The sequence below is a fragment of the Salvia miltiorrhiza genome, chromosome 4 (genome assembly GCF_028751815.1).
Source record: "Salvia miltiorrhiza cultivar Shanhuang (shh) chromosome 4, IMPLAD_Smil_shh, whole genome shotgun sequence".
Lineage (NCBI taxonomy): Eukaryota > Viridiplantae > Streptophyta > Magnoliopsida > Lamiales > Lamiaceae > Salvia > Salvia miltiorrhiza.
This window is the reverse complement of record NC_080390.1, coordinates 44,959,787-45,020,734: the sequence shown is the minus strand read 5'-3', so window position 1 is coordinate 45,020,734 and position 60,948 is coordinate 44,959,787. Positions and strand designations below refer to the sequence as shown.

General features: G+C 38.8%; 3 protein-coding genes across 3 annotated transcripts; all 3 read right to left on the bottom strand.

Moving 5' to 3' along the window:
• Positions 1–3,864: 3,864 nt before the first annotated feature.
• On the bottom strand, positions 3,865–6,904 carry LOC131021967 (benzyl alcohol O-benzoyltransferase-like). Its single transcript, XM_057951300.1, has 2 exons — positions 6,442–6,904; positions 3,865–4,877 (listed from the first exon to the last, which is right to left on the bottom strand). The coding sequence occupies exons 1-2, from the start codon at positions 6,883–6,885 to the stop codon at positions 4,002–4,004; spliced, it is 1,320 nt and encodes a 439-aa protein (XP_057807283.1). The 5' UTR covers positions 6,886–6,904; the 3' UTR covers positions 3,865–4,001.
• Positions 6,905–12,777: 5,873 nt separating this feature from the next.
• On the bottom strand, positions 12,778–13,539 carry LOC131023497 (fructokinase-like 1, chloroplastic). The gene has a single exon (XM_057953040.1). The coding sequence runs from the start codon at positions 13,537–13,539 to the stop codon at positions 12,778–12,780; it is 762 nt and encodes a 253-aa protein (XP_057809023.1).
• Positions 13,540–23,262: 9,723 nt separating this feature from the next.
• Positions 23,263–26,731, bottom strand: LOC131021966 (benzyl alcohol O-benzoyltransferase-like). Its single transcript, XM_057951299.1, has 2 exons — positions 26,131–26,731; positions 23,263–24,295 (listed from the first exon to the last, which is right to left on the bottom strand). Exons 1-2 carry the CDS (start codon positions 26,572–26,574, stop codon positions 23,357–23,359), a joined length of 1,383 nt encoding a protein of 460 aa, XP_057807282.1. The 5' UTR covers positions 26,575–26,731; the 3' UTR covers positions 23,263–23,356.
• Between the last annotated feature and the right edge of the window lie 34,217 nt (positions 26,732–60,948).

The following is a 60,948-nucleotide window of genomic DNA, read 5'->3' as shown; positions in this document are numbered from 1 at the left end:
CAGGAATCTCCAGCAAGGGCTGGAAAGGCTTTTGCTGAGGTTGGACAGAAACTGAACTCTTCTTCAGACTCTCCTACCTCATCCAACCCCTTTGCTGTGTTGGTTTCTCTAGAGTTGCAAGATGAACATAGACTTGTTTGTGATGATAACATGGAAAAGCCGCCATCTGATGGAGGCCGAGCTTCAGATGCTTGCATCTATCAGGACAATCAGGATAGAAAGGATATGGAACAGCTTGAGTCAGATGACGAAAAGAGCCAAATTGAGGTAGTGGACCAGGAACACGAGAGGACTTCTGCACCTTTGGTTGTTCAGCCGCTTGCTGTGATGACTGACAACAACGATTTGCTAACTTTGACTGGGACGACAGGACCCAGTTCTCGTAGACGAGGGCGTCCGAAAGGGGCTATCAACAAGAAGGGGAGAGTTTCTGATTCTTCTATCAAGCACAGGCTCCGTCGTATCATAATGAATGGCATGTCCTCGGATTTCCAAAACTCAGCACGCCGTGATGATATGCAGGGCCCTGGTCTTGACACTTCTTCGCCTGTGGAGTTCCTGAATAAAGTGAAGTATGCTCAGTCTAGAGGACAGATTCTGCAAAACTTTGTGATCAACTCCTCCAACTCTACCGATGCAGCCCATGCTATGTCGGTTGTGGCCTCTAAAAAATGGGGCGATATGTTGGATGATGACGATGACGATGTTTTAGACGAGGACGACCCTCTTAAAATGTTCTCTTAGTCTTGGTTTCTTTTTTTGGTTACCCGGGGTTTCTTGCGGGTGCTTTTGCTTGTTTCCTTTGTCTCTGGTCTCTCTTTTTTCTTTTCTTTTTAATAAAATTTCTATTTCAGCAATATGAGCGACTTCTTGAGCGCCAGCATACGCGTCAGATTTTTCTTACTAATTCATTTCCTTATGTTTTCTTCTTTTCCTTTTATTATATTATTTTTTCTTCTCTTTCTTTTGTACTTTTCCAGTGCCTCATTCATTTTTTCAGACCAACACCTTCTTCTTTCTTTTGCGATAATTGAAAATTAATTAAGATTATTCCTTTTTATTTGTTGTTACTTGCTTTCGTCTTCTTCGTCCTTACACTCTATATATGCATACACTTCCCATCCAAAAATTGTAACATTAATTTTTAGATCTTGTATGTGTTTTCATCGATATCTTGATTTTTGATTGTCCTAATTTTCATTTAATAAAGGTAGAATGATTATGTCAAAATACCAAACAGATTCAAATATGATATAATTAAGTAAATTCTAATTGAGGAATGGGGTAAGAGAGAGAAATATATCAATGTTTCTACTCATCACTTCTTTACGGTTATTTTCAAAATTAAAGAAAATTAATAAACAATTATTTTTTTTCTATACATAGAGGAACATGTAGGTTGAAAAAGTACGAAGAAAGAAAAAGACAAAATAAATTCAAAAAGAAAAGAAAAAAGTAGGAAAAAAAGAGATGGAAATAAAACGAAGGAAAAAAAAAAGAAATCGAAGAAAAGGAATTAAAAATCTGACGTGTATGCTGGCGCCCAAGAAGTCGCTCATGTTGAGTCGCCCAACATATCAAAACTCTATATATATATATATATATATATATATATATATATATACATACATATAGGGTGAAGTTCTATAGAGACCACCAAGATTTCAAAGAACGAAGACCAAATCCTGTACGTCGATTCTGGGCAATCTAACGGTCAATAATTGCGATGATCAACAATCTATGATTTACGTCCATTTTATGATAAAAGGATAGCTATGTAATTTCAATCTCAGCATATCCATTTATTTCATAAATTAGATACAATCAATTATTATATTTACGGAAGAGTAATAAGTGGGATATGGTAGTTAAGTCAATAATGCTTATTTCCCAATGTGCCGTGGCTTTCCTTCTTCACCCTGTTTCGAATTTATGCCATGGAATCTCAAGGTAATTTCGATGAGGCTGTATATGTCAGAAGGAGCTATTCGTTTCCGACGAGGGTATGTACAGAAGGAGCTCCTCGCCTCCATTTCATCCTCCTTCTTCTGCTGCTCCGCTGCCATCCCCTCCATTCTCCCTTCCACCGCCTCCCTCCCCAATCGCCTCCATCTCCTCCTCCTCCTCCTGCTGCTCCGCCGGCGTCGCAGGCTGTGCTCGTGATGCCCCGGCGTCGGGTGAAGCCGATGAAGACGGCGATGGTAGAACGCTCGTGGTGGTGACTGCCGCGCCGCGCCGCCGCCGGATTTGCAGATCTGCATATCGTCAATGAAGTGTTCGTAGAAAATATCAATGAACATACTGATGTTCGTAGAAAAACCAATGAATATACTGATGTTCGTCGATATGTTCGTAGAAAAACCAATGAACATATTGATATTCGTCAATATGTTCGTAGAAAAACCAATGAACATACTGATGTTCGTCGAAATGTTCATAGGAAAACAATGAACATACTAATGTTCACATATTATGTTCATTGACGGATCAGGTCTCATATTGGGAAAAGAGAAATTTTCGGGATTTGTTCAACGGGATCCCATATTTCAGTAGATTTGAGTGGACTTATTTGCCCTTTTTGGATTAAATAAATGTAATTAATCAATATTTAATTACATGTAAAATCAAATTAGGAAATTAGATGAACCGTTGATTGGAGTGAGATGAATGGCCTTGATTTGGTCTTTATTCTTTATCTAAGGAAGTGGTCTCCATTGAATGCGACCATATATATATATATATATATATATATATATATATATATATACATACATATATGAAATGTTTTAACATGGTTAGAAGTTATTTTACTTTAAAACCTTCTAAGCCATGTCAGTATAATTGGATAAACTGCTCTTACGAATTGTGAAATGTTTTAAAAGATGCAGCTCAAGTACATTAGTACTTAGCCCAAATACTTTCAAATATTTTTCAGGTTGATGGTTGGTGTTGACGAGGCAGAGCTAAGGCTAGGGTTCAACTCCGTGTTTTGACTTCTGCTGTAGTACTAACCTTTATCTGTCTTTCGTTTCTTTGACTTAAAACCTTTATGTTATGACTCTAAACGATATCTTTTGTTGAGCCTAGACTATTGACTCTCAAGTATTTTGATTAATGAATATTTGTTATCTGAAGCATGAAACTAAGCTTATGATCCTGAAGTTTGTTATGTTTGTTGATTGATTTGTATCAATTGGATATCTGTCTTTCTTCATCCAAAGGGGCGATGCCTGATTGTTATCTCTTTTATTCGGTTTTTACAAGGTTTTTCCCTAGGTTCACTGCCTATACGATTATAACGATAGGTCCTCTTGCAAATGTCTGAGTACCACTTAAGATTGCCTTGGAAATGTTAGTCGTGATAGCTTCGCTTGATCGATTTGAGTAAAGACTGATAAGATAGAAACGTTTAACATAGATGTTATAACATAGAAACAAAGATATGAGATTAAGGATCCACTTAGTACTCCACTAGTTAAGACCAGTTTGCACATAAAGTTAGCCTTTCACAAGGTTACACTATAGAAGCGATTTTTCTTGTATGTATGTATATATGTATGTATGCGGAATGGGTCTCACTATTACATTATAGGAACACCACAAAATGTGGATGAACCAAATTACTAAAAATTAATACCTCACTTTTCATGGATAGAATGAATATACCCAACTTGAATTGCAACCTAGCTAGAAATGAATTATGACCTGATAAAAGTGAAATTACGTAACAAAAATTAATATACGAAGCATAAAACTCCTCAATTTTGCTTAAAACTTTAATGAATCCTTTGTTGGAATTGTTACTATTATTTATATTTTTAGCGCATTTTATTTCTTTTGTTGATTTATCTATAAATCCTAAAATTATAAATCGTCCTTAAAATTTATTGAGGAAAAACAATACATTATTATGAAGTTCGATAAGCAGGATTTGTGTGAACTTCATCCCAGCAACATTTAGAGAATAAAATATATGTGTAGACAACAGTAGATATAATTTATTACAAAGCTGAAGTTGTTCGAGCAGCAGCCATCATCATCTGAAGCTGTTTGTGGAAGACTTGCATTGATTTGAGCGGTAGGGAAACAGGAACCACTATGCCATTCTTAAAGGGTATGTACCAAGTCGCCCCACTTACGCCTATCGAGATCCCACCATACGCCGCCGTGCCCCACCCAACATCCACTTGCTCGAAACCCCCATGCGTCAAGTCCGACACCATGTAATTGTTACGTGGCGCGTATATGGGGCGACCTCTCATCACCATCAGATCTATCAAAGATCTCAGGTACTCATCCGTTGCTTCCTCTTTGGCTTTCCTCACCAGCTCCACCGCGAACTGCAGCGGCTTTTTTGATATTTCCTCAGCAGTTGTGACAGCCAGTGGGGCAGCTATAACGTTGCCGTAGTATCCCACTGGAAGCGGAGGCTTCATTCGCTTCCGCAAATTCACAACGCATGAGAACCTAACCTCTTCATCAGGTTTGGGAGAGAGAGCGATTGTCCGGCAGCGCCAGGCGCAACCTGCCACGATTTCGAATCTGGTGCAGCTCTGGAGATGTGGCGGTAGGCTGCGGCGGAGGCTCGAGATGTCGGCGGCGCTAAAGAAGAAGGAGCGCTCCACCATTTCTTCAACCGGGATGGGGGTTTCGCCACTTGCGACATCATCATCAAATTCACGGTGGGGAAACGACACGCGCGGTGGCTGACGAGCGGAGAGGAGATGCCTTTCCCACACCGGCATGATAGAAGGAACTGCCGCGCCGCGAGCAAGTTCGCCGACGGCAGAGAGAAATTGGAAAAGGCCGGCGGCGTCGCACATTGTGTGATTGAAGAGATAAGCAAAGATAAATCCGCCACATTTTAGACGCGTAACCTGTTAAGTGGCTTCGACTTAATTGCGGCAGATACACTATCATTCAACTATCACAAAATAGATATTGGATGTTTGATGTATTTATTTTATTTATACTGGGAAATATATATTGTTTTTTTCTTTACGATTTCACTATATAAGGAGATGTTTACTTTGAAGGATTAGTTTTCATAAATAAAAATAGTAAAATTAATCTCTTATTTACTTTGATGGAGATTGAAACTTTGAGATATCCCAAAATCGATCCTTGATTATTTCTATCATTTATGCTAGTTTGGCTTGATTCATATCCCATTAAAAGGTGAGATTGAAAAAATCATACTTAATTTTAATAGATACAAATAGTAAAGTTAATCTCTTATTTACTTTGATGAATTGAAACTTTGGGATATCTCAAGACCCTTGATTATTTATATTTTCTTAGAAAACTATATTCTAAAATCAAGTTTATATCCAACAAAGATAATAACAAAATTATGACTTTGGTTTGTTAGATTCTCCAAGTTAATTAAAGAACATTTTCTCATTCTTTCTTTTCCTTAAAATTACAAACTTTAGGTTCATATACCTAGTTCTATTTAGGGATGTTTACTTTGCATGATTGATAAAATATATGATTGAGTATTTTATCCTTAATAGTAGAATTTCTCTAATCCCATCATTGCAATTAGATATGAATCAAGCAAAATTAGCTCAGATGATATAAAAAAATCAAGAACCTTGTGATATCCTAAAATTTAAATTCATCAAAGTAAACAAGGTATTAAGAGTGAGCAAAATAATTGAAATTGAATAATCGAACCGATCCAAACTGAAATATTGAAATATAGTTTTGTTTTTTCGGTTTTTCAGTTTGGTTCGGTTCGATTTTTCAAAGAATTCAATTTTTCGATTCGGTTCGATTTTTATTCTAAAATTTTTGGGTTTTTGGTTCGTTTTATTCGGCTTGGTTTGATTTAAAAAAAAACTAAATATAAATTTAGTTTGATTTGATTTTAGAAAAACTTGAATCGAAAAACTGAATGCACACCCCTACAAAGTTTTAACCTTACTATTTTTTATTTATAAAGACTAATCCATTTAAAGTAAATGCCCCTATGTTGTATTAAACTTAATTAAAATTTAGATGATTATGACATCGTTATAAATGACACATGTATAATAATTTTGTGTACATCTTATCCCACTCTATCAGTATGCAACGTATAATGTTGTGGTTTTGGAGTTTTTTCATGTTCGTCGTGAGGCTAATAGAGCTGCTTATGAATCAACTAAATATGCTTTAGCTTTATTTGATGTAATAATTTGGAAATCGGGTTTCCCAGGCTGGCTTACAAATATTGCTCTTTCTGATATGGAATAAATGACTGTTTGCTTTTCCCCTCAAAAAAAAAATAACACATACAATTCGTTTAAGGATAGAAGACAGAATAAGTTTGAATCGCATTTATGAGTATATTTGATCGCCTGATTTAATCTCCAACAATAATATATAAATAAAATTAATAAGGAAGTTGCAGGTGGAAATAAAGTATAGTTAATGTTATGCAATATAAGTTAATACCTGAATAAGCATGAGAGGAGAATTGATTATTTGGTTGTTGTTTGGCATATGAGGAAAAAGGTGTTCCAAGTTGGGGAAGGGTGGATAAAGAGTATCTCCAAACTGGTGCAACATCACATCCGCATCGGCCTCGACGAACACCACTCCCTGGCCGGTGCACTCCACCGCTAGCTTCTGACCAACGTATTCCCTCAATCGCCCTGCCCATGGATAATAAAAGACCAAGGCTTTGGCAACTGCATCACGTATAGTTTTCACAGGATCTTTCCCTTTCATGGAGGGATTCTTTTGGTAGAAATTTATCATTGGAAGGTATCTTCGAAACCCAATCTGATCGTCTAAGTCAGACAGATATTTGAATTCATATGGTATGGGTTCCGCCGGAGAGACAAGCTCTGGATTTCTTTTAGTAACTTTAAAGCTCAAGGTTTTAGATGAAGACATCTTTACATGCCTTGAACACAACATAGTAAGCATATTTATACAATTAGATTTGGCATAATTAATATTTCAACGCAAGAGGGATTTTTGGCCAAGCTTAATTTAGAAGGCATAGTTATAGGTTATAGCACATGCTCCAACAGCTTCAATAGCTTATAAGATATAATTTATTATAACCATAATTGAATAATATTTGTAAGAAAATTATTGCATAGAAGATTATGAAAAAATATATAAGTGAGGTTAGTGGAATTTATTTTAATTTTTAGGAAGCTTATTTTTAAAGATTATAATATATTTAGGACCTTATTTTGTCAAACACTTTTAAGGAACTTATAAGCTCATAAATAACTTACAAGCTATTTTAAAGTGCTTGTAAGTTCCTAAATAACTTACAAATTGTTTTAAAGAGCTTATAAGTTCGACTAAATACCGTTATGTATAAATTAAATAACAACTAACAAGATGTTTTAAAGAACTTATAAGCACTCAGCCAAACACCTTTTATGTACAAATTAAATAAGTACGGACGTAGCCGCCCTAACTAACCAATTAATATATGAACCTAAGAGGGTGTTTGGGTAAGCTTATTTTAAAGAGCTTATAAGCTCTTGGAGCTTATAAGAGTTTCAAGAGCTTATAAGATGTAATTTTTAAGAGCTTATAAGTTGTCAAAGTGTTTGGATAATTGAGCTTATAAGCTAGATAGAGAATTTTTTGTTAGAAAGAGAAAATATTTTGTTAGAGATAGAAAATCGAAGAAAAATAAACTTCAATGATATATAATGAAAATAATATATTATAGTTGAAAAATATTTGTAAAATGATTGTTGCATATGAGATTATAAAAAAATTAAGTTGGGGTAGAGGAACTAATTTTTGGGGAGCTTATTTTTGGAGCTTATAAGTTGTTTGGGAGCTTATTTTGCCAAACACTTTGAAGGAGCTTATAAGCTCCTAAACAACTTATAAGCTGTTTTGAGGAGCTTATAAGCTCAGCCAAACACCCTCTAAACTTATTTTAAAGAACTTATAAATTCCAACGGCTTATAAAGGTGCAGTTTCTCAAGAGCTTATAAGTTGTTAAACTATATCGATATTGAGCTTATAAGATAGGAAGAGAATATCTTTGTTAAAAAGAAAATGAAAATAGATTAACTTAAGGGTATATGATGTAAATAACATACTCCCTTCGTCCCAAACGAAATGTCCTATTTCTTTTCGGCACGGAGATTAAGAAATGTGTATAAAGTAGATAAAGTGGGTTGGTGAAAATTATTTAAATATTAAGTATAGAGAGAGAGTGTATTGCCAAAAAAGGAAACGGGACATTTCGTTTGGGACAGCCCAAAAAGGAAAACAAGACATTTCGTTTGGGACGGAGGGAGTATTATAATTAGCATTAGTAAAATGATTGTTGTAGGTACGATTATGATTAAATAAATTGAGGTAGAATAACTTAATTATTTTTTGCTGAGTTAGTAAGCTCTTGGAACTTATAGGCTATTTAAGAGCTTATTTTATAAAATACTTTAGACGAACTTATAATCTTCTCAATAACTTATAAATTGTTTTAAATACCTTTTTAGGTCGTGCCAAACACTCTCTAAGTTAGATATAAAGAGTTGGAAAATTATTACCTATGAAATAGATTTGATTTGAAGCAACCTATATGTCCATTTAACCAACTCTATAATAATGCATTGTAAATCTACGAATGATATATTTTAAAGTAGAGGTGGTATTATAAAGTAGAGGTGGGTTGGCAAGGTATACTGTTTGCTTTGAGGTATAAATAAGGGATCGATAAGTTACATTTACCACCTTATACCTCGTTTGTTTTGATGTATAAAAAAATTCGGGCAGATTGTATAATTTTTCCGGCAGCACCTTATCCCTTGGGAAATGTTTAATTTTATACCTAAGAGAGGGTGGTATAATTTTATACTCCCTTTTGTTATACTTCAAACCAAACAAGATATTAAAGTATTACTATATTCCATACCCTCGGTGTGAAGAAATTTCTTACATATATTTTATCATTTTTCGATATATCATAAATTGATATACCTTAATTTTGTTATGTTGTAGTTTGTTATACCTTAATTTCGGTATAGACTATACATGAAAGTTTATAATGTATGTCGGACTTCAGCATTTTTCACTATGTATTAATTATGTAAACTATACAAAATATAAACTTAATGTTTTATTTAATATCGTTCGATTATATTTACTGCATTTATTTATTTTTCAAACTCTACTTGCTAATTATAATTTTTTTTTGTCTCACAGTGAATTAGTTATATATATAAGTTAGATGTAACTTATTTTATAAATAATTTTTTGCTATGTCTGATTAGAGTGTATAATATATTTATGCTACTATAATATTATGTTTGCTTCAAACCATGAAGCCTTTTATAAAGTAATGGACCAATATTTATTATACAACTCTTTGCATTCTAATTTTCTCATTTATGAATTTGATAACAGATTAAACTATGCCATGATTTCACCTTCCTAGTATAAATTAATATATTAAATTAACAAAATTTAATCCTCCTATGATTATGGTCAGATAATTAATTTGATACATCTAACCAAACAGTTAAACAAATAAAGCCTTATAATCTCATACTTTCAAGCAAACGAACCCTTATAGTCATAATAATATAATGAGTGATGCTAAACGGTCACATTGTGGCCACCCAAAATTTACCTAAATAGAAAATAATTTGATTTATTTAATTTATTTTTTAAAATAAAAATAAGATTTAGTTATTTTATCGTATTCTCTACATTGTAGTTATTTTTTGCAATTTTTTGCTAACTTTTTTATTTTTATTAAAAAATAATTAAAAAAATGCAAAAAAATTAAAAAATAAGTACAATGTAGAGAATATAATAAAATAACTAAATCGTATTTCTATTTAAAAAATAAATTAAATAAATCAAGATTTTTCTTATTATACTAGTTTGTGGGGCCACAATATGTGGCAACATAGATTTATTGTAATATAATCCCTCTGTCCACCAAATAACTTCCTAGTGAGGAACGATACAGATTTTAAGAAAAAATTGTTAAGTGTATTGGTAGTGGAGAAAAAGTATTATACTAATTAGTATTAAAAATTGGGAAAATGTGTTATAATTAGTATTGAGAATTGTGAAATGTTGAAAAATAAAAATAAATAAAGTATTATTAATGGTGGGGTATATCCCAAAATGGATAGGAAATTATTTGGGCGACGTCCCAAAAAGAAAAAATATGAAGTTATTTTATTTAATTTGGGGACGAAGGGAGTATAATATAACAATGTAACTCACAATTGTGTATTTATACTTTATATGCCTTCCTCGTCCCATTATGATTTGTATTTCATTTTGAACTGTCTCATTATAAGTGACTTGTTTCCATAAATGGCAAATTTAACACATAAAAAAGTGTAGGTCCTACTATTTTTAACTTTTTTACATTTTCTCTTTATTTTACGTGCAAGTAATCCGCTACTTTTAACGGGACGAATCGAGTAATTATTTATATTTATATTCTAGACTTAGAAAATAACTTAGTACATCACTCAATTATTTTTTGAGTTTAACAAATTAATATTTCATAGAATTAAATGTTGATTTTTATGATTTTACATTATAATATAGCATAAGATTAGCTAATAATAAAAAAAATACATCTCGGTATACCGGGTATTACAAATATTATGGTATATATCGCTAATATACCTTCTTCTTCTTTTTTTGAAAAAATTATACTTTTATCTTATCAACAATTTTTGATATGATAGCATATCTTACCGTATCATATCATATTGAAAATCAAGATATAATAATATTTGGGATTTTTTAATATGATAAATACAGTATACCGAATTTTATATAGAGTAAAATTTTGAAGTAGCCAAAATGAAGCATAAAACACAATTTATGGCCACACATTGAAAAAACACAAATTTTGGCCATTTTTATTGATTTGGACGTTTTTACCCTTAATGAGGCGGACCGGGTAGGATCATGCACGCGGGTCGCGTGCCGGGTCGAGGTAGGCACTTATGGCACTATTAGTGCCATAAGTGCCAAAATAAAACCAAGTAAAATAATCATTTTGGGCACTTATGGCACTAATAGTGCCATAAGTGCAGCACAAATACAGAAACAACAACATCATTTAAACCCTAAATGGAACATCTAAACCCTAAATGGATAATCTAAACCCTAAATGGAACATCTAAACCTCAAATGGATAATCTAAACCCTAAATGGAATATCTAAACCCTAGGGGGAAGTGTGCACTTATGGCACTTATGTCACTAATAGTGACATAAGTGCCATACGTACAGCACACAGATCAGATCAGATCTGTCATGGCTGAAATCGAAGGAGGCGGCCGATGGAGGAGGCGGCGCAACGATCAGATCAGATCCACCGCCGCCGCCTCATCAAACCAGATCTGCCGCCGCCGCGCGCTGGAGAGAGAGAGAGAGAGAGAGAGAGAGAGAGGGAGATGAGAAAGAGAGAAGAGAGAGCGGCAGTCGCTGGAGAGAGAGTGATGGAGGATCTCCTCCACCACCGCCGCGAGAGCTCCGACGAATTCTCCAAGCTCGGCGCCGCTGCAGCGCAGCCGCTGGAGAGAAAGGGGGAGGGAGATGAGAAAGAGAGAGGAGCCACTGGAGCAGAGAGAGGGAGATGAGAAAGAGAGAGGAGCCGCTGGAGAAAGAGAGAGTGAGATGAGAAAGAGAGAGGAGAGAGATAAGGGTAGAATAGTCATGACATACAAAAAATGGCCAAATTTTATATTTTTTCAAATGGTGGACAAAATTTGATGTTGTATGTTAAATAGGGTCATTCGGCCTATTGTTTCTTACTTTCTTTTATATATTACGTCGTCCCTATGATAAAGTTTTTGATTGGAACAAGTATAGTTGCGGATAAAATATGCTATTAAAATGGGTACTAGCAATATTCATATAGTATTTCAGTAGACTTGCGGCGTAGGATGGAGATGTAGGCGACGGAGCGTCTCATTAATTTTTTCTTTTTTAAGGGAGAGTGTTGCATTAATTAACTATGCGCATGTATATTAGCTTGATTGATTTTAGTCGCATCAAATTAGTTACAAAATTTGATTAATTTATAATGCAAGATTACAAAATGGATATCTATATGTCATGATCTTATTAAAACAAGATAAACTAATTAGGAGGTGTTTGGTGTTAGATTAAGTTAGTATTATTCCCTTTATCCCAATAATAACGTCTCAAATTTTATTTTTGGACGTCTCATTTTGAATGTTTTAACTCAAAAAAATAAAATAATTCATTTTATCTATTGTCTTTATTTCTCTCTTAGTTTATTTTATCTCTCTGTCATGCTATCTTTAATGGTGGTATTTTGCTGGGAAGTTAATGACATGGTAGAGAAAGCATTATTTTGGCAAAAATTAAATGGAGAAAAAAGGAGAGGAGAGAGGAGAGAGAACAAGTAAAATTTAAAATTAAATGGAGAAAAAAGGACAAGTAAAATTAAAAATTAAATGGAGAAAAAAGGAGAGGAGAGAGAACAAGTAAAATTACTTCCAAAGAAGCACGCATGACTAGGGCTGGTAAACCGGTGCCGATTTTTCGGTTAAAACCGTAACCGAACCGGAAAAACCGGTTATCGGTTAACCGAAAACCGGTTTTTCCCGGTTCGGTTCGGTTATCGGTTAGCACTCTCACAGTAAACCGGTTAATCGATTTAACCGGTCGGTTAACCGGTTAAATCGATTAACCGGTTTTTTTAAATTAATTAATTTATTAATTTAACATTAGTCATTAGGGTTTCCACTTCCAATTTCCAAACTGTTCAGCCACTCTCTTCATTCATGTTCTCCACGGTTTAATTCAATTCATTCCACCCGCGCGGCCCGCCTCCACGGTTCCCTTCGGCCTCCCATCCCCGCCTACCACCGGCACCGGCGCCGCTGCCTCTCCCACCGGCGCCTCCCTCCCTTTCTCCAGTCCGGCAATCCCAGCAGCAGCAGCAGCTCATCCCAACAGCAGCCTTATCATCAAATTTCACCCCTCTCGTCTGCACCCTCTCCTTATTCATCATCAACACCAGCTCCTCACCGAACTCATCATTCCCGACCTTCCCCATGAAGGCCGCCCGCCCGCCGAGCCTCACGTGGGAGATCGCCACATTCGACGGCGGGCCGCCGGGGGCCCGAGCGAACTCCGGCGGGTTCCACTGTAACATTTTCCACTGCGAGTAGATGTACGGGTGCATCTGCTCCGGCGCCACTCTCACCGTGGGCACAAACTCCTTCTGCGCGTCTCCGAAGCAGCATACCAACGGCGGATCCAGGTAAGGGAAATCGACGCCGTCGTCGTAATCGTAGAGCTCGTCGTCGACATTTTTGGTGTCTGGCGAATCTCCTGATTTCCTCAGTAGCCTTGATCTTTTCGTTGTGGAGGTGGTGGTGGACTTTTTGCGGCCGCGGCGGGGGGTGGTGGAGCTGGTGGATGGAGAATCAGTGGCGGAGGATTTGATAGGCGGTAATTTGGGGTAAATTGGGCGAAAACTTGAGAAATTGATGATGGGGTGCTGACTTAGGGCAAATGAATGAGAATGGTGGAGTAGGAGCTCAAGAGTTGCCATTTTTTTTCTCTTCAGTTTCAGGGTTTAACGGTTTTTATCCAATTACCATTTCTCTTTGTTATCGAGATAAGGGAAGGAGAGAGAAGTAGGCCTGAGTGTATCCTTTTGCAGGCCATAATATTGGGCCGAGGATGTTGTAATTGTTGCTGGAATAATCGGTTTTGACCGATTAACCGATTAACCGGTCCGGTTAACCGGACCGGTTAATCGGTTAACCGATCAAAAAACTGATTCAGTTATTGGTTATAGAAATTGCTCTTAATCGGTTCCGGTTAACCGGTAAACCAGTTCGGTTAAAACTGAACCGACCGATTTACCAGCCCTACGCATGACATTGAGCCCACTTATCACTCTTTTTTCTTTTATCAACATTTTTCATTGTTCAGTGATTTTCTTTTTTTAGGGTAGAAGCATGAACTTTATTACTAAGAAGAAGAGAGTTTACACAATCAGGAAGACAAACAGCAGAACAAGGCTGCAAACGATTTCTAAGGGCCAACTTTGCTAAACTATCAGCTATACTATTCCCTTCACGCGGCGTCCAGCTCATCTCTACGTGTTGCATCTTGTCCATCGCTTTATAAATATCGTCTATGAACTTTCCCAAGTAAGAGAGATCCTCCTCATGTTTCTCCAGTTTCCAGTAAAGGTCTTGATAGTCCATCTCAACAATAGCATCCGACACTCCTCTTTCACGATAAAAAATAAAAGCATCCAAAACTCCAATCACCTCCGCCTCCACTGCCGTGAACATCCGAGACCGGAAACCAAATCTACAACCCAATAGCTTATCTTCACCATCCTTCATGATAACACCAAAGCTTAACCCAACATTCAGCTCAACCGCAGCATCACTCCAAAGTTTCACTTGATCCCTTCTTGTACAATTCCGCTTTGTAGGGGGAGATCGAGAAGGACTTTCACAAACTCTCTTCGTCCACGTAGCTTGTTGCACCATAAGCAAACAATCTACATAAGAGAACTCTCTTCCTTGAAAAGTTAACATATTGCGTGCATACCAACTCACCCAAGCAATATTTGTAAAAGTACTATGGTGTTCCTTCTGTGGTATGCGCTGAATTTTTTCAAACTAAGAGGGGATATCCCACAACTCATCACCTTCGAAATGAGTTAGGCGGAGAGGCGAGACTTCCCATAAAAATTTTGCCCACGAGCAGTCCCTCAACGCATGGTCAGGAGTTTCCTCATCCTTACCACATCTTCGACAAATCGGGTCCACCTCAATGGATCGGCTCTTTAGCCCTTGCGTTGTGGGTAGAGTGTTCGCCATGCACTTCCACATAAACAATTTGACTTTTGGCATAACATCTAAGCCCCAAATCCATTTCCAAATAGCCTTGTAGTCCGCCGAACTTGAAGCCTCACTTTGCCGCTGAAGAGCTTCTGAGAATAAATAGTCGGACCTTACTGAATAAGAATTACATCTCCCATGAGGCCAAAACACCCTATCCGCAGTTGTATTAGTGATCCCAATACTAGTCGAGATTTTCCAAACCTCATCAGCTGGAAGATTCTGCTCCAATTTTTCCACATCTCAGAGATAATCATCTTCCCTAAAAAAATCATTAGCTCTTAAATTTTCTTGTCTTGGATCCACATGTGCTGGATGAAAACCACCCTTACCGTCAGGTAACCACGCGTCTAAACCAACCCTCACTCTCGCACCATTGCCAATCCGCCATGCAATTCCCTTAGCTAACAAATCTCTTCCCACTAGTAAGCTTGTCCACGTATAAGACGGATTATGGGCTTTACTAGTTAGTAAGATATATGTTCTTGGGAAATACCGAGCTTTCAACGATCGTGCCAATAAAGAAGAGTCATTCTGAAGTAAACGCCAAACTTGCTTAGCCAACATAGCCTGATTAAGCCTCTTCAAATCCCGAAAACCCAATCCACCATCCTCCTTAGCCATGCAGTAGAGATTTTTCCAATTTTTCTAGTGGATTATTCTTTCATCTTTCTTTTGGCCCCAAAAGAAACTCGCCGCCACACTATTTAATCTTTGGCAAATCTGATCAGGTATAGCAAAACAACCCATCAAGAACGATGGTATAGATTGTAAAACAGATTTGATAAGCACCATTTTACCAGCCCTAGAAAGGTATCTTCGTTTCCAGTCTTTTGATTTTTTTCCTAGTCCTATCCACCAGCATTTGGAAGATCTCCGTCTTTGACCTGCCCACTGAACTCGAAATCCCAAGGTAAGATCCACGAGTACCTTGGCATTGAACCCTAAGATGATTCGCTAACTCTCTCCGCACATCATCGGGCACTCATCCACTGAAATTAATACAAGACTTGTCCAGATTAACTTTTTGCCCCGACACCTCTTCATATTTAATGAGAATCTCTTTAATAGTGCCGATGTCAGTGGGGTTTGCTGGCCCAAACACAATACAATCGCCCGCAAAAAGCAAATGACTTATTCTTGGAGTCGTGTGGCAGATACGAGCTCCATGAATAAGATTTTTTGTTTTAGCCTGCTTGAGTAATCCCGAAAGCGCCTCTACACACAACAAGAAAAGAAAAGGCGAGAGAGGGTCGCCTTGTCTAAGGCCATGGCTAGGTTCAAACTCTTGACCTGGAAAACCGTTGACAAGAACACGAAAAGAGACAGTGGTGATACAACGCATAATAAGATAAATGAAAGACTCATGAAACCCAAGTTGTCTCATCATAGCCTCCAAAAAGCTTCACTCTACCCTATCATAAGCTTTTGGCATGTCAAGTTTAAAAGCAAACACCCCATGAGCCTTAGCTTTATTCATTTTCATCATATGAAAAATTTCAAAAGCTAAAAGAGCATTATCAGTTATATGTCGACCAGGAACAAAAGCGGATTGACTCTCATGGATGATAGACGGTAAAATCAACTTCAGACGATTAGTAATGATTTTAGAAATTAATTTATAGATCGCATTACATAAACTAATAGGCCTAAAGTCACTCGGAAGAGAGCATTTTTTCTTCTTTGGGATAAGCCACAAAAAGGCGGAATTCAAGGACCTAGGACATGCACCATTATTAAGAACCTAAAGAAGCAAATGAACAATGTCATTTTTAGCATACGACCAACAAGAAGAAAAGAAAATGACAGGCATGCCGTCATGCCCAAGAGCCTTAAGAGGGTGCATATGTTTGAGGGCCATCATAATTTCTTCCTGAGTAGGCGGCTCCAAGCGTTCTGTTCATCTCTCCAGTAACCACAGGCTCAATGGAGCTGAGCACATCCATCGGGTTATGAATCGAACCGGCCATGAAGAGCGTTTGAAAATTAGTATGAAACACAACATCCATCTCTTCATTTTTCTTTATAATTAACTCATTTGCATTTTGGATCTCACTAATATAATTGCGTTTTTCCCGCCCTCGGCCACTTTGTGGAAAAAACCTGTGTTCCTGTCACCCTTCGCCATCTAGTCAGCTTGGGAACGTTGTTTCCACATAACCTCTTCTTTGGCCAAAAGATCATCAAGCTCCGCTTCTAACAATCTGTACTTGCTTTTTGTGAAAGGCTCTTGAGCAGGCTTTTGAAGTTCAGCCAATTAATCTCTCAAAACAGCACAACATTTTTCAATGTGGCCAAACTCACGTTTCTCCCATAATTTCAATTCTGGTCCCATCCTTCTAATTTTCCTTTGCAAGTCTGCCACTGTTCGAGTATCCTCCCCACTTTCCCAAAGTTGCCTACAAAAATCCTTGCATTTTGCTTCTTTTAACCACATAGCCTCAAAGCAGAAAGGCCGAGCTCTATTTTGTATAACATCATTCGGCTTATCCATCATAAGAAAAATCGGGCAGTGATCACTTGATTTTCGAGCAAGATGCGCGACCTCATAATTTGGATTCATCATAATCCATTCTTTTATACCAAAAATCCAGTCCAATCTTTCCACAATATTATCATCTCCATGTTGGTTATTTGTCCACGTAAAAGAGTCCCTAGTATAACCAAGGTCGGTCATACCAGCATCCTCGCTCACACGTCAGAAAGCCTCCAATCGCATATCATTCTTTGATAGCCCCCCTTTCTTCTCGAAATGATAGAGAGTTTCATTGAAATCCCCCCACATATCCATCGCTCCGTCACCTGTGGAATAATAGAGCGGATCAAATTCCAGGTGAGATGGTGTTCCTCCGTTCGACTCCACCTATATATACCGCAAAAGTCCCAAACTGGGTGACTATTATCATCAACGGTAACATGAATGTGATTATTAGAAAAAGACTTGGCTGTAATATTTATGTCATCCGCCCACATAAGACACAACCCACCTCTACGTCCGCCTCCAGTGCAATCGCAATCCACCGCCAAAAAATTTGTAAAACCAACTTTCACTAAGATCGGTTCCCATTCATTAGTAATTAAGTAACTTGGTTTCCATGAGGAAAACCATGTCCGGGTGCTTATGTTTGGTGAGCCATATTTTTAGCACTATTTTCTACACATCACATATTACGTCTTTTTCTAAAATTAATTTTTTTTTTTTTCTCATTCTCTCTATACAATGTCTACAAAAATTAGTTCCTTTTCATTTTTAGAAATTTTCTATCACATGGTGGATCTCTTTCTCCACTTACAATAAAATTAATTATCTTTATTTCACTTATAATACATTCAATTATTTTTATTAAAACTCATATAATTTTATTTTCTCTAACTATTTTTTGTAGACGTAGAGAGTATATAAATTCAAATTCAAATCATACATTATGTTCACATGAACATATAAAAATATGACACATGACACACGCCTTCCAAGACAAAATATGCAAATGGGTATTATGATATGTACTTAATGAACATGCCAATATGTTAATATGTTCATTATTCGTCAAAGGAGACAATTAGTTTTCTTCCATTGCTATTGATTTAATGAATAGTCCAACCAAACAATCCTAAGTTTGGCCCAATTATCATCCTGATGATTAGGAATTATACAATTGGCCCAAAACGGCCAATTTAAATTAGACAATAATAGGCCCAAGAGTGTCAACTCCTTCTTGATTATGCTTCGCTGTCGCGAGGCCTGAGCATAGGTCGGTTCATCTTAAAAAGTGCATATATTATACTCCCTCCATCCCATCATTTTAGTCCCCTCTCATTTTTCACACATATTAAGAAAAATCCATTTAATTTTTATATTTTTATCTTTTATACCCTTATTTATTATTTTCACACATACTTTTCACATTTAAGTGAAGCATTAAATAAGGTTAATTTAGTATAAACAATATTTTTATATAGTATTAATTAAAAAAGTGAACTATCTTTTTGAAACATCTCAAAATAGAATAAGGGACTAAAATGGTGGCACGGAGAGAGTATGTGAACAATGCGATTAATGATATTTTAATTTTTGTTTCTCTTCAGACATTACAAGCATCTACTCCCTCCGTCCCAATATTCAAGTCTCCTATTCCTTTTTGAGCCGTCCCAATATTCAAGTCTCCTTTCCCTTTTTGGCAAAAATTAGGATAGAATTAGTTCAATTAATTAGGTATTCTCTCTCTTTCTAACTTTAATCTCACACTCTCTCTCTCTCACTCTCTTTCCCCTCTCTCTCTCTCTTCGCCTCTTCTCTCTCTCGGAAATCTCACCACCGCCGCCTCACCACCGCCGTTCCTCTTCTCTCCCGGTGACCGCAGCGACAAGGCCTCTGCCTCGCCGTCCGTTTTCCGGCGACCAGGGCTCTGCCCTCTCCTGGCGTCGACGAGGCGCCGCCGCCTCCTATCTCTCCACCGCCTCAACCCTCTGCATCCACCGCCTCAACCCTCTGATCTCCTCCGCCTCCACCGACTCCCTCTCCCAGACACATCCGCGCAGCCAGCCGCCGCCCGTTTTTCTAGCGGCGGCGCCGCCCTCTGCAAAACCCTAACCCCTAATTCGCCTCTCTCTCTTCCTTCTGCTGAATCTCTTCAACGAACGGCCTCTCCCTCCACTCACAAATCCAGCACAGAGCCTCGCGCCTCCGCCGCCTCGAGCCTCGAGCCTCGACGATTGGTTTTGTTGCAGATCTATCACTCAATTGATTTGGGGAGGGTTTCTCCACCCTTGCGACATGAGATGTAGAGGTGGGAAATCTGGGAAGATTTTGATTATTTTTGCTTCTGTGGAAGATGGGTTTAGCTGATGATGGCTTAAAGATTGAATCTTGGGGCGTTGAGAAATCAAAGGGGAGGAAGAGCGAGATCTGTGAGAGGAGAGATTAGGGGGTGGCGTCGCCGTCGGCGGGAATTAGAGAAGGTGGATCTCCTGCTGCCTCGCCGGAAGTCGAGCACAGCAGCGGCGGCGGCGGATTTCCAGATGGTGGAGGAAGTCGAGCATAGCAACAGCTTCGCCGCCGCCGGCAGAGAGATACAGAGAGAGGCGCAGAGACTTTTTTGCTTTAATTAAGAAATAAAATAACTTTAATTAAAGTACTAATTATGTGGTCCCTACTAATTTAACACCAACTTTACCTCTCTTAAATATCCGTGCCCAAAACAAAGGAGACTTCATTATTGGGACGGAGGGAGTACAATTCTAGTACTTTTTAGGCTGAGGTCCTTAGAAGCCAAGATTTATAAATGGGTACTTGACTGCCTAGCTGTCGCTGCTGGCTATGGCTATAGTGATTATGTACTGCATATTACTATATTATCCATTTTTTCACTATATAAAATATTAAAAATATATATTATTAATTTATTCTTAAAGCCTCCGATTTAGAACTGTCAATTAGAAATATTTTTACATATAAAAAACGAATATGTGACTGTCAACAGAGTCAATATATAAAAATGACCACTTTATTATAATAAAAATAAAAATTGTCCACTAACATAAAAAATTTAAAATTTAATCAATTTTTATTAAAAAATACAAATTTACCCCTATCATTAAAAACTTAAAATTAGTCATTTTTTCCCTCAAAATTAGTCAAATTGATAAACCAATTGCCCCGGAATCTTGAATGATTTGATATGGAACCACTCAAGATTTTTAAGAATTTCTGCCACAAGAAACGCAGCTCAACTCCTTTCTCCGCAATGTATATTTAGGAGAATTTCTTCTTTTCTATTTTGCTTACGATGACTTCGGTATTAATTTCTCCGATAAACTTAATCCCCTATGGGGCCAATACTTTCGGGGTCGGGGCGGGGACGGGTATGAAAAGTTAAACCCGAATCGGGTTCGGGGCGGGGGCGGGTATATAGATCCCCACCCCGAACCCGCCCCGAATAATATATATTTAGTATATTTTAAATTATTTTTTATTATTAATGAAATATATTAGTATTAATATTATATTAAAATTCAAATTTATGATATATAACATTTTTCTCATTCTTTATATAACATAATTCATCCACCCTTTTTCATCCATTTTTCAATGTGAGACATTATTTCTCTTCAACTCTCCCACATTTCTCACCACTTTTGTCCCACATTGAAAATGTAAAGAATAGATGAGGAAAGTTGGCTTTATAAATAAGATTTTCTACACAAGACTTAACTTCATTAACTTTGCTATATTTTTTCTTTATTGTATAAGGAAAAAAAAGTAAATTTTAATAAAAGTTTAAATGAATTTGAAATAAAAATTAAGTTAAAATTTTTACAAATTTTAACTTTAATTTAAATTTAAATCTTGCGGGTACTCGACGGGTATTCTTCCCCCATTGGATAATACCCGCCCCGACACCGCCCCGATTTAAACGGATATGGAGGCGGGGCCGGGGATGAATTTCTTAGGCGGGTACGGGGATGGGAAAGCAATACCCGGCCCCACCCCGCCCCGTTGCCATCCCTACCGATTTGATCACGATTGCCTCTGTTCAAGCCCTGAAAACAGATATACCAATTTTAGCAGAGCATAAATTGCTGTGATGGCAAAGGGGAGATTTATATATTTTGGGAGAAGGAGCGGAGGGGACACTTAGGCTCTCCCTGCCGGAAATGCAACCAGCAATGGGATCAAGTTTTCGATTCGACGAAATTTTGTATATTTGCACATTTAGGGCCTGTTTGATATGAGTTTATAGGTAGGATAAATTAAATTAATACAGATTAGTGTGATGTTTGATATCATGTGCAGTTAATATGGTCAACTCCTACTTAATCCTACTTCTCCATGCTATTTTGTGGGATTAACCCATACTAATAATCCGCCCACCCCCCTCGGATAAATTTAATACTGAGAAGTTGGATAAAAATTCTGCTACCCTTCCTCACGCATATCGATGCAAATGCCCAAGTAATGGTGGACACACATGATATTTTTAAAATTATGTGAGGATAGTTTTGGTATTAGATAATATAATCCAACATAATCCTATGGATATCAAACATAATATATGATTAAGTAGCCATGATATCAAACACCCATGAAATAATATAAATCCACACTAATCCACATTAATTTCTCAAGATAATTTTAATCCTAATCAATCCTAACTGCAAATCAAACGGCCCCTTAAGTGACTTTGTAAATTTGGATATTTGTGTGTTTATGTAAATTTTGCTGTCATTCTTTATGATATTGTAGATTTGTGTATTTCTGTTTTTCTCTTTTGTAAATTTTTAACATTGAAATATCAATTTCTGAAGCTATGAATATGAAGGTGAGTTTGTGTTGTTAATGTTCTTAAATTCACAACCGATTCAATGAATTCACAATTGAATCGTTAGTATTGGTTGTGAATTCGAATTTTAAAGCTTGAATTCACAACCATCATTATTTCTAGTTGTAAATCAAGATTTAAAAGTCGAATTCACAACTGAATAGCATTAATGCTTGATTTCACAACTAGAAATAATCTTAGTTGTAAATTCAAGCTTTAAACCTTAAATTCACAAAAAAAAAAATAGTGTTAGTCGTGAATTCGAGTTTTAAACCTTGAATTCACAACTAGCAATATTGTTAGTTGTGAATTTAAACTTTAAAATTTGAATTCATAACCAATACTATTTTTTTTTTTGTTAATTCAAGCTTTAAAACTTGAATTCACGATTAGAAATATTATTGGTTGTGAATTATATTTCAAAAACTCGAATTCGAATTTAATAAATCAGTGGATAAGTTTTAAAGTTTTTATGTGAATGATAAAATGATAAGTGTAATTAATTTCTAAATTTTTTTAATCTTAATGAATACTAATTTTTATTTTTATTATTTCAAAGTAATTATTTTCAAAGTTCACTCTAATCACCATTGCATTATATAACACATCATCGATACATTACTAAACCACTCCAAATAGTTTTAGTATGTGAAGCTGAAAGTAGTCAAGTAGCGATCAAAAAAATGAATAACGGACTATCCTGATAGGTGAATTTGGATATTAAGCCCACGTTTGATTGGTGTTTTCAGAGGTTGGAAATGGATTCAATTAATTGAATCAGTTACTTGTTATTTGGTTTATGTAATGAGTTAACCATTACCCTTACTTGAGGGTAACACAATCACCCAATTTGTTATCCCTCAAAATAGAGAGGAAACAAAAGAAATGAAATTCCTTACTAATGACTCATATCCATTGCTAAATCAAACATTCAATAAAAGTAATACGGAGTAGTAATTATTATTATCATTCCTCTCATTTATTTGATTTCATTTCCTTTCCATTTCTCTACTTGAACCAAACGAGCACTAAGTACCTATCCTTAGATGCATACAGACACACAATGCATTATATCTCGTCCACTCACTCTAATTACGGAACATAGTATTTATAAAATAAAATGAAAAAGAAGTACAGAAACAAAGTCGGACATACATAGCAAAACGCACAACCTCATATAACTAATTCACAGCGCCGACGTGATAAACGCCGTAGTTTTCATGTTCGGCACCGCATCGCCACCGCCTTTCAACAACCTCTCGAGCTCCTTCACGAACACTTCCATGGCATTCGCCGGCAAGCATATTGGAACCACTATTCCGTCCTCGCCCTTGATATTCTTAAAAGGAATGTAAAAGCTCGCGACGCCGGGAATCGCACCGACGCCGCCCTTAGCCGGACCGCCGTACGCCGGCTTTCCCCAGCCGAAATCCACCTGTCCGAAGCCGGCGTGCGTAACATCGGACACTAGGTAGCTCCGCACCACCGTGAAATGCGGGCGGTTCCTAATCACCATCAGATCCGCCACCGATTTCATATACTCCTCCGTTACGTCGGCTTTCGTCTTCCTCACGAGTTCCAGCGCGTAATGCAGCGGATTCTTCGACAAGGCGCCGGCTGTGGCTATCGCGACGGGGAAAGCGAAAGCGTTGCCGTAGTAGCCGGTGGGGAGCGGCGGATTGAATCGCGTCCGAGAATTCACGATGCACAGGATTCTGACCTCCTCGTCGGGTTCCGGCGAGATGGCGATGGTGCGGCAGCGCCAAAGGCAGGCCGTGAGGAGCTCGAAGGTGGAGCTGCCGCGCAGGTGCGGAGGCAGGAGGCTGCGGAGGGCGGATAACTCGGCGGCGCCGAAGAAGAAGGAGCGATGCACCATGTCGTCCAGGGGGATTAAGGTTCCTTTGGTGTCCGGAACGTCGTCGTATTCGTGGTGCGTGCACGTCACGCTCGGCGGGTTGCGCGCGTTGAGGAGGTGTCTGTCCCAAACGGGTGGGATGGAAGGGGCTTCAGCGCCGCGTGCGAGTTCGCCCACCGCCGACATAAATTGGACTAGTCCGGCCGCGTCGCACATCGTGTGATTCAGCCGGAGAGCAAAGATGAAGCCTCCGCATTTCAGACGCGTCACCTTCAAAAAATAATTCAGATTTTCAGTATCTACGGATAAAACAATCTAAACTAATAATGGCGTTTATTACATTTTACATTAATCTTTCAGTCGCAATCTTGGGAAAACGAAAGTGAGGGCGCATTTTTATTTTTGTGGAAGTAATGATTTTCCATATTGAACAAAATTCACTGTCAATACTCAAATTATAGAACCTCACTTATTGTGGTACCCACAGACATTTTCTATCATACTTCTGCCGGCCATCTCATATTATCATGCCCTCAAAAAAGGATTCTTTCCCAAATCAAATAAAATTCCACAAGAATTAAGACAAACTTTTTTTTTTTTTGATGAAATAATTAAGACAAACTTAGTTAGCATAAATAAGCAGTGGATTCTAAAGTAAGTATTAAATAGTTCAAACTTAGTTTTACGTCGAGGCTTGCAATATTAAATACTCCCAAGTGGTGTGTATACTAAAACAGTAAAACCCTAGAGAGTGGCCCTACTCTGATATATACTTGTGACCTATTTGATCATCAAACGATCACAAAATTAGGATCTAATTAATGAACCAACAACGTTAAAGCGTCGGTGTCAGACCAAAATTGCTTAGACACTCTTTTCGCTGAGTATTTTATTAAAAACAATTAATTCTACTACTTTTTGTGAATCTTGTTTTTTATACAATAAATTCCAGTTACTTTTATTGATTACCTAAAATTTTCATCAAACAGAAGAAAATAACGAAGTGAATAACGATAGGCCGAATTATCCACAAGCGGTAATTCAAAAGGAAATCTAGTACCCCTTCGTCCACAATTTAAAGCCCTATTTACTCTTAGGGTGCGTTTACTTTGGTAGTAAAATTTTCATTTCAAAAGGATGGATAAGAAAATGTGTGATAATATTATCTTTTTCTCCTTTTTTTTATCATGTGTTTACTTTGTTAGAAATAGATGGATAAAAAATTGAAATGTTGGAAAATATTTTCACACCCTCCCAATAGGATAATATTATCCAATATTTGTGAGAAAATGAGTGAAAAGGGGCTGCCCGAATAAATTTTTCAGCCTAACCGAAGAAAATTATCCATCATAGGAAAAATGATGGAAAATATACTTTTTCTAACATTTTCTATCAAAGTAAACACACCCTTAATTTTTTGTCCACAAATTAAAGTCATATTCTGTTTTTTGTACTTTTTTTACTCTTCTTCTTTTTTTATATTTACTACCATTTGTCACTAATGGACCCACCTTAAAACACCTCTATCATTTTTATATTCTATATTTACAACACTTTATCACTAGTGGACCCATTCACTACACATTTATCACTTTAATCAATTATCTTTTTCACTTTAGTCAACTATCCTTATATTTCATCCACATCACCTTTTTCAACTTTCTTAGTCTCTGTACCCACACCAAAGTGGGGCATTAAATCGTGGACGGAGGGACTAAAACATAAAGAAAGTTTTGTACAAGAAACGAGAAGCTTTAGTCAGAAATCCTCTAATCACTATTCCAAGTTATATCTTAGAAAAGATCACTCCTATCATATAGCTAGATTTCGATTTCTGAAAAATCGTTCTCCAATTAAAATAAATTCTTTTTATTATTATTATTACAATATTAATCTCATACTTGAATAATTTTCTTGACAAAAACATTGAGTAGACGTCTCCTGGTTACAACCCTCAGCTACTTTATAAAACGCAAAATAGAAAAAGAGATTTTAAGAGCAGTAATTAAATTATACGGTAGAATTAAGTCGTTAATAGTTTTTTCATGCAAAAAAATTAATTATTGAGACACATGCGTATTTTGCAGAAGTATTGTGATACGTACCTGAATCAACAATAGGGGAGAATTGAGCACTTGGGTGGTTCCAGGGACATCGTAAAGCAGGTCTTCGAGGCATGGGAATGGCGGCTGAAGTGAATCTCCGAACTGCTTCAGCGTTACATCGGCGTCAGCCTCGATGAACATCACGCCCTCTCCGGTGCACTCCACCACCAGCTTCCGCCCGGCGCCTTCCCTCAGCCGCCCCGCGAAAGGGTAGTAGAAAACCAAGGCTTTCGCAATGGCGTCACGGATCACCTTCACTGGTTCTTTCCCTTCTGGGAAGGGGTTTCTCCGGTAGAACTGAATCACCGGGATCTGGAAACGGAGGCCCTCTTGATCGTCGATGTCGGAGAGGAGCTTGAACTCATGTGGTGTTGCCTTTGCCGGAGCGATCAACTCTGGCCTTTTCCTCGCCACTTTGAAGGTTAAAGCATTGGTTGACTCCATCTCTCTACGTACGTATTGCTTGATTTACAAAGGTAAGAGAGAGAGAGAGAGAGTGTGTGCGCGTAGGATGTGAGGTCGGATGGGTATAATATTTGAGTATTTATAGAAAATTAGATATCTGGAATATTTAGGAACTAGCTCAAGATTTTTTTTATTATTTTTTTGGTAGGTATCAGACAATAAATGTTCGTCGTATGTAGTTAGCAAGTTCATTGAAATTCGTGTTTTTTTTTTTTTTTTTTTCGGGTAAAGTATCAATTTGGCCCCTAACGTACGTAGAGGCTCCTGTAGCTATTAACACCCATGAGTGTATTAACTAAACCCCTAAAGTCTATAATTTTCGTCAACTTGGCTCCTCACCCTAACAGAGCGTTAACTCCGTCCGTTTTATAATTTTTTTTTATTTTGTGGGGCCCACCATTAATATTTGCGTGGGTTAGTTAGAGGCATTGTATACGAATCGTCTCCCTCATCACTTGCTGCAAAATCCGAAGGGAAGAAGAAAAAGAAGGTTTCAGAGGGATTTTAGGGTACGAAGACAAATAGAATCTCCTCCTTAGCTACTTTCACCGATCGTATATTGACGAAGGTAAGTGTTAAGCCTTAATTTGAGGACAAAATTGAATTTTTCGCAGCATGCAAATTTTGTAAAAAATCGAACTGAAGTTTCGTTTTTGATTTTTTTTTTCCTTTAGTATTATGTGTAGGAATCGATGACTGTGTAATACTTTGTGTTTTGTTCTTGTATTTGTTGCAGCATGTCGTCGCCTGTTACTTTTGTTTTTAATTTTTTTTATTCATGGACGAAAGATTCTGAATCGGGAAAATTGGTTTTTGATGGGTTTAATTATGAGGAAATCAATGATAACATAGACAAAATGACTTATGAGCGCATACTTGATGAATTCGCTAAGTGTTATGACAGTAAACCTAACAAAGTATACGCTCTAGATGAAGATTATGACATTGAGACTGGCTTAGTGCTACTTAGGAACTCAGCGCATTGTCTTAAGGTGTTTGATTAATTTGAATGACTAGGAGCAGAAGAAATAATGTTGTTTGCTGCTGACCATAATGATGATCCCATGCCCCCTCCTACGCTTTTACCTTTGTTTGATGAAGAAGATGCTAATGCTAATGATGAATTAGAGAATACACATGGGGTTGATGAGATTGAGATAGATAGCGAGGGGATTCACTCTGTTACAGATGAAGTAGAGACAAAAGAGGCAAGGGTAGAAGGGCAAGATAGAGGTGATGAAGGTAGGGATACTGGTATACTAGCTGACTTAGGGAGAAGTGAAGATGAGGGTGATCACAGTGATCACACAACTAATGACTCTAGCACGTATACTGATAACCAGTCAGATACTGATGATGAGGTTGTGATGCATGATCATGTGGTTGACAGTGCTGCTGAGGGAGAGCAAGGATACTTTGCTCTAGGTATGATCTTTGCAAGGGTAAAAGATTGTAGGGAGTCTATTAACAACTATGTTGTCAGATTTGGTTACAAGATCAAGTTTGTGAAAAATGAACCTCAAAGAATCAGGGTGATTTGCATTGGTGAAATCAATTGTCCGTTTGTAATGCTTGCCTCAAAGGATGGGGAGTCAGAGGGCTTGGTGATTAAGACCTTAACTCTTAAACATACATGTTGTAGGCAGATAGAGGTGCCTAGTACTTCTCAAAAATATTTGGCCAACTATTTCAAGGAAGCTTTGTATAGAAATCCTATGTTTTCAAGCAAAGACATGTAGGGATAAGTCAAAGACCAATTGAATCTCCATGTGAGCTTGATAAAGTGTAAGAGGGCTAAGAGGACTATCCTTACCAAACTGCAAGGCAATTATAAGGAAGATTTCAACAACCTTGTTGGATACATTGAGGCTGTGAAACAGTCTAATCCAGGAACAGTGATGGAATTGCAATTGTCCAAGGATGAGTTAGCAAATGGGAAAAGAGTTTTCAAGAGGTTGTTTGTCATGATTGATGCATGTAAGAGAAACTGGATGGGTGGTTGCAGACCATTGATCTCCTTAGATGGTTGTCACCTCAAAGGTGTTACCTTTGGAGTGTTTCTCACAGCCGTTGGAAAGGATGCAAATGATGGTATTGTTCCTATTGCATGGGCAATAGTGAACAAACAGAATAAGCACAACTGGAACTTGTTTTTGAATTGGCTAAAGTATGAGCTGCAACTTGGTGATGGCTCAACAATCACACTCATGTCTGATATGCAGAAGGTTAGAAATAAGTGATAATGGTATTCCTGTTTATCATTGAATAGCATAACTCATATTTAATGATTTATTTGATGTTGTGGTAGGGTTTGATGTAAGCAGTGAAGGAACAACTACCAGAGGCAGAGCATAAATGGTGTGCAAGACACATCTATGCAAATTGGAGTAAGAAATGAAGAGGTGATGAAATGAAGAAAAGGTTTTGGATAGCAGCTTGGAGCTCATTCGAGGAGGAGTTCAAGCTGAACATTTCAAAGATTAGCTCAATTAAAGCACAGGCTGTAGTGGATCTTCTACAATATCCACCAGAAAATTGGTGCAGAGCATACCAGAGTTTCAGGTGCTGCACTAACATGGTTGACAATAACATCTCAGAATCATTCAATTCAAGTATCATAGAAGCTAGGCATAAGCCCATCATTAGCATGCTAGAGGACATAAGGGTGTTGGCTATGACTAGAATTAATGATAGAAGAAACAGTGTGCATGGTTGGAAGTGTGAGTGGTCTCCTGCTTTAATGAAGTTACTTGATGCTGCAAAAGGTGATGCAATGAGTTGTAGAGTCATTTGGAATGGGGAGGATGGATATGAGATTAATGGGGAGTTTGAGGATAAGCATAATGTTGCTTTGGATAGGAAGAAATGCACATGTAGAATGTGAGAACTAACCGGTGTACCATGCTGCCATGCCCTTGCGGCTATGTTTTATTCAAAGTTTGACCCTCTCAGTGTCATGTCAATTTGGTTCCACAAGTCAAGCTACATGAAAACCTACGAGCACTCAGTTCAGCCTGTTCCAGGAGTGAAGTTCTGGAAAATCAATCAATTTGATTGTATAGAGCATCCTCCTGTAGAGAAGAAGACAGGCAGACCAAAGAAGCTGAGAGTGAGAGCCCCAAACGAGCCAATGAGAAGCAACAAGCTCTCAAGAAAAGGGCAGAAGCAACATTGTAGCCTATGCAAGAGTGTGGGTCATAAAAAGGGTCAGTGCCCTCAACAACCAAGTCAGGTAACTATTTGCTTCAATTCAAATGCAACATCTTATTGTAGTGTACTAATTTGCTGCAATATTTGATAGGTGTCACAGGTCACACATGGTACACAGGGTACACAAGCTTCAAGTTCATCATTACCTACAAAACTGAAGTCCAGAAGTAGTGCCCGGGGCATTGGATTGTATATCAATCCTGATTCTGGAAAGACAGTTCTACATGTAAGCTTCTACAATCTTAATGGTGTTATTTCTACATTTCACTCTTAATTACCTATAACTAACTAGAAGGTTTGTATGTAATGTAACAGCCTGATATGACAAGCTCAGTGGTCATAGATGAGGGTAGATCCACAGAGGCTGACCCCATAACACGATTTGTCATCCCAAATGAGAATGAACTGAGGAAAGAGAAGAGAAAACAAGTACCACGCAAGGCAGATGGAGAGAGCTCGAAGTTGAAGAAGGTGGTCTCAAAGCCATTCAAAGCTCCACGAGGCAAAGGGAAACAAGATAATGAAGCAACAGTGCTCAGAAGATCCCAAGAGGAAAAAATGCTGGTTCAACTGTTGGTTCTACTACAACTAGTCGAAGTGCTGCATTTCTTCTCTGATGGTTGATGTACCAAACTTGATTGTGATTCTGAATTCTGGTGTAATCTTTTGTTTAATAGACTCCCTAGCATTAAGTTAACACTGGATTGTGGTTTAAACCTTTGTTTTGGATCAATACTTATTGATCACTAATTTCTTAGCAACAAAAACTGCAACTAACACAGACAATTGTAGCAAATAATAAGCAATCGAGTATCGTATCCACAAAGACTATAAAACCGAAATTACTTTAGCTATTCCCTAAACAGACACTCACAGTAGACAGGCAAAGCAAATAAGACGGTGAATCAAATACTAAACTTAATAAAAAAAATCTAAACAGCAGAAAAACAATGATAAATAAATCAAATATTTAAAGACTCTGACCCTAGGGATGTACTTTTACTAATTAATTACATGCATTTAATCTATTGATTCAATTATCAATTTAATCCAACCCTCATAAGAGATCACATAACTATTCACAAGCTTCTCTAACGAACACCTATGAAAGTAGATTAATTTACCCCCCTTCACATTCAAGACTCAAAGGAATAAATTAACTCCCAAGCGTACACAAAGAATAGCTCCCTATAGTTTCATCTATCTCATTCAAGTGTCAAGGCTACTACTATAACATGCATTCCTGAATCGGCTGAACAATTATCGCATTCAAGTCTTCAAATCGAACAACTAGACATGTAAATTATTGGCCAAATAATTCACAAGAAATTAAGCACCAGGAATCATGAATCACAAGTTGGAAGACAAATTGATATCAATAAATAATACACACATAATTAATCAGCTTTGTACAAATCCTAGGTTCAGATTAACGAACTAGCCAGACATACTAAAATAAATCAAAAGCATAAATAAAAGAAAGCAATTAAAATAAATGAAATAGATAAAACCCGGAAGAAATTATGGATGAACAGCTTGAATCTGCATAAATAAATCTAATCTATGAAAACTGAATGTAAAACTGAAAAAAGAAAAAGAAAAAGAAAGGAGGTGAAGAGATGTGAAAAGATGTGTCTAATAGGTCCGGGAAAGGACCTATATATAGGCACAGGAGATAAATACAGTGTAGAACTCGAAAATACTGAGAAAATATAAAAAACCCGAAAATTCCCGAAAATTCGGAAATTTCCGTCAACACTATTCACTACTGTGCGCGATGTTCTTGTTTTGGCCATAACTTTCTCGTCCAAACTCCGATTTACGATCCGTTTGCGCTCACGAACTCCCCTTGAGACGAACTAAAACTCCTATTTCCGACAATATTTCCAAATTCCATCTTGAAAATCCTGTCAAATCCATTAAAGTTCGAGCAAGTAACATAGTTCACAAGATAAAGCAATAAAAGCACAAAACAATCATCCAACACTCAATTCCTTATATAAATGACATTATATGAACACTAAAAGCCGTGGAAAAATGAGTGTTATCACTTATGCTTTTGATGTTCCTTTATGGTGGATATGCTTTTGGATTAATATATGGATCTTCCTTTGGCAGTTAACATATTTCTATTGTGATGGTTTTTTGGGATGCTTTTAAATCTGCAAGACCTCTTGATGCATAATACAGTTGATGCTTGTGATCCCCAATAAATGGATTGTTGTTACAGTTATTGCATAATCATTTGAAGAATTAATCAAAGTTGTAACATACATCAAGAACTTCCATTTCATTTCCAAAAAGAGTTCATCCAATTTACAAATCATTTGAATAATTAATCAAAGCTGTAACATACATCAACAACTTCTATTTCATTTCCAAAAAGAGTTCATGCACTACTACAAATGGTTACTATGCTAGAGCAAAATCACCTAAACAACTACCAAGAAACAAGCAAAAGTGTAGTGAGGAATATACTTTTCTTCCTCATTTTTTTCGAATCTTCCTTCAACGCTTCCATAACAGCCCAGAGCTTAGCAATTTCTGTCTCCACATCCATGGCAGACGACATTGAGCTTTCCTTCACCTTCATGAGCTTCATATTCTCTTTCTTCAACTCATTAATGACTTGCTTAGCTCTTCCATTAATTGGCTCGTCAAGCCAATAAAAAAATCCACAATTCTTCATCTAGTAATTGTAAAACAATAACAGTGGATTTCAAACCCTATCAATTTCAACTAATTAAATCAACAAAAACATAAGAAGTAATGGAACATGCAACTATACCTTCCAATTTCGACATCCATAGAACCTTCTACCTGGCTTTTCGTCCGTCCATGATGTCATTATCGAAGCCCTTATCTTCTGGCCTTCCAATTCGCACTCACAATACATTGTATTATCAGAGCCCCCAAACTGACGTCGGCCGCAAACGAGCTCGACGCAGAACCACCGGAATGGAATTCAAACTCATTACTCCCCTCAAAATCTCAGAAGACAGTGAAACCCTATATTAATTTCACCAAAAGCTGAAAGCTTCGGCCAAATATTGATGCCCTAGTCGCGATTTAGGGTTCGTCATTTCTCAGAGAAGTTCCAAATTATAAGGGGATAGTTGAGTTAGTTAATGGTGGGCCCCACGAAATAATAAAAAAAATTATAAAACGGGCGGAGTTAACGCTCCGTTAGGGTGAGGGGCCAAGTTGACGAAAATTATAGACTTTAGGGGTTTAGTTGACACACCCCTGCCCATATGGTGTTAATAGCTACAGGGGCCTCTACGTCAGGGGCCAAATTGATACTTAACCCTTTTTTTTGCCTCAAAAACTTTAGTAGGTTGAGAAAGATCTTAGTTGTGTGCGTGTGTTGGCCAAGCGGTAAGGAGTTAATGTCTAAAGATAAATGTCTTGGGTTCGAGTCCCCCGTGCACTACAAAAATTTTGGGAATTATCGACGACAATTGTAGCCGGTATTCATGGAAATCCCACCGGTATTACGATCACCGGCGGCGATATCGGCGGCGAGGTGCCGCTGGTAAATTGCTCGTCGGTGATCGTAATATCGGCGGCAAATGATCGCCGTCGTTAAATTTTGCCGTTATTGTTAGGGTGTTCAAACACCCTAGCAATAGGGTCGTTGGATCCTAACCGCCAGGCGTCACATGAAGAGAGGATTGCTCGTAGCCGCCATCTTGGCAAAGAGAGGTTTATGACTGAGTGACGCTGGAGTGCTGCAACAATCTATGAGATTGAAACCAAGAAGCTGGTAAGATGAACACCGACTGAACTTTAGCTACCCAAAAGCGTTATCTCAAACTGATATTACTATTTTTTTTTATATGAGCTATTCATGACGTAGAAGAAAGGAACATCATGTTCGTCCATATAATAAAGTTATGGTATCCATATAGAATAAAATGTTGCTTGAATTTTAGTTCAAGCCAAATTTCAAAAAGTTCAAAGTTTATAGATTAATTGGTCAAAAAATAATGTTAATTAAAACACAAAAATTAAGGAGTAAAATTTTGAAGTAGCCAAAATGAAGCATAAAACACAATTTATGGCCACACATTAAAAAAACACAAAATTTGGCCATTTTTATTTATTTGGACATTTTTACCCTTAATGAGGCGGACCGGGTAGGATCATGCACGCGGGTCGCGTGCCGGGTCGGGTTAGGCACTTATGGCACTATTAGTGCCATAAGTGCCAAGATTTTACTTTGGTTTTATTTTGGATTTTCGTTGGCACTTATGGCACTAATAGTGCCATACGTGCAGCACAAATACAGACACAACAACATCATTTAAACCCTAAATGGAACATTAAAACCCTAAATGGAACATCTAAACCCTAAATGGATAATCTAAACCCTAAATGGAACATCTAAACCTCAAATGGATAATCTAAACCCTAAATGGAATATCTAAACCCTAGGGGGAAGTGTGCACTTATGGCACTAATAGTGCCATAAGTGCCATACGTGCAGCACAAATCAGATCAGATCAGATCTGTCGATGGCTGAAATCGAATGAGGCAGAGATCAGATCTGCCGATGGAGGAGGCGGCGCAACGATCAGATCAGATCCACCGCCTAGTCTCTTCGTCGGCGCCTGCAAGAGAGAGATAGAGGCGGAGAGGACAATCAGAGAGAGGTTGCAGATACGTCGATCGTGGTGAGATAGAGGAGGAGGAGAGGATAATCGTCTCTCTAATCTCTTCATCGGCGCCGGCGAGAGCGAGATACAGGCGGAGAGGAGAATTGGCTTCATTCATCATCGTCGCAACTTATGAAACAGGCGGAGAGGAGAATTAGCCGGATGAAAGTTCACGTCGCAGGCGAGAGAGAGAGAGAGAGAGAGAGGATGAAAGCTGAATCATGTGTATGTGCTGCTGCATGGGTTAATCCCTAAACCTGAATCCGGGTCAAAGGAAGCTGTTGGATCTGTTGGATTAAAGGGTAGATTAGGTAGAGCACATAAAAGATGGCCAAATATTGATATTTCAAATTTTGTGGACAAAATTTAAGTTTCAATCACCAATAGGGTCATCCGGCCCTATTGTTTCAAAATTTAAAATACTTTATGTATTTACGTACAACTAAGTTTTTTTCTAAATAATCAAGTCAAAATTCAAGAAAAAACTTGGAAGGTGGATTAGAAATTCTCGGTTTTTTATTCTCAACAAGGCTAGTTTGACTCAGATCAATGTAAATTACTTCGATCTTGATACATATAAATATGTTTTAGTTTCGTTCATATCGCAACAAATAAAAAAAGACGTTCCTTTCTTAGAGTTAAAATTACGATGGTATACGATGTAACACCCCAAATATTCATATTTATTATATAAGTTTAATTATTAATATTTTTTATATATAATTTATTATTTTTAGATAATTACATAATACATATAGATATGCACCATTAATTTTATTATTATTATTATTATTATTATTATTATTATTATTATTATTATTATTATTATTATTATTATTATTATTATTATTATTATTATTATTATTATTAATTTGTTTCCTATTAGAACTAGAACTCTTTTTATCATCTTTATTTCTAATCTTATTAAAATAGGATTATATTAAAAGGAAAAAAGAAAAACAAGAAAACCTAAACCCTTGAAAGCACAGAAAAGCAGACTAAGGGCCGAGCCTCATTAAAACCTCAGTATGAGGAAAAAGAGTACTCGTCTAAGATAAAAAAGTGTCAGAAGCTGAGTTGGGAGAATCTCAGAAACTCCGGCCGAACCATCGTTCCTAGAAAATCCCGGCTTCTCAACACAAAGAGAAAACAAGAAGAAAAATAAAAGCAAGAAAAAACCAACAACCAAGAAAGTAACACCGAAAGCTGTCATAGGAGGGAAACCGGCCGGTAAAACGCCGTCGCCGAGTCCCCCCTCCAGCCAACGTTCGACAACGAATGCCACACCAAAAGCTGTCATAGAAGGGAAATCGGCCGGTAATACGCCGTCGCCGATTTCCTCCTCCAGCCATCGATCGACTAACACACTAAAAGCTGTCATAGAAGTGAAATCAGCCGGTAATACGCCGTCGCCGATTCCCTCCTCCAGCCAACGATCAACAGAGGCAAAGGGACCAAGCAGCCGGTGATACGCCGTCGCTGCAGGCCCTTCTTTCTCCAAAAAACTCCTTCCAATCGATCCATGAGAAACAAAGATCAGATTGTTGCCGGCTACAATCTTCCCCCAACAGCTCACACCAGACGACAAGGCGATCAAATCGGACGACCGCCCGAAACCCAAGCCCGCCCACCAGCTGTTTGAAAAAAGTTCACGGTTAAACCAAAACGAAAAATCCTTATACCGCCGGGGATCACACATCTGCTCCATATTCTGCTGCAGATCACACCGCTGAACAGGTAGCAACTCTTGCTCGAGGAAAAAGAAACTCCAATCCGGCCTCCTGATGAACAAAACCCGTGCAGAAACCTGCCCTCCATCTGTTCGACAAAAACCCACATCCAAGAAACGCACCAGAAGCCCCCTGAGCAAACCGAAATAGCAGCGCGAAAAGAAACCGCAACTGGAACCCGTGTCAAAACTTGATCCTAACATGGCTATGAGTCGCCATGTCCATGGCCACCGCTTTTTTAATTTCGTCCCGGGCATAGGGCCACCATCCCTCAGGTCTAGCCTGATTCGCCATCAAGTCTGCCGCACAGTTTCCCTCACGAAAAATATGCGACACCTGCACCTGAAACTCCTCCAAGAGCTTAAGCGCCTTTCTCCAAGCCGCCATGAAATGCCACGGAACATCCAACGATCTAGAAGTCAACAGACGAACAATATAGGCCGAATTGCCTTCAATCCACAACATATGCCAGCCTCTATGATGTGCAATCATAATTGCATAAATTACCGCAAGAAGTTCTGCTTCAAAGGCAAATCCCGTTCCTCCTTTAAAGTGGAAGCAACCCCGGACCCAGCCCCAATGATCCCTAAAAATGCCCCCAGCAGCAATACTTCCCGGAGCTCCCATCGCAGACCCATCCGTATTGACTTTCATCCATTGACCCACCGGAGGCCACCAGTGAACATTAACCATAACCGGCGGAGGAGCCGCACGAGTAGCTACCCCAATACTTCTCAAAATGAGATAATCCGACCAAGAATTATTAGAATTACCCATTTTAGAGAAATGAGCATCCATTTCTTTGAAAGCCACTTTGAGAAAACGGCTGAGATCCCTATGAGAGAAACTTTTATCTTCAAAAATGATTTGATTGCGACAATCCCAAATTTTCCATAACAAATTTATAACCCCCGCTTTCCAGAAAGAAGTCACCAAAGAACTGAACTTAGCATTCCAAGCAGTGACAAGGAAATCGTGAATGTCCGCATGATGCAGATAATCAGTCTTATGAAACCACTCCAGCAACTCATGCCAAGCAAGCTTAACCACCGAGCATCTCCAAAACAGATGGCTAATAGTTTCCTCGTCCCTACCACAGAGGGCGTACCTATTCGGCCCAATCATCTTCCCATGACAAATCAAGATATCCTGAGTAGGTAAGCGTCTATGGATTAACCTCCAAGTAAGAAGAGATCTGCGCTCCGGGATAAATTTCTCCCATATCCAACTCCCCCAACAAACCTTGGGGAAATAATGACTGTTGGCCGCAAACGCCGGAGCAGCCGAAACATTACCAGTAAGCGACGACTTCCAGAAACGTTGATCTTCCTCATCACCAAACGGGAGGAGTAGTATATCCACCACAATATCAGAACAATGAATAATAAAGTCCTCTGTGAAATGTCAGATCCCATCAAAAAAATAATCATCGATAGCTTGATTGAGGAACTCATGCATAAAAGTTGGAATCCTTAACTTATCAACCAGTTTGTAACCCAACCAGTCGTCTTTCCAAAAGTAAGTGGTCGAACCCTTGCCCACATAAGAAAAAGAGTTATCAACAAGTTGATTCACATGCTCTCGAATTCCCGTCCAGTAAGGGGAAGAGGCAATATTAAGCTTCGCGTAGCCAAAGATAGTGAGATAACGAGTACGCAGAACAACAAACGCAAAATCCTGACCTTGGACCATTTTCCACGCCATTTTCATCAGATAACTCTTGTTCATTGTAGAGAAAGGTCGCACTCCCAAACCCCCTTCAGCTCGAGGGGCACAAATCCGATTCCAACTGACCGGGCAGGAACGTTTGATATCTACACTCCCGGTCCAGATGAAATTACGACACTTCTTATCCAAATTATAAATAAGAGATTTCGGCCATCTATAGATCATCATGGAATGAGTAACCGAACTTTGAATCACCGAGCGAACCAAACAGAGACGTCCTTCCATAGAGAGCTGCAACCCTTTCCATCTTGCAAATTTATTAACGATTTTATCATAAATCACCATAAAATAAGAAGCACGAATACGGCCCGTGAATAAAGGAACACCAAGGTAAGTAGCCGGCAAACTTCCGATAGCAAAACCAAGCTCCCTCTGAATATTATTTCGTAAGGGAGTCGCCACCCTAGACGAAAAGAAGACATGAGACTTAACCGGATTGCAAATCTGCCCCGACAGCTCACCATAAAGATTCAAGATTTCTTTGATCTTTTTGGCATTTCTAACCGAAGCTTTACAGAAAATGAGGATATCATCAGCATACCAAAGATGCGTGGGAAAGTGAGATCCTCGGCTAAAATCCATGGGCACCCGGTGCCGAGAATGCACACAATTCAGGAAAAGATGGCTCAGGACGTCCTCAGCAATGCCAAACAGAATAGGTGAAAGGGGGTCTCCCTGGCGAACCCCCCTGGAGCAAGCAAATTAACCACTCAACTGACCATTATAAAGAATAGAAATGCGAGCCGAAGTGAAAATCACAGAAATCCATCTGATAAAGGTCTCATGAAATCCGTTGACCTGAAGCACCTGTAAAATGAACCCCCAACTCATAGTGTCAAAGGCTTTGCTAATGTCAATTTTGCAAGCAAAATTCGAGCGCCGACTAGTTCTATTCATGCAATTAAAACCCTCAGAACCCAGCACAATACAATCATGAATATTGCGACCACTGATAAAACCAAACTGATTAGGAGAAACACAGACCGCTGCCACCACACTCAATCTGGTAGCCAAAATCTTAGAAATGATTTTGAAAAAGAAGTTCGAGAGAATTATAGGACGAAGATCAGTCACCGTATCAACCTGATCTTTCTTGGGAATCAAAATCAACGTGCTGGCATTGCAGCCAGCAGGAAGGTAAGACCGTAAGAAAAAAGTCCGAACAGCGAGACAGATATCCCCTTTAATGATATTCCAACAATTCTGAAAGAAGAGACCCGAAAAACCATCAGGACCCGGGGCGCTAGAAGCGTCCATCCCAAACACCGAAGCCTTTATCTCGTCATCCTCCGGGATTCTGATCAAATTAGCATTCTGCTCCTCAGTGACACTATGATCAATAATAGCTTCCAACATGGTCCTGTCGTCACGACACGGACCCTCCTCCCTAAAAAGATTAGAAAAAAATCAATAATATGATTCTTAATATCGTCCTTATCACTCGAAATCTGATCCCCAATGCGCAGATGATTCAGGCGCTGCTTCGGCTTCCTAAATTTGATGAGACGGTGGAAAAAAGAAGTGTTACGATCACCATCAGTCAACCACTTCGCTCTACTTTTCTGATGCAATAAACTATTTTTTCTTTCCAAAATGATATTAAGGCGCGCCTGAGCTTGTATCTCCTCATCAAAAATCGAATCCAAGTACCCATTTTGTGAAATACGCTGTTGAATCTCCAAAAGCGCAGCCTGATAAGCCACAATCTGATCATCAACATTCCCAAAAACCGTACGATTCTAGGTCTTAAGATCAGCACGGAGTCTTCTCAGTTTAAACATCACCTTGATGTTTACCTCGTATTTGGGCAGTATTTGCTAGTGTTTCTACCGTGCATTCGAGCATGTTTTATATCTTTTTGCCTTATTTTTCACGTGCTCGATGATCTTTTTGGGTGTGCTATTGTCGTGTGCAGGATTTGCGAGTTGTCAAGCGTTTTCGGCTAGTTTGGAGCAGTTTTGAAGGCAGGCGCAAGGCGGCCGCGGCCTCACGGCGCGGGCCGTGCAATTCTTGGAGGAAATCCGCGAAGGGCCCTCACGGCGGCCGCCGCCCTTATGCAATTTCGGCAGTTACGTTTCAGCATATAAAAACCATATTTTAGGGTTTTATTTCACATCTTCGAACTCAGCAGCCTCTAGGGCGATTTTCCACATTTTTCCTAAGGTTTTTAGAGTTTCAAACATTTACTTTCGCTTTTGGATTCATTGGATCGCTTGTGATGCCAACTCTCATCTCATCGGATTAGTTTTCCTTGGATTGCTACGTTGTGTAAGAACCGATTTATTTACCTTAGTAATTTGAATCCCTTGGTTAATTTAAATTCTCGTTTATTGCTTTTGATGAATGTGATGATTTGAGATTATGATCGTTGAATCTTTATAATTTACGAGAATCGTTAGATCGCTATTGTTGCTCTCGGTTTTCTTTCATTGGAGAATGTTATTCCTTTCTTTTATGGAGATTAAAGCTTTCTTTGAATTTGAATCTTATGCTTGATTTAGTTATTGCCTAGTTAGTTTTTACTCATTGATGTTTATGAGTTTACGATCGTTTGGTTTAGAATTCGAGATTGAAACCCTAGTTGATAGTTTTCTTGTTTAATCCTCGTGTTCTTAAGTTGTTCTTTTCTACTGCATTAGTTAATGTTTATTGCTCCTTCTGTTTATGCTTTGGTGATTAGAGAGCGAGATAGTGACAGACCCAATTACCCGATTAGAGTGTTTAGGTTTCCTTTCAGTTTCTTGTGAGCAACACGATTAGAGCCCTGCTAAGTCTTCCTTGTGAGACGACTTGAGTCACCTTACCACCCTAGGACGACCTCGTATAAATTCGAGTCCATCCGCTAGGAGTTTCGGGATGAGTCAAATTTTGGCGCCGTTGCCGGAGAAGGCTTTAGGCGTTTGGTTGTGCTACTTTGTTTTCTGTGTTTATTTTATTTTTATTTTTGCTCGGCTATTTTCTTTCTCCCACCAGTGCGTTTGATCTATTTTGTTGAGTGTTGTGTTGCTAGGGAGTTAAAGTCTTAACAGGAATTTGGCATTCTACTTGACAACACTCGCCGTGCACGTGAGGTGCTTGAAGCCTAGGAGAGGGTACCGAGTCTCTTTTGTCTAGCTTTGGAGTTGAGAAAATGGCAGGCAGAAATTTGCAGTACATGGGGGATTTTACCCGGCCTATCATAGAGGCCACGAACTCAGCTATTGTGCTCCCCACTGCAGTCAGGAATTACAACCTGAAGCCCAATGATTCAAGTCTGCTCCCCCTCTGCTATGGGCTGCCGAATGAAGATGCCTTGTAGTTTATCCGAGACTTCTGCACCCAAGTGCAAACTTTTCCACTGTTGGAGATCACAGAAGATCAGCTGAAGCTTAAATGTTTCCAGTATGCACTTAAGGATCGGGCAAGAACTTGGCTTCTCTCCTTACCGCCTAGTTCTATCACTACTTGGGAAGAGGCCTGTGAGAAGTTTATGTTGAAGTTCTACCCAAATCACAAGACACAAGAGATTAGAACTCAAATCATGAACTTTGTTCAAGGAGCCGACGAGCCACTTCATGAGGCTTGGGAGAGATTCCAGGAACTCCTCCGCCAGTGCCCGCAGCATCAGTTAACCCCAGTGATGTTGATGCAACTCTTTTATGACGGGTTGCTGCAGACTTCTCAATTTATGGTGGATAGCACGGCAGGAGGCAACATTGCCCGGAAGACAGCTGATGAACTCAAGGAGATCTTCAACACACTTGGCGCGAGTTCCCAACAAAAGTCGGTAAGAGGAAGGAGGGTTGAAGCTAATGCAGCAGATCCAAACAATGAGCTTCAGAAGCAAGTAGCGGACTTGATGAGGCAAGTACAGCACCTCAGGATGAACCAGGTGGAGGCTCCACCCGCTCACGCGCCACCAGCAGAAGGTTGTGGCATATGTGGGGAGTATGGCCATGGAGCCAACGAGTGCCATAGGATGGGCGAGCGTGCTTATGAAAGAGGAGTAGAAGTCTTTGCTGCACAAGGGTATTCGAGTAGGCAACTCCAGGGTCACATGCAAGGACACGGGCAGAGTTCTCAATACTGTCAATTCCAGCAGCCTATGGGTTATCAGAACCAGCAGCAGTTCTACCCACCTCAGCAGCACCAACCTCCAGGCCCCTTATTTGAGGATCAGATGCAAGCTTTCATGAAAGCTAGCAAACATGCGATGGAGGCTCAGAGTGCTACCATCAAGCGCCTCGAGACTACAGTGGGGCAACTAACAGGAGCCTTGAATCAGCTGCAGCAAGAACAGCCAACTGGGAAGTTCCCAAACCAGGGCAAACAACCGCATCAAGCTCATGCCGTAGCGGTAGTCAAGGAAAATGCCCCAATAACCATGGGGAAATGGAGAAGTAAAACAGTGGAAGTAATCAAGGCTATTCAATGCCCCAGTGAGCCACTGCCACCTGTCACTGTTGCACCAGACCAACCACCACCCAAGCAAGGAGATCCAGGTAGCTTTATTTTTTATATTAGCTTAGGTGGGGTTGAAAAGGTTTTTGGAATGCTTGATCTGGGCGCGGCAGTCAATTTGATGCCACTTGATATTTTTGAGAAATTGGGTAATAAAGAGCTGATATGCACGAATATTAAGATAGAGCTAGCTGACGGCTCCATTAGCAGCCCACGAGGTCTTGTTGAGGATGTTGAGGTGGTTGTGAGGGGGATTAGGATCTTGGCTGATTTTGTTGTCCTGGATGTGGGAAAAGGGATTAGAGGCGAGAATGGGCATCTAGTGTTACTTGGCCGACCCTTTATGGCTACCACCCATACTCGCATCGATGTGGGTACGGGAACTGTAAGTATGGTAGGGGCAGGTAGAGCGGTAACATTCTCAGTTTTTGATAAAAAACCTACTACCCCCACTCCCTTAATTCAAATCTGCTCTTATGTTGAAACATTTGATGCTTTGGATGAGGATTGTATTGTGCAGGACTTCCTTAATAAGCTACAGGAAGAGGACGAGATCGTGGAAGAATTTCTTGCTAACTTGCAAGATGAAAGTGAGATTGAGAGAGAATTCCTGGATAAGCTACAAGAGGAAGATGATAAAGAGCAAGGCCTTCTGTGTGCCTTGCTACTGGAAGAGAAGCTGGATGAGGTTGGGTCACTAAATTTCATTGGATGTGTGGATAGAGGGCCATCCCAAGATATGAGCATGGAGCACTCATTTGGAGGACCCGCAGCTGCAATTCAAGAAGATGAGTTTACAAGGGCGTTAAGGCAGCTGGAGCTTCAATCGGATTTTGGTTAAGGGACCTTCTTAGTCGGGCTGGCGACTTAAAAACTAGCGCTGCATGGGAGGCAACCCATGTTTTCTTGTTTTTTCTGGTTTCGTTTTTCTGTCGTTTTGTTTGTGTTGTGTTTTGTTGCATCTGTTGTTTGGTGCAGGTTGTTGCGTTGGAGACTGCTTGTTCTTTGGATGAGAGAGAGGCAGACATCGTGGGACACTACAGACTCACCACTGGATCGGTATTTAGGGAAGTTTCCTCCTTCACCCCTCTTTTTGTTTGCACTGAGGACAGTGCCAGAGTTTAAGTGTGGGGGGGAGGTGTTTGTTGGTAGTTGTGAATCCTGTGGGTGTCTTCTTGCTGTGTTCTTGGGCTTTCTTGTGTGGGGCGAATGGTCCCCTTGTCTTGATTTCTTGTTTGTTTTTTAGTGCACCTCGCATGTTGATGGTGGTTCACTAGCAATTCTGGTTTGTGTTTTGAGTGGTTTGTTGTCATTGTTCTTTGTGATTGAGTTGTTCCCAATTTGGTGTAAGTAGTTTAATGTTTGGATGCAACACCCTGATGAGCAACTCTTGATGTGATTTGTCCGATAGAGGCTAGGGGGAGTGTTTTCATTGCAATTTCCTAATATCTTTCTCTGAGTTGAAATGTTTGGTTGGTTGTTGAGTTTTTGATAGCTCTGGGTCTCTGCTCCTCTAATGGCATCATTATGAGCATGGGAAACCACGCGAGAATATTTTGGATCTCCTCCAAAAGTGTCAATCTCGTGAATTACGGCCCATCTATTAAGAGCGAAAATAACTTGACCCCAAAAAAAGAAGTGAAATGTGAAAAAAAAATGAAAGAATGTGAAAAAGGAACGAGATATGATTATAAAGGAAATTGCATTAGGAAATTCACCCCTAGCGGAGAATTGGGTCTGATCGGATTGAGTTGTATCACCTTGTTGTTGCATTATAAACCTTAACTTTGAACACCTGATTGGGGACATTGATATCTTGGAAGACTTGGATTGGTTGGTGTTTTGGCTTGGTGAGTAGAATCGCTTGTGGATTTCCATTTGATGTTGTGACTGTTGCTTGAGGACAAGCAAGGATTTAAGTGTGGGGGGTTGTTTAGCCCTATTTTGTGATGAATTTGTGGGTGTTTACGACTTATTTTGACTTTTATTTTGGTCTCTTTCACTCAAGAGTTGATTGATTTGAGCTTTTGTGCTAATTTTGTTGTCTCAGGATTTTATGCTCAAATTGATTGATATGTGGACAAAAAATAAAGTCAGAATTTAGTTGATTGGTCTCAAGAAGAATCAAAGTTCGTCTCGATACGAGTTCGTAGGCGAAAACGGATCCAAAATCCGACTTGAAACGAGGGAGAACGGACCAAAACAAAAACGCTGCGCATTGCAGTCTGCGAAAGGCATAGACGGCGGCGCCGTATCACGACGGGCGCCGTCCACAGCGCCGTCGTCCGTACGGCGGCCGCCGTCACTGGGCGGCAGTTACGTTTTTCCATTTTAAAGTCGATTTTTAGGGTTTTTGGAGGTACTCTCGACCCCAGCAGCCTCCGAGGCGATTTCACCTTGATTTCCCTTAGTTTTAGAGTAGTTAAACCATCAACAAACATCTTTTGGCTTGTAGATTGAAGATCATGTTAGTTTTCATTACATCGGATTGAAGTTTTGGATCGTACTCGCTGTAAGAACTTAGTTATTGTTTTCTATATGTTTGAATGCTAGTCTATTTCCTTTGCGTAGATTATTGTTGCTTCGAGTTATTTGATGATTGATTGTTCTTTTATTACGCCTAGATAATCGTTGCTTATGATTGACTGAATTATCTAATGCTTTCTAGATTGCTAGTTAGAACCCTAGGTTTATTAGTTCCCTGCGTTCTTAATCTGCTTCCTATTTTTCGCCTAGATAGATTTATATGCTTTCTGTTGATTCTGCATTAGATCATTTTACAAGCTTTATTTAATTACGCCTAGATCTAAAGAGAGAGTGTCAGACCCAACTACCCGATTAGAGTGTTTAGATTTCCTTTCAGTTTCTTGTGAGTAACACGATTAGAGCCCTGCTAAGTCTTCCTTGTGAGACGACTTGAGTCACCTTACCACCCTAGGACGACCTCGTATAAATTCGAGTCCATCCGCTAGGTGTTTTTGGATGAGTCACCGAGCATCAACTACTACATCGCCGACCTCGAGAGGCAGTGGGCCGCCTTCTCCTTGCAGAACCAGGACCAGTTCTGGCACCCTCCCCCGGGCCCCCCTCGGGGCCCCAACTGAGCGTCCCTTTTACCCACTTTTGTACATATTTTCTTTGCTTTCTTTTCTTTCTTGTTTTATGCTGTCTTCTTTTGTGGGTTTTTGTGGTTGCTCGTTTTACAGGTTGTGGTCGCCGCCCTCTCTACCGCCGTCGCCGTGTTGGCTGCACTCCTATCCAGGGATGTTCTTAAACTTTCTCTTTTTGTGCCCTGAGGACAGTGCAAGTCTTTCTCTGTGGGGGAGGGGCGTTATTTATGCGTTGTGGGGGTCTTATGGTTTTGTCTTGGTGGTGTTGTTGATTGTGCTGCATGCGGAGTTTTTGATGCTTTATCACTACGTTGCATGCTTGGTTGTGGTGCCATGTTTGCTTGTCTTGGGGCGAATGGTTCCCTCCTATTGTTTTCTTGCCTGTTTTTAAGTACATCACATGATTGATGGTGATTCACTGGCGATTCTGGATTGTGTCTGTTTGGTTTGTTGTCCTTGTTTTCCTGATTCATTTGTTCCCAATGAAGTGTAAGTAGTTTAAGGTTTGGTGCAACACCCTGATGAGCAACTCTTGACGTGATTTGTCCGGTAGAAGCTAAGGGGAGTATTTTCAGTGCAATTTCCTAATATCTGTCTCTGTGTTGAATTGTTTGGTTGGTTGTTGAGTTTCTGATAGTCTGGGTCTCTGCTCCTCTAATGTTTTCATTATGAGCATGGAAAACCACACGAGAACATTTTGGATCACCTCCAAAAGCGCAATCTCGTGAATTATGGCCCATCTATTAAAAGCGAAAATAACTTGACCCCAAAAAAAAAAAAAAAAAAAAAGAGAGAAGTATAATGTGAAAAGTAAAGAATATGAAAAAGGATTGAGACATGATTGTAAAAGAAATTGCATTAGGAAATTCACCCTTAGCGGAGAATTGGGTCTGATCGGATTGAGTTGTATCACCTTGTTGTTGCACTTTTTAAATCTTAGCTTTGAACACTTGATTGGGGGACATTGATTTCTTGAAGGACTTGGATTGGTTGTGTTTGTTTGGTGAGAAGAATCGCTTGTGGATGTTCTTTCAATTTTGTGATTGTTGCTTGAGGACAAGCAAGGATTTGAGTGTGGGGGGGTTGTTTACCTCGTATTTGGGCGGTTTTTGCTAGTGTTTCAACCGTGCATTCGAGCATGTTTTATATCTTTTTGCCTTATTTTTCACGTGCTCGATGATCTTTTTGGGTGTGCTATTGTCGTGTGCAGGATTCGCGAGTTGTCAAGCGTTTTCGGCTAGTTTGGAGCAGTTTTGAAGGCAGGCGCACGGCCGCCGCCGTGCCACGGCGGCCGCCGTCGGGACGGTGGCCGCGGCCTCGCGGCGCGGGCCGTGCAATTCTTGGAAGAAATCCGCGAAGGGCCCTCACGGCGGCCGCCGCCCCTGTGCAATTCCGGCAGTTACGTTTCAGCATATAAAAACCGTTTTTTAGGGGTTTATTTCACATCTTCGAACTCAGCAGCCTCTAGGGCGATTTTCCACATTTTTCCTAAGGTTTTTAGAGTTTCAAACATTTACTTTCGCTTTTGGATTCATTAGATCGCTTGTGATGCCAACTCTCATCTCATCGGATTAGTTTTCCTTGGATTGCTACGTTGTGTAAGAACCGATTTATTTACCTTAGTAATTTGAATCCCTTGGTTAATTTAAATTCTTGTTTATTGCTTTTGATGAATGTGATGATTTGAGATTATGATCGTTGAATCTTTATAATTTACGAGAATCGTTAGATCGCTATTGTTGCTCTCGGTTTTCTTTCATTGGAGAATGTTATTCCTTTCTTTTATGGAGATTAAAGCTTTCTTTGAATTTGAATCTTATGCTTGATTTAGTTCTTGCCTAGTTAGTTTTTACTCATTGATGTTTATGAGTTTACGATCGTTTGGTTTAGAATTCGAGATTGAAACCCTAGTTGATAATTTTCTTGTTTAATCCCCGTGTTCTTAAGTTGTTCTTTTCTACTGCATTAGTTAATGTTTATTGCTCCTTTTGTTTATGCTTTGGTGATTAGAGAGTGAGATAGTGACAGACCCAATTACCCGATTATAGTGTTTAGGTTTCCTTTCAGTTTCTTGTGAGCAACACGATTAGAGCCCTGCTAAGTCTTCCTTGTGAGACGACTTGAGTCACCTTACCACCCTAGGACGACCTCGTATAAATTCGAGTCCATCCGCTAGGAGTTTCGGGATGAGTCACTTGAAAATGGGACAACGGACGTCCACATCACCAGACCAAGAGTTATGAGTCAAGTTTTGAAAGTCAGGGTGCAAAACCCACATGTTAAGAAACCGGAACGAACGCTTCCCAGGAGGAGCCGCGTCTCTACATTGAAGAACTAAAGCCGAGTGATCCGAAGTCAATCTAGGTAACGCATGAGTGACAATATTGGTCCACATGTCAGCGAAACCAGAAGAGAAAAGAGCTCGATCAAGCCTTGACTCAATATGCCGGGGAAGAAAGCGACGCCCCGACCAAGTAAAATACAGCCCTGTCGTAGGCGACTCTATAAAATCAGCGTCCTCAATAAACTTACAGAAATCACGACAAGAGCTTCTACTAGGGGTCACCATGCTAATACGCTCATGGGCACCATTCACGGCATTAAAATCGCCAATACAAACAGTGTTTTCGTGAATCACCGAGAGAAGATCCGACCAAAGAACGCGACGGGCCACCTGATCATTAGCGCCATGTACAATGGCAACTCTGAAAATCCTCGAATTCCAGCTACAGTCCGCTACAATGGCTTGCTCGGAGGAGTGAATAATGTTAGTGTTCACAGAAGGGTGAGCCCCAAATATTAGGGCGACGCAAGAGCCTGCTATTTTGATGTCGTGGAACCATGTTAATCGACATCCAGAAACTCTGACGAACCTTGTGAAGGCGAACCTTAGGCTCGATCAAACCAATAATCATAGGGGGAAAAGAACTACAATGCTCTTTCAGTAAACGCTTTGATTCATCCGTAAAGCCACGGATGTTCCAAGCGATAATATTCATGGACTTAAGAAAATTGCATGGAGCGGGTCTCACCCGCCTCCACTTCGTCACTCCATCGTTTATTAACCACATTGTCCATAATTCGCATGCTACTGGTGTTGCTATAATCCACTATGTAGTTGTTAGGCTTGTGTCCTGCCTCTATAGAATTCCTCAACCTGCTTTTGATATTCCCCTCATGCTTTTTCAGAGCATTATTATGATTGCGCGCAATCTGGTCTTGCTTTCGCGGTCGCTCCCTTCTTTTAATGACCGTGTTCAACGAACTGTCAGCAATTTGTATGACTTGTTTAGCTTTTTGTTGATTCCCCAAAGCTTTGTTGGGAATTATAGACGCCAATAATTCCGCCCAGGATCAAAGATCAAATGTGACGCAATATTTTGGATATCGACCGATATGAAACGACAAGAAAAAATGACACCGATATTTTTAACGTGGTTCGGCCAAACTGCCTACGTCCACGGACCCACACCAATATATTAGAGAATCAAAAGGAGGAGTACAACAAAAATACCACACTGTATTTTGTATCTGCCTACGCAGAGGCTATCTCTCAACTCACTTTTATCACTCGTGTATAACTTCCACACTGAAGTTTTCTCTCACAAGATTTTTTTTCTCTCTCTAGCTAATAACACTTCTGCTAGGTGGTGTTGGTTGTGGGGTGATGGGGTGATTCTAATGCTGCTGCCATGCCTTCTATTTATAGGCAAAATGAGGGTGGTTGGTGGCGGTAGGTGCACGCCAAGTTGGAGAATTGGGGCTGCCTTTATTTGACAAAATAAAGCAGCTGCAACTTTTTGACAATTGTTGCTTTTTGACTAACAATCTCCCACTTGAAGACTGATTTCAATCTGTCTTCACACCTCAATCAACGCAGCAGCCTTTCTGTCTTTAACTGTAAAGACATAACCAGTAGTGCTTCTCATGCGATTTACCGCACCGGCAAAATCTGCATCTACAAAACCTTGTAGTGCTACATTACCTCGTCGAAAGCACAAGCATCTATCAGTAGATCCACGTAGATATCTCAATATCCACTTTACTGCTTCCCAATGCTGCTTTCCAGGATTTGCCATAATTCTGCTCACAACTCCCACTGCATGAGCGATATCTGGTCTAGTACAGACCATGGCATATATCAGACTTCCAACGGCTGAGGCGTAAGGAATTTTAGCCATGAAGTCTCTTTCCTCCTTTTTAGCCATGAAGTCTCTTTCCTCCTTTGTCTTTTGAGAGTGCTCTTTGCATAGGCGGAAATGGTTAGCTAACACTGAGCTAACCGACTTAGCACTGCTCATGTTGAATCTTTGCAAGATTCGATCAACGTATTTGGCCCGAGACAACTGCAAAACACCTTTTTGCTTGTCTCTGTAAATTCTCATCCCGAGAATTTGCTTTGTTTCTCCTAAATCCTCCCCTCAAACCAAGGACCACATCATGTCCTCCCTCGAACGACAATCCGTACATCTTGCACCGCCGTTACCACTCAACGGGACTCGCTGCCTGACCACACTATCAGGAAGACTTTCGATACAAGGAACCACCGGATTCAATCGTGAGTTCACTGGGGGTACACCTCCGTATATCTTGCACCGCCGTTACCACTCAACGGGACTCGCTGCCTGACCACACTATCAGGAAGACTTTCGATACAAGGAACCTGAGGTCGAGATAACCTCCTAGGAATAGGAGTTAGAGCTGGAACTGGAGACTGTGGTGGATCAGCCTCAGAGTTGGGCTCCTCCGTCTGCAAACTTTCATCTGTTTGCTTCGATGTACTGCACTCTGCAGTATCATCTGGATCAACATATGTTGGATCCTCCGTTGTTGTGTCGGTGAACTGCACTGCATTCCTGTCCTTTTACAGCACATTTTCATTGAATATTACGTCCCTGCTTCGGATTACCTTCCTGTTTTTGTCATCTCAAAAAACGGTACCCGAACTCATCTCCACCATTATCCAATGAAAATACATTTTAGTGATTTGGAGTCGAGCTTACTCCTGGCAATATCACTAATGTGTACATACGCGACACAGCCAAATACTTTTAAGTGAGAAAGTTTAATTTCTTTGCCACTCAAAACTTTCTCCGGTATTCTGTACTCCAATGGTACAGATGTCCCACGGTTAACGAGATATGCCGTTGTGTTGACAGCTTCTGCCCAAAATTGTGTTGGCAGTCCTGCATGTATCGTCATGCTCCTAGCTCTTTCTGTCAACGTCCGGTTCATGCGTTCTGCGACTCTATTTTGTTGTGGGGTCCCTGGCATTTCCAACTTGATGCCATTCTGGTAACAAAATTTCTTGAACGCCATATCTTCGTATTCTCCGCCATTATCGGATCTCTTTATCCGTAAGCCAGTTTCATTCTCCACCATGGCCTTCCACTTCTTGAACGCCTCAAACACCTCTGACTTTTGTCTCAAGAAGTAAACCCACACCTTTTTCGAGTGGTCATCGATGAAAGTCACAAAGGTAAGACTTTCCGCCAATGGATGAAACTCTTGCTGGACCCCAAACATCTGTGTGGACTAACTCAAGCTTTACTTGCTTCAGAGTTCTACCACTTGTGTTGAAACTCACCCTCTTCTGGTAGTTTCCCTTTCGAATGCATATACTTGAGCCCTTTCTGGCTCATGTGCCCAAGTCTTTGGTGCCACAAATTTGCATTCTTCTTGCTATCAGCAACTGCAATTGTCACACACGCATTCATCGCTGTGTATAGGCTGCCAGCATCCTTGCCACGTGCAAGAATCATTGCGCCCCTAGTGATTTTCCAACAATCACCTGAGAGGTGTGTATCACATCCTTCTCTCGACAATTGCTTGACGGAGATCAAGTTATTCCTCAACTCTGGAATATGTCTCACGTCCTTCTCCTTCAGCCACAACATTGGCTTCGGTCTTTTTCTCGTTTCCCTTTGAAGGTACTTTACACTGCGTTCTGTAGTGCCCGACCTGACCACAGTTCCAACATTCAACAGACTTTGATTTGTTGAAATTCTTGTGGTTCGTGGAGCTCTGCCTGCCATTCTTTGACTTGCTCCGTCCACGTCCTTGACTTCTGGATTTTCCTTCAAGGGCTTATACAGGTCCTTCTGGTACAAGTAATCCTCCATTTGCATTTTCCAAAAAATTCAAAATTCACACCGTTGAATTTATCAATTTTGGAAATTTTATCGTCTGTCGACATTGCTCCCACTCGATCTGGACTCCTTGGATCGTTTCTGATTTTTCAGCTCACCCCCGTGTTTAGAAATTCACTATTCACGTGAATAGTAACAGCGAAAAAACATCAGAAAATATCTGCCACCACCGTGGCTCTGATACTAGTTGTTGGGAATTATAGACGCAACTAATTCCGCCCGGGATCTAGTGTGACTCAATATTTTGGATATCGACCGATATGAAACGAGAAGAAAAATGACACCGATATTTTTAACGTGGTTCGGCCAAACTGCCTACGTCCACGGACCCACACCAATATATTAGAGAATCAAAAGGAGGAGTACAACAAAAATACCACACTGTATTTTGTATCTGCCTACGCAGAGGCTATCTCTCAACTCACTTTTATCACTCGTGTATAACTTCCACACTGAAGTTTTCTCTCACAAGATTTTTTTTCTCTCTCTAGCAAATAACACTTCTGCTAGGTGGTGTTGGTTGTGGGGTGATGGGGTGATTCTAATGCTGCTGCCATGCCTTCTATTTATAGGCAAAATGAGGGTGGTTGGTGGCGGTAGGTGCACGCCAAGTTGGAGAATTGGGGCTGCCTTTATTTGACAAAATAAAGCAGCTGCAACTTTTTGACAATTGTTGCTTTTTGACTAACAAGCTTCAACTGTCAAATTCATATCAATCATAGCATCAGAATTACTATGTTCATTAATCTCATTCAAAGGAGCCTCCATCGCAGAAAGGCCCAGGTTCATGTCAGTCTTTGTAATCATCTTCCCATGTGGTCGATCCTCGTCATCGGAGGACTCCTCGATCACGTCTTCCACTTGCCCTTCCTCAAACTGTTCAGTGACAAGAGTGGCAGGTTCTCCCTCCTGCTCGCATTTTTCTTTATCAGGATGTTCCATAACCGAAACCTGCACAGCAACCTTCGCTGAAACCACAGACTGCTTATCAGGAGCGTCAATTTCCTTTTCCTCAGAGGTCTGCTGTTGCATACCATGTTGTTCTTCCATTGAAGTGTGTTCCCCCTCCATGTTGTTCACATCGATCAGAGCAGAAAATCTGTTCTCCTGGACATGCATACCTCCCGTTTTATTCACTGTTTCCTCTTCCTCAGAGACCTGCTGTTGCATATTATGCTGCTCTTCCATTGCATTAAGCTCTCCCTCCATGTTAGTCACATTGACAAGAGCAGAGAGTCTATTCTCCTGTACCTGCTTTCCTCCCGTCTTATTAACGGTTTTCCACTGCGGATCCTTGACCATAGGCTTCTCCACCAGATCCGAGGGTTTGGATTTAGCGCCCCTTCGACATTTATCCACCGAGTGACCTGTAATCTTGCAATGAGTGCAGAACAAAGGAATAGATTCATAACAAAATTCCACCGGGAAAGAATAATCACCCCCATCAATGTTCATTGTCTCCGACAAAGGTTGGGCCAAATCGACTTCAACAAGCATGCGCACGTAGCTTCCAACGTCCTCTGTCATGGAGATGCCATCAATTTTGAGAGGTTGCCCTAACCATCTTCCAATGCCTGATATCACTTCAGGATGCCAAAGCTCAACAGGTAAATAATAAATTCTTACCCAGATTTGAGCGATTGAGGAAGATTCTTTGTACGGGTCGAAGTAACGGACCCAGTCACGTAGACGAATTGATCCTACAGATAATTCCCATAAGAGTTTTTCTTTAGCAGCAGCCTTATCCTCCTGAGATTGAAATTTCAAGGTATAATATCCTTTACCCATAGGCATGAGGTGCCAGAGAGCGGAAGGTTTCCAAAGGCCTTGCAACTCTTCCTTTAGATCACGAGTTTGTCTTGGCTTATCACCTTTATTCAGCATCAATCTTCCAATAAGAGCGTGTTTGAACTTGTTCAGTTGGAACAGCTGAAGGTCACGAGGAATGACCAGAGTTCTTTGGTTGCCATGACGTATCGGTTGAAGGGCTTTAAATTTATGTGCCGGGATATCTTTCGGTCGCGTGGACTTGGGGGCTGTGACACGAGCGTAAGACGTCGTCGGAGTAACGCCTGTATCGCTATCAGGGACCGCTGTAGAGGTTCCCGTTTTGGTGTGAGCGTTGGAGATTATTGCCGGCGGAACTAGGGTTTTCGATGCCCCATCAGTTCGGGGTGATTGGGAAGGACGCATAAAGTTAGAAGAAACCAAAGGAAGCTTGAGAGAACTTTTGTCCAGAATCTGGACCTGTTGGTCGGACTCCATTACCGGAAAGAAGAGGCAACGGCGGCGATTAGGGTTTCGTTCGGGAGAGAGGGTTGGACGTCATGCTTTCCCTTTATTTCTAATCTTATTAGGAGATATACATACAATATAATCTTTATGATTATCAAAACTCTTTAGAAACTAGTATAAATAGGGGACCAAATTCCTACCCTAAAGGAGACACACGAAAAGCTTAAGCAGTGGGCTTTTTTTTTCTTCTTCTTCGTGTACTTCCAGTAAGTTCATTTTTTGTTATGTTGGCATATGAGTTATCATAGTTTCATTCACCGAATTCAATTAGTTAATTACTTTTTGTTCAATACATCAGAAATTCAGAATTTAGGTATAAGTCAAATTGGTGGCTTTTGATTATTATTTTTATTTTTATTTTTTTCCTTATTTTTGAAAATAGCAAATCAGATGACTATATATTTTTTTTTGAAAACTTCTTATAGTCTTTAACTATAACAGTAAGTTTAATTCCAGTGATATAGGCGTTGCCTTTTTAATAAGTATAATCAATAGAAGAGTTTTTATTTCTTTTTATTCTTTCATAATATGTTAAATTTTTTTATAAATTGATTTCTCAATTCATAATAGATACTCCCTCCGTCCCATTAAAATTGGCCACATTTCCTTTTTGGGTGTCCCACTAAAGTTGGCCACTTTCTAAAAATGGAAATATTTATTTTAGTTAAATCCAATTAATTCATTTAATTAAAATTTGCTAATTAAATCTATACTCTCTTTATTTAAAAACACACACAAAACACACACTAACACGCGCACACAACAACCCTCCTCCCCCAGCCCCCCACCCCCTTCTCTCTTCTTCTCCAGTGGCCGACCTCGTTGCCGGCGACCGCCCCGTCCCCTGACCTCCCTCTCACTCTCCCTCGCCTCTGCTCTCTCAGGATCTGGCCCTCCACCGCCTCCCTCCACCTAGCGCCGATCCACACCTCCATTTCTTCAACCCGCGCCGCCTTCCTCAACCTCCTCGCCTTCCTTCACCCGCCTCCGCCTCCGCCTCCGCCTCCGCCTCCCTCCACCTAGCGCCGCTCCACAGCCTCCATTTGGGGCTAGGGCTCTCCGCCTCTCCGATTTAGGGCTAGGGCTTTGCCTTCGCCGCCGATTTGGGCCCAGTCGGCTGCATCTGCGATTTGGGGCTAGGGCTTTGCCGCCGCCGCCGATTTGCCTCTCCAGTTAGTGCCGCTTCCTTCGGGTTTGGAGATTGAGGGGATTTCGCTGCAATTTGGGCGAGCGGCTGAAAATCGAAGCTTGGGTCCGCCGATTTAGGGGTGAGCGATGGAGTGTCGATTGGGTTATCTCTTTCCTTTTTTTGGTTTTTAGCTGAAAATTGAAGCTTGGTTTGGGTGAGGAAGGTGATGCGAAGCCTGGATTAATTTTTGATTGAAGCCTTTTTTTGGCTTTGGCTGAAAATTGAAGCCTAGCTTTGATGGGCGCCGAAGCTCGCCTGTGAAGGTGAAGTCTGGTTTGGGTGAGGGGCGAGCGGCGACCACCGGCGCCGGCGTCGCCGGCGACGTCGCCGGATGCAGTGAAGTTAGGTTGAAGAAGATAAAGTTAGGTTGAAGGAGATTTTAATTAATTCATTAATTTTGATGTACCACATTTAATTAAACACTAACTATCCCTTTCTTAATCTCCGTGCCAAAAAGAATGTGGCCAACTTTAATGGGACGGAGGGAGTACTTAAATTCTTTAAAGGTTTCCAGGTCATGTTTTTAACTTCAATTTTTTTTGTAATTTCATACGTTTATATATATATATATATATATATATATATATATATATATATAGGGAGAGGTTCAGGAAAGAACCATAAATAAAAGAAGACCGGAAAACCATTTTCAGCCATTCGATCATCAAGATCTACGGTGGATGCATCATCTTGTTGGATGAATGCAGATCCTGGGTTCGAATCCTGAAGGGAGCATTTTTTTTTTATTCTTTTGAGTGCATTAATTTTAACAGTGGATGCATTAATTTTTACAGTGAATGCATTAGATTTGATGGTTCTCCCGTTCTCACAAATAATGTAGTTCTCTCTAGAACCACACCCTATATATATATATATATATATATATATATATATATATACACATTATAAGCACGACTAGATTGGTTATAGTATATTTATGATCACATAGGATTTGATATAGGATTTTAGTCTAAATTTTTGTAGGATCTTTATTAAAGCGATATATTTATTGAATTAGGTGCGGTGCGATTAAGACCCTCATTTCGAATTTGATTTATAAGTTTCGAGTTTAAGGTGAGGGATTATATGCTTGTGATTATATTCATGTACGTTTTTATATGCTCTTATTTCATGTTTGATTGTACATGTTCATCAATGTAGAAATACATGTTCAGAATATTAGCCATGTTGAAATACATGTTTAGCGATGTAGAAATACATGTTCAGAATATCAGCCATATTGAAATACATGTTCAACAATGTAGAAATACATGTTCAGAATTTCAGCCATGTTGAAATACATGTTCATAATATTAGCCATGTTGAAATACATGTTCAGCCATGTAGAAGTACATGTTCAGAATATCAGCCATGTTGAAATACATGTTCAGAATATTAGCCATGTTGAAATACATGTTCAGGGGCTCTCAGTTCGCCCATCAGATTATCAGTATATGTGTATGACAATGTGAATTATTTGCATGTTTAAGCGTATGTGAATATGTGCATGGTTCCTCACTGAGTATATTTTCAATATGCTCATCCCTTATCTTTTCAGTTTTGCAGTTCTGGAGTCGAGATGGCCATGGAAGTCGATAATGACTAGAGATAAAGATTTTGCATAGAAAATTTAAGTTGAACTTGTTAAGTTTTAGTTTGTTGTTTTATTTTTTTTATTTTAATGTTACTACTTTAGTTTTAGCAAGTTGATTTTAAATTAGTATAAATTTTGATAGTTAAGGAATTTTATTTTTAACTATTAGTTCTTCAAGTTTTAGATTGCAAAGTTTATGAAAATTGGGGCGTTACATAAGTTTTTTATGATGCTTTTATGTTCTAGTACTACTACGTTTAGATCCATTAGAAATGTTTGGTTTTTTTGAAATTGTTTAGATGACACGAATGAAGCATGATTAGAAATTTCGAGGACGAAATTATTTTTAAGTGGGATAGGTTGTAACATCCCAAATATTTACATTTATTATATAAGTTCAATTATTAATATTTTTTTTGTACAATTTATTATTTTTAGATAATTACATGATACATATAGATATGCACCATTAATTTTATTATTATTATTATTAATTTGTTTCCTATTAGAACTAGAACTCTTTTTATCATCTTTATTTCTAATCTTATTAGGAGATATACTTAGAATATAATCTTTATCATTATCAAAACTCTTTAGAAACTAGTATAAATAGGTAGGGATGTCAATGCAGCCCGAAACCCGTGGGCCGACCCGAATAACCCGACAAAATTAGAGGGTTAGGGTTGAAAAATTGCAACCCGAAAAAACCTCCAGCCCGATTAGCCCGCACCCGACTAACCCGGAACCCGATAGGGCTAGCCCGAAAACCCGATGGGCTGGCCCGTTGGGCTGACGGAATTGTGACTGATGCATCAAGTTACAACTTCTGCTATGTTTAGATCTATGGTATTTGCTTAAATATATATATGTAGCCTCATTAAAAAAAAGTGAAATTAATTAGTTAGAATATATATGTGTGTGTGTGTGTGCAATCTCATTAAAAAAATTGAAATTAATTACGGATTTTTTGTAGAAATTGATTATTAGTATATCATTAGTTAGAAATTAATTATTAGTATATCATTTTAAAGTTATACCAATTTTTTTTTTCTTGTCAATGAGACGTGCATGGCAAATTCACTAATTATTCAGTAATAATCCAGATTGATTCTAGTGCATTGATACATGTTAAATTTTACTATCTCATTTTAATATAATTTTATTTATGTAATCTTGAATATCTTATATTTTTGCATTTCATGCTTTGCTATATAATTTATATCTTTAATATCTATGTATATTTTATGCATTATACATTAGATCATTAGGATTAATAAAATATAAATGATAATTTTATTTTTACGCCTTTAACCTGATTAGCCCGATGGGCTAGCCCGAAACCCGAAAGTTTAGGGTTAGGGTTGAAGATTTACAACCCGAAAAAATCTCCAACCCGATTAGCCCGCACCCGACTAACCCGGAACCCGATAGAGCTAGCCCGAAAACCCGGTGGGCTAGCCCGATTGACATCCCTATAAATAGGGGACCGAATTCCTACCCTAAAGGAGACACACGAAAAGCTTAAGCAGTGGGCATTTTTTTTTTCTTCTTCTTCGTGTACTTCCAATAAGTTCATTTTTTGTTATGTTGGCATATGAGCTATCATAGTTTCATTCACCGAATTCAATTAATTAATTACTTTTTGTTCAATACATCAGAAATTCAGAATTTAGGTATAAGTCAAATTGGTGGCTTTTGATTATTATTATTTTTTTTTTTGTTTCCTTATTTTTGAAAATAGCAAATCAGATGACTATATATTTTTTTTTGAAAACTTCTTATAGTCTTTAACTATAACAGTAAGTTTAATTCCAATGATATAGGCGTTACCTTTTTAATAAGTATAATCAATAGAAAAGTTTTTATTTCTTTTTATTCTTTCATAATATGTTAAATTTTTTTTATAAATTGATTTCTCAATTCATAATAGATACTTCAATTCTTTAAAGGTTTCCAGGTCTTGTTTTTAACTTCAATTTTTTTTTGTAATTTCATACGTTTATATATATATATATATATATATATATATATATATATATATATATATTATAAGCACGACTAGATTGGTTATAGTATATTTATGATCACATAGGATTTGATATAGGATTTTAGTCTAAATTTTAGTAGGATCTTTATTAAAGCGATGTATTTATTGAATTAGGTGCGGTGCGATAAAGACCCTCATTTCGAATTTTATTTATAAGTTTCGACTTTAAGGTGAGGGGTTATATGCTTGTGGTTATATTCATGTATGTTTTTATATGCTCTTATTTCATGTTTGATTGTACATGTTCATCAATGTAGAAATACATGTTCAGAATATTAGCCATGTTGAAATACATGTTCAGCCATGTAGAAATACATGTTCAGAATTTCAGCCATGTTGAAATACATGTTCAGCTATGTAGAAATACATGTTCAGAATATCAGCCATGTTGAAATACATGTTCAGAATATTAGCCATGTTGAAATACATGTTCAGGGGCTCTCAGTTCGCCATCAGATTATCAGTATATGTGCATGACAATGTGAATTATTTGCATGTTTAAGCGTATGTGAATATGTGCATGGTTCCTCACTGAGTATATTTTCAATATGCTCATCCCTTATCTTTTCAGTTTTGCAGTTCTGGAGTCGAGGTGGCCATGGAAGTCGAGAATGACTAGAGATAAAGATTTTGCATAGAAAATTTAAGTTGAACTTGTTAAGTTTTGGTTTATTGTTTTATTTTTTTTATTTTTATGTTACTAGTTTAGTTTTAGCAAGTTGATTTTAAATTAGTTTAAATTTTGATAGTCAAGAAATTTTATTTTTAACTATTAGTTCTTCAAGTTTTAGATTGCAAAGTTTATGAAAATTGGAGCGTTACATACCTTCGGAACTGTGCATTCAACTTGCAGAAAATATCTCATAATAATAAGGGAGTGTTTACTTCGATTCATGGGATAAATTTAGGGCAGTAATCAAACCAAGTCAAGTCGCTCGCAAACTATTCGGAGCTCAGTTTAAAAAAAGTTTGTTCAAATTCGATAAATAAACAGATCAAACTTGAGCTTGATAGTATTCGGCTCGTTAGCTCGTGAATACGTTCGTTAAGTTATTCAGCTTTAAAAATATAAATTATTAATAGGTACAACTTATATTTATCTACTACTACTACTACTACTACTACTACTACTACTACTACTAATAATAATAATAATAATAAGGGATTATAGCAAAAAAAATACACGAACTTTGATAAAAGTTGCAATTTTCACCTGAACTTTCAAATTGGCCAAAATATACATGAACTTATATTTTTTGTTGTAAATTTCACCTCGACGGAGTTCAATCATTGCAAGTTCAGGTGAAATTTACAACAAAAAATATAAGTTCAGGTATATTTTGGCTAATTTGAAAATTCAGGTGAAAATTGCAACTTTTATCAAAGTTCGTGTATTTTTTGGCTATAATCCCTAATAATAATAATAATAATAATAATAATAATAATAATAATAATAATAATAATAATAATAAGAAATCTTCAATAAACTTGGTTTGTTATAAGAAAATAATTAATATATTTATTATTTGAATGAAATAATCTATTTTCAAAAGAAAATAATCGATATTTTGAACATAAATATAAATTTGGAAAGTTCGTATAGGCTTGATTAAGTTCGTGAGCCTCAAAGTATTCGATAAACAAAGTTTGGGATTTGATTCGATATTAAACAAACCAAATTTGAACACATACATCACTATTCGGTTCGGCTCGATTCGATTACACCCCCTCAATAAATTGATAAAATATAAAATTTAAACATTTAAAGGATAAAATAGTTAAATAAGTGCAAAATTAATTAATCTATCTAAATTAAATTTAGATTAATTTTATTAACCTATCATGTCACTCACAATAAACTCCGCTAAATGTTTGTTTGACCTGATTTTAAATATGTTGAGAGAATCCACAACGTGCAGTAAATAAATTGTGCTCTTATATAATAATAACCATAAAACATATGAGAGAGAGGTAACCAAATATTAGGGTCAGTTTCAAGTTCTAAAGATTTCGCCCGATCTATATACTAGCATATAAAAGACTATATAAGAGGAGTTTTTTTCTCTTCATTTTTTTTTTCTCCCACCAATTTTTTTTCTTTATTTTTATCTCTATTTTAAATATAATTTAATTCATTTTAAATATCATCAAATTTAATTTATGCATAAATATTTAATATGCATATTTTATATACGTTCGTGAC

Excerpts from the sequence above, each read along its gene's own strand:
- LOC131021967 (XM_057951300.1), bottom strand. The coding sequence starts at position 6,885 with ATGTCTTCATCTAAAACCTTGAGCTTTAAAGTTACTAAAAGAAATCCA. Across the intron at positions 4,878-6,441 it reads CTCCTCTCATGCTTATTCAG|GTTACGCGTCTAAAATGTGG; the intron begins GTATTAACTTAT and ends GCCACTTAACAG.
- LOC131023497 (XM_057953040.1), bottom strand. The coding sequence starts at position 13,539 with ATGGCAACTCTTGAGCTCCTACTCCACCATTCTCATTCATTTGCCCTA.
- LOC131021966 (XM_057951299.1), bottom strand. The coding sequence starts at position 26,574 with ATGGAGTCAACCAATGCTTTAACCTTCAAAGTGGCGAGGAAAAGGCCA. Across the intron at positions 24,296-26,130 it reads CTCCCCTATTGTTGATTCAG|GTGACGCGTCTGAAATGCGG; the intron begins GTACGTATCACA and ends TATTTTTTGAAG.